The sequence below is a fragment of the Teleopsis dalmanni genome, chromosome X, assembly GCF_002237135.1.
Source record: "Teleopsis dalmanni isolate 2A chromosome X, ASM223713v2, whole genome shotgun sequence".
NCBI classification, from domain to species: Eukaryota; Metazoa; Arthropoda; class Insecta; order Diptera; family Diopsidae; genus Teleopsis; species Teleopsis dalmanni.
The window spans coordinates 15,119,488-15,174,929 of record NC_051848.1 but is presented as its reverse complement, the minus strand read 5'-3'; the positions used below and the strand labels follow the sequence as shown (position 1 = coordinate 15,174,929).

The window sequence follows — 55,442 nt, the reverse complement described above, 5'->3', positions numbered from 1 at the left end:
TTATTCTGTACTAAAATTTTTCTGACTTCTGGTATATGATTTTTTAAGATAAAATGTTTTTCTTTTCAAAGAAAATTAGTTTCTGAACTTTGGCACTCAATAACTTTTGAGTTAATCGACCAATCTATGAATATGAATACATCAAATGAAAGCTTGATGTGTCCTCTTTCGATTAAGCTAATTTGCAGAAAAATGGTATCTCTGCTTTTAAAGATATAAATTATTTTGTAACAAAGAAAATTAGTTTTTGAACTTTGGCACTCAATAACTTTTAAGTTAATCGACCAATCTATTAATATGAATACATCAAATGAAAGCTAGAAGTGTCCTCTTTCGATTAAGCTAATTTGCAGAAAAATGGTATCTCTGCTTTTAAAGATATAAATTATTTTGTACCAAAGAAAATTAGTTTTTGAACTTTGGCACTCAATAACTTTTAAGTTAATCGACCAATCTATTAATATTATTACATCAAATGAAAGCTAGAAGTGTCCTCTTTCGATTAAGTTAATTTGCAGAAAAATGGTATCTCTGCTTTTAAAGATATAATTAATTTTGTAATGCAACCTCGTTTTTACAAATATTTGCTTTCCATTTTTAAAGAAAATGTGCTCTATACTATATAAAAACTAAGTATATTTAGAAAACCAAACATATTTTTTACTGTTATCCGTCTTTTATTTCATAGTTTTTAATTAAATAATAATGTTTTAATTAATTAAAATTTGAAATGACATCGTAATAAAAAATCGACGCTAACTATATTTTGACATTAAATTTCCCAAATTTATCATCAATGCAAATTAAACTGTTTTGCATTCACAAGTTAGCGTATAATTTAATTAATTTTATTTAATTTGTTAATCGAACAATATATATAATATTAGACATTAATTGGCTTAGAAAAATTCTAGTTTTTTGTTCAAATAATATCTTAGATGCAATAGTCTTAATAAAAATTCGACGCTAACTATATTTTGATATTTAATATCCCACATATATCATCAACGCAATTTCAACTGTTGTGCATGCCCAAGTTAGTTCACATTTAATTTAATTATATATAATTTGTTAATCGAATAAGATATATAATATTGTATATCAATCGTTTTAGAAAAAATTCTAGTTTCTTATTTTGATAATATCTTTGATGCAGCAAGTTTAATAAAAAATCGACGTTAGCTTTTCTTTTGCAGTACTATGGACTTATCAATAACTCTGCAACTGTACATTATGTTTTTCAGTGCCATTTTAATTTTTCAGCGAATTTAATTTAAGATGGTATGCCATCTATTAACCAACTTTGTACAGATTTTTTGAATAATTAATAAAATTAAATTAATTTCGATTTTTTTCAAATAATTGTGCTTATTAGAGTATTGTATTGAAAGTTATTTATATATAAACTGTTTTCTGACTTCTGGGATATGCTTTTTATAAGAAAAATGTCGTTTTTAAAGGAAAATTAATTTCTGAACTTTGACACTCAATAACTTTTAAGTTAATCGACCAATCTATAAATATGAAGACATTAAATGAAAGTTTGAAGTGTCCTCTTTCGATTAGGCTAATTTGCAGAAAAATGGTACCTCTGCTTTTAAAGATATAATTAATTTTGTAAAGTAACCTATTTTTACAAAATTTTATTTTCCTTACTTTGAAGAAAATTTTTTCTATATTATGTAAAGAGCGATTATATTTAGAAAAACAAACATATTTTTTATTGTTATAAGCTTTTTAGTTCATAATTTTTGGTCAAGTAACAAAGTTTTAATTAAATAATGTTTGAAAATGATATCTCTATTTTCATCGCAGTACTGCTCCTAAGTTAATCGAACAACCTATACAAAATTTTACATTATATGAAAGATAATTTTATCCTCTTTCGAATGAGCCATAAAAGAAAAAAATGGTACCTCTAGTTTAAAAGTTATTAATAAATTAGTGACCCCATCTTTTGGGGCTGATTTTTATTTTTCATTTTTCATACAAATTACATCATTTACACATAAAAGTTGAATGTAGATAGTAAATTAATTCAATTTTCTACTTAATAATGCCTTTTGCTGCATTAAATTTAATAAAATAATAAATTTTTCCTTAATTAAACTATACTGCATTTTTCATGCGGCGAAAAATGTTCCAATTCCATTTTGGACTTATCGTCGACGCTATCTTCACGCACATTTTCTAATGTCAAAAAACCAAAACAAACATCAAAATTTCTCAAAAAATGCTCTTATTTCAGCAAACATCGTGGTGAGTAGGGACGGGGTTGGGGAAAATCATCTCGAACCATTGTGTAGCATTATAGTTTTTCTTTTTGTACTGCGTGATATTTTCATCTCATTACACAAAATTTTGAATATTAATTTAATAATCCAGAAAATTTTATATACAATTTTTTGAATAACTTTCAGTTTCTTTTCTTTGTCTTCTTTGCATAATAGTATCAATATTAGACTTATTAAATAAATAATTAAGATGACCATATCGATTGGCCGAAATATTGGAATATGTATGTCTAATATTTTGCCATTATATTAAGTAAATCTAATGAAATTATTTTTAATAAAAATTTAAATGGACATCATGGCATACAAAAAAATCATTGAATTTGAACAATTTAATATAGTTAAACTTAACGTATTTAAATTTCTATGAATAACTGTGAAAACAAATTAAATATTTAAATTCATGGTCTGTTTATTGAAATAAAAGGATAATTGAAAACTGTATATGTTTGCTATCATAGTGTATGTTGATTACTTAATTTGTGTAATATTGAATAGTTTGAAATTAAATGCAAGTAGGAACTAAAATTTGTAAGACAGAAACGTTACCGAAGTAAGTTAAAATAAAAATTTAAAGGTTTACATAAATTTTTTACCATAAATTCACGAATTCTTCATTTTATTAATTGAAAATAAAACAAAAAAGAAAATAAAATTATCAAAAATAAAAATTTAAATTAAAAAATTAGGCACCACTAAATAGCATTTATATTTAATCACTTAATTAAACTTTGCATATGTTAATCTAAAATAAGTAAATACCCATTTATAACATTTATTTGATTAATATCTCTTAATACTGAAGCATGAAATAAGATGTATTAAATTTTTTTTATATATAATTTTACTGAAAACAATTTTACAATAAAACAAAATTTAATTATTTTAGGCATAATAATCAGAAAAAAGAAAAAACTTCCGTTTCTGTATTGAAATGCAATCGTCAATAATTATAAAATATGTTAAACAAATATGCCCAATAAAAAATATATATATATATTTACAAACATGCTACAATCTTAGTGATCAATTCAAATATTTTTAATGCATATTTTCGTGTTTTTTTTTTGAGTATAATCCTATGAATAGATAGTTTGTGTTTTGGAATAAACCATACTTATACTAAATTTTAAATATTTAACGAATGTTTTTGGCATACTTTTCCAATATAAATTAGTATATTTATTACTCTGGGTGATTAAGAGTACAAAGGTAACCTTTTATAATTTGTTATGAGAATCAAAACACTTGATAGTTTTTATATTTATTTATATATTATATAAATAAACATTTTCTGTCCATTTATAAGTATGTATTTGAAAACAGGATATTTTTTGTTAACTAATTTTGCAATCTTGTGATATATAATTTTTTAATGTCAAAAGTGACGCATTTAATGAAGAAAAAAAAAACTTTTTAAAAGTTAGAAAAGTTCATATAGAAATGAAAAGACAACAAAAATTTTTTTTATTAATGAAAAAGAAATAAATCATTAAAAACTTGAAACAAACAACGAAATCACTGAAAATTCAAAATAAAATAAAATAAAAATAAAATAAATATTTCTCAACAGCTGTTTAGTTTGTACACAAAATTCGAAACTAATACGAATTTAAATTCCAATATAAAAATATTGTTAATCTTTAGTTAGTGTAGACGGCTAGTTAGAAAAGGTTATTTTGAACCTATACTAAATTCCTTATTTATGGAAAAATTAGTTTTGCTTTAAATAGTTTCTTTATATTATTTTTAAAATTCTTTTATTGTTAATATGTAACAGTAAGATATTATGTATATGTATTAAACAACTATATACAAAAATTTCATTAACATTTTTGTTTTCACTACTCTTTCAGTGGTTTTCAGTGTTTTAGAGTGTTGTTTATCTACTACTACTACTCTTCACCCATTGAAATGAACACATGTCAGCAGATCGCTTGCACCAGCTGTATGTTCTGACTACAGAATGGCCGTAATGTTGGAATTCATACATTTTTAATAAAAAGCGGCAAGAAAATTGTTAAAAGAGTATATAAACAAAGGAAAATGCCATTCGGCAGCTGAGTTGGCCGGAAAGTGTTGGAAAAACATATTTGTCGTTAATAGTAAAGTAATAAAGTGAATCAAGAGTTATTTATATAAAATCGGCAATTAGTAAATATTATCATTGCAGGTTATGTTCCCGAAGGCTTTATTTAATAAATTTTTGTATTATACCGTCATTCCAGCAACATAAACCAGCCCACCGTTTGTGTTACCTACAGAGCATGCTTGCCCGTTTATACCGTTTACTTTGGCATATATTCTACCTGTATGTATGCATACGAAATATATTAAAGAATGTAAAATTGCGACTGCAGGCTTTGACGTTGTGGTCATATGACTTTTGCAGAAGTCAAGTGTCAATTGAACGACGAAATTACTTGTTTTTCCAAAAGCATAAAACGAAGCTTACTAAATTACCAACGCACTTAAATATAATAATAGGTCCTGAAAATCGTGATGTTAACGAAAAGGTGCTAACGCGAATTTTTAAATATGCGCTACAAATGAATATAAGTTACATCAGCTTTTATGACACGCGACCCATTGATGCAGGTCATGTGAATATGAGAAAAATAGACACGCCGAAGCATATACATAGTGAGGAACTACATAAACATCACTTAAAGTGGACAGTATTAGATCCTAATGCGCACGTAAACGGCACAACCTTGAATGGGAAAATTGTGCTGAATGGCAGTGCCAAACATAAATTATCAAATGGTGCAATAAATGGCAAAAGCAATGGTGTTCACAAACCACAAAGGATGACAGGACATACTATTGAGGTAAGGTAGTCAAAAATATATCAATTACTAAAACAGGAAATATTTTCATTTGCGATGTTTTCAAATTCATTATCACAAAGTAATTAACATTATCTCATCACCATCCATGTCGCCTCATGTATTGGTAATTGTTTTATTTCTATTTTCAGTTTGAATTTGAATTTGAGCTTGATTTGCTCTTATCAAGTAAAGTGAAACGCGGTTGTTAATGCATGCTAATATGAAAATTTTGTGCAAACTTTATAAAAAAATTAGTAACTAAAATTTAAAAACTAAAGTCAAGTCAAATCAAGAATGAGTCAAGTGAATTTTAAAGCTGTTGTGTTTAGTTGAAAAGTCTTCATGGAAAATCATATAACACTAGGACAAATAAGCAGTAATTGTAAGCAGTTATATATATTTTTTACTCTGTTTTGTATAATGCTATGCTAAGTTAATGAAAAAGCAAAATGTTTTGGAACTCACCAAATCCAATGCAATTTTCGAGTTGTATTGCTTCTAAAACTTTTACTCTTATTTGTGTTTTCTATAATTGTTATTCATAGATGTTGGTTGAACGCCCTTAAATAATTCATTCACCATTATTGCAGCTACCTCAGATGCAAAGAATTAGTCAAGTTTAGGATTTTATTTAATTTAAACGTAAGAGCTGTTACTACTACAGACAATATTTAAAAATAAAATTGCGTTGAAAGTAAGGTGAGGCATATGTATTCTGTGCCAGGCTCCTGCTAGTAATCATTACAAGTAAAAATTTGTTCTACAATAACGTATCTATACACCAACATTGAAGGTGACTTTTTTCTCCAATTTTAATTAAATGTAGTGTCTGGAAGATTTGAAATTATTTATATTGGGAATTTATATTGCTTTCATTGTAAAACTCTAGTAGTAAATATGGTAAGACGTGTTCTCTTCTTTATCATATATTTCAGAAGGGATTTTCCAGCTGTATACTTAAGACACATTCACACCAAAGCGAACGTTTGCGAACAAACGAACTTTTGCAGATACCATTATAGCTGGCTTTTTTTCTTAGTTTAAGTGAAATTGTATTCGATTGTTGGCTTATTTGCTATAGTTTTTTTACAAATCATGCTCATTAATGCAGTCATTTAACATATTTATTAGTTGATTAATACCATTAACCATTTTAAATGAAATTCAATATTATTTTTCAGATCTTTAAAATAACAGACTATGCAGGCCGTAATCTTTTGACTGAGGTGTGTCGAGATCTTTTTAAAATACGACATACACAAGAAATACAAGAACTGTTAAAAGATCGGAATAGTTTAATGGATCGTATTAATATCGAACTGTCCAAGCGTATGCATGGCTTGCCAGATCCTGAATTAAGTTTAGTATTTAATGAGCACACGTGTAGTTACGGCATGATGCCTTGGCAAACACGCTTCACAGAATTCCATACACTAAATAGTCGGCAATATTTTAATGAAAGCGCATTCATGAATGTGCTCTATAGATACTCCCGATGTGAGCAGCGGTGGGGTAAATAGTTGTTTAGGTACCAAATTTTGCAAGTATTGCAAATGGGTGAACAAAGTTATTTAGGAGTAATACATAATTATAGTTAATATTTAATTACCTTTTATTATTATTATTTTCTTTTTTTTTTTTGATATTGTAAAAAAAATAATTGTGTATACATATATGGTTTACTTCATTTATGCTAATTTTTATGTATGATGTTTTAGTTTCACTGTGTATTTTATTTAAGTTTAATTGGTTTTATTTTTTGGTTGAATTATAATATTGTAAATTATATAAGCGATTTCGAAATAAGACTTTCAGACATTGAGCCTAAATATAATTATAATTGTATATATACTTATAATATATGAATACATGTGCATCCTGTGAATAATATTAAAACAACTAAAAATATTAAGAAATATGTAGAGAAAAAAACAAAAAAAGTATATATGTAAAATGTCGGAGAATTTCTGCATATAAGAACTGTTTATATGTTATTTAATATTTACGTACATATATTGAAAAAGCTAATTTTTATATTGTAAAGTTGCAATGTTATATCAAATCCACTTTTTATATAAATAATGTTGATTAGGTGTGGATGTATGTATATTATGTAAAAGACAAATATTGTAATAAGAAATAATATTAAAAAACATATATTGTGTGCTGTGGAATTGCGGCGGACCTTTACAATTTTAGTATCCAAAGCAGTTATAATAATGAATTAAATAAAAGGATTTATGGAATAAGAAAATTCTGTAAAAATTCACTTTGACTTAATACCAAGTTTATGAGTATGCTGGAGAGAATTATATTGGTACAGCTGTTGTTGGACCATTATTCCAAGTTTTTTTTCTAAAGTTATAAATATTATATCCGTTTTGTTAACATTGCGTCAGAGGTTGAATGAAATAGATGAAATTTGAATTAAAAGTATAAAATATATAAGAAATAGTAAAGTGAAAAGGTATGGATGCGGTGAAACAAATGAAAATTCTTACAAAAACGGCTTGATCTACTTTCCAGAGCCACTCGTCATGATCAATTTAATATTAAATTATATTTAATATTAATCTCTACTAACACAGAAAGATTTTTAAAATGAATTAAAAAAAATACGGATTAATGTAGGAAAAAATAAAGTTTTTAATAAGCAAGAAAATATAGTTCAAATATAAATATGAAATACTAAGCCAGACTAAGTCATTTCCTAAAGCAAAAGCACGATGTGAGTTGAAAAAGTTTCTGAAGCACCACTAGTAGAAAAAAAAATTTTTTTATATAAAAATGTGTTTAAATTTTAAGCCCAGAAAATTTAGCCACTATGATTTATACCATACACTATATTCTGACGGTATTGCACACGTTCTGTGCAAGTGACGATCTAATCCATGATAAAATTATCAACTCTGTAGCTGAACAGTGTGTCTTCAGAGATCCAGGCAACGAAATTATTAAAATAAAAAAATGATTGGGTAGGTACTTTAGCAATTACTGCTGCCAAGTCAACCCAGGCGTAGAATTAAAAAAGAAAATAACAAAAACAGATTTATAGCAGAGAGAGACTACAATGCAAAACATGTGCAGTGCAGGTCATGCTTAACGAGTCACAACAGCAGCCAATTGCTTGATGCAATACGAAGCTATAGGTTATCCAAATTTTCATTAAGGCAACTAACGTATTGGCCAACTGATCTGAATAAAATACCTGATTGTTCAATTTATTAATATCCTACGATTTGATATGCTACTTATGTACATAATTAAAATAAACTAGATAGATTTTAAGTAATTGGTTACGACGGCACCTCACATTAATTTTGACTCAAATGAGGTAATGGCATATAATAACTCTAGAAACTGAACTTTTTATATTTTGTTTCATTAAAATATGGAACCTTCGTAGCATTTATATGTAGGATCTATATATAAATGTATTTTTTAAGCTAACATCTACATGTGTTGATTCAGCAGATATGGTTGAAAGGGAGATTTAATATCCTAACATCGTAGAGCCTTCCCATCCTTTATTAAGAAGTTCGAGATTTGTGAATTACTTTACAAAAATTTATTTATGGTGTTGCAATACATTCTTGTTTTCAAGTGTAAAAACGGAAGAATTTGGTGCATCGTACACTAGTGAGCAAATTGCCGAGTAAAAAATAAAAGTGAACAACTAATTTGCATTATTTAATGTAATTTATGCAAGGGTTAGTCTAAAAATGTTAGATTAGGCCTATGTGAATTCAACGACCCTCCCGACTGCATGAACGGTATGGCTTAGATACACTCCAAAGCTGATGTTCCAGAACTGATATTCTTAATATTCCACACTCTACAGTCCCTGAAACCACGATGTCTACTTAACTGTCTACTTAAATACTTAAACTGCTGAACCGATTGGGAATCAATGATTAACCTAACATATGAAAGTGTCTCCGAAAAAAACTATACGACCTATATGATGATGTCAATATCATAGCACTTTACATAAAATAATATTTTATGCGAGATTTTCACACTTTCCTGCCATAAGCGAAAAACACTTTAATTAATCGAACTCATGAATAATTATTTTTCCAAAGTATAATTAAGTTTATTATAGCGCGAGCTTTTTATACTTTTTAACCTAATTAACGCTAATTTTCAAGTTTATCAGAAGAAAAAATAATTATGTATGTAATACTTCGAGCTATAATCAAGACTATAACCATAATTAGACATCATTAAAAGTTTCATAAATAAATAATAGCTTTAAATTAAATACAATGTACAGATAGATACAGTTTTTCAGACAATTAAAATTCAAAGGCCAAGTCTTTTAAAATCTAACTAGTTGAAAGTGGCAGAAGTTAAGTAATATTTTATCATATGTGTATAAATTACATATAAATCACATCATTTATAAAATGATGTGTGAACGTGTTTCTAAAACATCACATAACGAGTCAAGAAGAAAAGAACGAAGTTGCTTCTTTCGATAAACCCTGAAAGACTCATTATAATTTATATTTTATAAATTATTATTAAAACCTTAACAATAGTTAAACAATTTGAAACGAATGAAGTATATTAAAAGTCAGTCAAAAGATCTTAAATTACTTTTTAGAATTCCCTTGATTTTGTTCAATTTCATTTTTGAATAGAAATAAATTTGTGATTTCTCTATAAACCAAATAGAGCTCTTTGATCATTTCTCTTGTCCTATTAACTTCAATATCCAAATTTCAAAGTGTTTTTTGACTTCATGGATTGTTTTCTTCGAAATGTTACCGTAGATTCCACTGCTGTAGTTTGAGACTTGTTTAGATGGTTCAAATCGTTCTGATTTGACAGAACATCTCTCATATTGTTCACAATAATTTCTGTACCCTCTTCATCATAAGGTCTTCCGAATACCGGTCCAATGATTAAATAAGTTGTCATTGCCTGTGGGCACCCCTAATAACCCCTAATATTTATAACTATATGCCCCTTTTTTATTTCATTGTTGTGTAGATGACTGCTTCTATTTGATGTGTTAAAGTTGACCTCTCTTCATAAGTAAGATTGATTTCTTCTATAACATATTTTAAGTGGTGTATTTTAGCGACTTTAGCCTAGCCTCCCAAACTCCTCTGAAGTAATTGGCTGCCGGCGGAATAAAATATTACCTTATTAATAGTAATAATTGTTTAGTATAATTTGTTAATATAATATCGTATATATTTTTTAATTTAATACAATTTAAATATTTTTATTATTTACATGTTTAAATTTCAATAGAGTAAATTTATTGCTTATTTGTTACTAATTAAACATATGATCTATCTATATAGTATCAACATACATATTGTAACCCTGTTCATGTGAGCTTTTTGTGCTTAATATGATGCTCTAAATACAAATCTTTGGTTTTTTTCTCAATTTTATTCCGATTGTTGTTGTAATTAGTCCGTGTGCTACATTAAAATAGCTCGTATGCGAAACATTAATTTTTTTAGAACAAAATCGAACAATAATAATAATTCTTCTAAAGAGCATCTTTAATACTACCAGGAACACTTCTGAGAATAAATAGCCAATCGCTTCCAAACGAATCGCTTTCTCGCTAGATATAAAAGCTGCTAGATAACCTTTGAATGTCTTGAGTCCTCTTACTTTGAAGCATTGTTTCCTTTTTATAGAAAACACTGGTGTTCTTAAGATCATTTTTTGAATTATTGTTGTATTGAAAGTTTTGTCTAATACTGGTTATAGACTCTTCCATTGCATAGAATTTAGTCTTAATGTCATGTCCCTTCCAAACATTAAATTATCTTTGGATTTTAATTTCAGTTTACTTTTGTCATTTTTTAATTTGTTGTTTCAATATATCTTCTCAGAGTTGATTCCAGTGACAATCGATTCTGGTGCTCCTGAGTCTGTTCTTGATATTACTCCTAATGCTGTTTTTTATGCTGTTTTTGATACTTTTACAGATGCAGATTCTGACGATTTTATTTGGTTAATTTTTCAACATAATTTTTATATTTTTCCTTAGCCTCCTCGTACATATCTTTGTTAAAATAATCGTGTTCTGTTTGGCTTCTATACCAACATCTCCAAATTATTTGCCATTTGGAGAACATGAACAACATAAACACTTGGTACTGTCTTATTTGGAATTTTTTTTCCCCCTGCAGTGAAGGGGTTAGAATATTCCCGCGGTACGCATGCCACGCCGACACTTTTGTATTTGTATTGTATTTGCAAATCCGATATTGTATTTTTAATAATCATTCATAAATTGTATATAATTTATTTTAAACTAGTTTTTTGAATTGTGTTTTTATAAAATATAAATAAATAAGTGTGCATAGTAGTAAGTGCCCGACTTGCGACACTTGACCAGAGGTGTAATCTAGTACCTCGACACTTGACCAGAGGTGTGATCTAGTACCTCGAGGTATCTCGTGGGTCAGCGGCCGCTGCTTTAGTAACATTTTACTAACGATATGACGTTGGGAATGCTTATAAACGCTAAAAAACTTTATTGATTTTAGGCTCGTTCCAATTTGAGTAGACTGTGTTTTTAATATATTTTTCAAGTTTTTTGTTCATTTATTCAAAGGCTTTATATTTTACATAATTTCGTTCTTTACTTCTAAGTCTTGATCTAAATCTAAAATATCAAACAATTTGAAAATGTGTTCACAAAAATTACCATGGATGTTTACTCAAGCAAATAGTCTTTTTCAAACAAAGCCTTATCGGTCCCCACTATTTAAAATTATTAGTGTATTCTTTCCTGGTTTATACACATTGCATTTGAAACTGGTATCTTAAAGTGGAGGAAAACCCATAACAAATTTTGTTAAATCACAAATCAGTAAATACCCTTTAATTTTTTACTTTCTTTATATTTAGATATCGGTGGTCTTCAATCATAACAAAGATTTGAATTTACCTTGATATAAAACAAAATTCCAAAGAAATGTAGGTCTTAGCTTATTACAAAACAGCTGATGAACGTTTTTGAAAGCTCGTCCGATGCTATCCCATTCGATTGTGTAACCCTTCTCCCGATATATCAACGGTTAGCACCCTTTCTTCTGACATCTTGACAGCCATGCGCCATAAGTCCCCTAAATACTTAATCTTATATTGTACTTTCATAAGAGCCAATCAGATCGTTTTATCATCCCACTTTGAAACCATGGTTTTCGTGACCCTGGCCATAGTAGTTTACAATTGACCTGCCCACCGCGTGTGCACAATAACTCCACCTCCTTCACCCCAAATTATAACCAAGCTTTCTGGTTTAAACTTATTACTTTAAGTGCAAACCTTAGTGAGATTGAGATTAGAATTGAGATTAGGGTTGGAATTGAGATTGGGATTAAGATTGAGATTGTGGGATTGAGATTTGGATTGAGATTAAGATTTACCATTGTTTGTTTTCAAATATATTGAGTTTTCATATCAACATTATTAGTACAGCAAAAAACAATAGAACGCCACTCGAAATTCGCAATAATTGCGACTAAAACAATATGTGTTTTAATTAATTTTTGAAGTGTTTCGTTTATAAATCGAAATAGTGTGAAAAACTGATGGTGCATTGCAGCATCCAAATGATGGCTTCAGAAAAATAAAGTGTCTGTTGACTTTCTTTATTTACTGGAACATGAAAAAATCCGTTTTTTAAATCTATTGTGCTAAACGCTTTTGTTTCTTGTTGCGAATCCACTATGTCTTCAATCAAAGGTAGTAGAAATCTATCTTTGATGATTCTTTTATTTAGTTGACGATAATCCTTCTTCTTTACAATACAAATTTTACCTGCAAAATCTGAAGTCCCTTCGACTACTATACCGTTTTTAATCCAATCTTCAACTTGTTTATCAAACACTTTTTTTCTGTCAACGCTAAACGGCGTGGATGTTGAAATATTGGTGTTTCATCACTTAAAGTATTGATTCTTCAGGCGAATACAATTAAAATACTATCAACAATACTACAAACAATCTGTCCGTCTACGATGTTGTTGGCTGGTATGTCATTTTTGTAAAATTCAATATACATATCTTGAAAATTGAACGGAACGAAGATAATTTATAGTAAAATGGATATAGAAAAGGTAACGTGTAATAATTTTCGTCCATCTATAAATAACATATTTAATAAAATATTAATCTTCCGTTGTTTATTTTATGGTCCAATACTTCTTATGTAGTACACCTGAACTTCTCTTTTTAGTACTGTTTATAGTAAACCAAATAAGATAGCTTTGGGTTTACAGGTCAGTTGGAAATTCTTTAACAGAAATTATTTATACAGACGTTTTTCTGAACTAAGTAGTATAAATTTTAAAAACAATATTTGTCATAACCTTTTTTATACAATTAATAAATAATTTAAACATACATACATAAATTAACAAACGTTTAAGTTTACCTTTCGCTTAAGGATCACAATAACATCTTTTAATAAAGCGCAACCTCAGACTTCGACTATGCGAAGTCGGGGAAATTTATCGTGATAAATTTCTACATTAGACACTTTTTTGGAAATGTGCAATCTTCACAATTGATGTGGAATGATATTTACACCAGGAGCTATCACTAGCTTAACTCTTTGTATAAAATTGCTAAAAGGAGGTTAGAGTTGTTTTTATTCGAAAGCCAGGCAAAACTAATCATAATAGCCCCAATGAACTCTGTCCAATAAGCTTCTCATCATATATACTGAAGACTCTAAAAAGTAATATAGATATAGAAATAAAATGCGTTATTGATCCCAGTCTCTAGTGTCTCTCGCAACACGCCTACACTAAGGAAAAATTTGACATGACAGCTCTCCATGTACTCACTCACACCATTGAAAAATCTTTCAAACTAAAAAAATTTTGTCTGGTTGCTGTTGTTGATAGTGAAGGAGTGTTTAACAATAACCACCTATTACTCAATGACTACATAACGCTGTCATTACAGTATTACGCTATTAATACTGTTTTATCACCGTATAGTGCCCCTTGACAAAACTTCGTACTGTACGGTACTCAACAGCGTTCAGTGCAGAGCTGAACTCTGCATTAGATATACTCTGTGAACCACACCATCTGTTGCGTTAGAACTAAGTTTACTCTGAGTTATCAAGTCTAAGAGCAGATGATGCTCTACTTCACAATACATGACTAGTGACTATGGACACAGCTCCATTCTTAACCTTTTTAGTCTCACTCCAAACAATATTGACGACATCCCTTCCATCCTCTATTTTGACAGAAAATTCAGTATCGAGTTCTCATCTAGAGATATATGGCTTTCAGGAAGAGGGAAGGGTTTAAACATTTTTACTGACTCATCTAAAACAAGTGGTGGTACAGGCAGTGGAGTTTTCTCAGAAAGGACTGAATAAATCTTCCAACTATAGGATTCCAGCGCATTGTAATGTTTTTTAGGCGGGGGTAGTAGCCATTAGGAACGTTGTAGCTTGCCTCAAAATGGATGATATATTGAAAAAGAATATTTACATACTACCGGATAGTCAAGCTTCTTTAAAGTCGTTAAGTTGAATTAAATTCACACTAAGGACGGTTTTTGACAGGTACATACCTCTAAACAAGATCTTAACTCAGCTCAATATTTCTTTAATCTGGGTTCCCGATTATAGGTTTATTTTCGGCAGTTGGAAAGCAGATGAGCTGGCCAGACGGTGTGCTGCGGAAAATCACTCGGAACACTAACACTTTCGCTGATATCATACAAACTGTTACTGAGTTTTTTCTGTTCTAAACTTTTTAATAAATGGGAAGTCTCGCCGATATGTAGGCATTTGTATGCGATTTGGCCACGATCCATAACATTATTTCAAATTTAACCATACATAGAACAATTAAACAGTTTATTTCAAAAATGTGAACATATTATAATATTTAGGATTTAGAATTCTTTAAAAACCGATCGAATTATTGCTATCAAAAAGAGAAAGCATATTTATTTTAAAAAATTTTTTTAAATTTTCTATTTCATTCAAAATGCATTAATACATCTAGCGTATGTAACTCGATTCTCTCCACCGAAGATTCTCACACATACTATGAACCAATGAAAAATTTGATTCGCATGCCTTGTAGGCTGATATACACCCCTTAAAATAAATTGAATATAACAATTTTTTTCTAGCTCAACTTACTCAATGCCAGCTTATATAAAAAGAATGATGTATGAATCGTCTACCGCAAGGAATCTCTATTGATGCGCTTACTCATATATCTTATGTACATATTTTAAATTCATTTGATATGTATCAAAAAAATTGTGGATTCTTGGGCGTTACGGTATGATCACAAAGAAGTCAGAGAAGAAATCTTATTACATCACATGGGTTTATAAATAAACAAAAGAGGTATGGAAGTCTTTGCAGTTGATGGAATACAATTGCTAAGTCTTCTTTGTTTGGGGAACATTTGAAGTGAAATTACTTTAATGTTTTGCTGGATATCCCGCAATGTTTATATAAATATCTAGTATTTCTCGGAAGTAGAACGGATGAGCAGATGTATGGAATTTACGTTATGGCAAGTCATCTCATAAGTAGTCACGGGAAGAAAGAAAATTTATATGAGCTTTAAACAAAATGAACAAATATAATTTATTTGTAAAAAATGTGTTGATGAGTTACATAAAATAAATTATAAAATATCTATATTTGTTTATATTCTAGTTAAATAACAGTTTACCTTGTAAATAAACAATAAGTGAATGTGTTAATAAATTACTTCACATTCTAAATTTCCATTAATAAGTATCGATTATTAATTACTATTGAATTATTATTACTTAATTACTACTAATTTACAAAGTACTTTATAAATTTAATGTATTTTTTCCTCTATAAAAATTACACAGTACTATAGTCCACAATAAGTGAAAGGAAAAAATGCCCTAAACACTCCCTTCCACATTCTTTTATATTACCATATATATACTACAATAATATTTGAAGTGCTTAAAATATTAAAAGGCTGGTATTTGCTAGACTTAGTAAAGCTCCTGGGAAGTAAGGTGATTACCATGCCAGCTCAGAATATTTTTTCCTGAATGATTTATACAAACACTGCCTGAGAGTAAATGTAATAAATATATTACTTTTTATATAAGATCGTTTGACATCGTAAAGATTTGTGAGTTTTTAACAAAGATAATTACATACTTATTGATCAGATGTTATATTTATTAACAGATGTTCGTATTTTCTGTTGCAGTCTGGGTTAGAATCCTACCATTTCTTGTGAAACATGCTTGGTTCACCTTCCTGTCGGTATAACCGCGATAGGAAGGTAGACGTAGATCCGAAAACTCTGAGAACTGTTTTTAGTAAAGCATAATATATCCAATGAGGTTGGGGAATAGAGAATGCCTCCTGTAAGCTATTTCTGCAACTTTGTTTCTCATCATTTCTTTTTACAATCAGGTAAGACAATTTTAGCCGTGGTTAACAAAAAGCTTTACAATATAGATGTGGTTCCACTTATAGCAAGATGTTGGGCGTAATTTGCGGATCATAACTTACACTTCCTTTGTCCCCACTTTACATATAATATGGAATTTTTTTATTATTCAAAAATTTATATTTTATATATTTTTATTAAAAAATTTATTTTAATGTACATATAGTGAACATATACATGTATATATATTTGTATATAAAATATTGGCACATTTGATATTAAATATTAAGTGACTTATACTAAATTTCGCATATTAAAACATAGTAAACCGGTAAGTTGAGTTGTAAGCAATTAGTGAAATATACCAACCGGTATATATTTGTAAGTATATGTTCTAAATGCATACTAGTATAGTTGTAACATTTAAAATAGGGACGAGTACATGTGAGCAATCATTGAAAAATTTTATAATAATTTTAAATTTAAACAAACACTAAGAACTCTCATAAAAACCTACACTCTTTAATTCTATATTAAAAAAAAATATCTCAAATAAAATCATGCTTAAGTTACATTTGCTATCTTCACTGCAGTGTGGTAGTAAACGAAATATAAAAACTGTCCTAATATCCGATTTTCTTTTATTTCTTTTATTTAGTCATTAGCTTTCTTTAATCCATATTACAAACTTTTATCTCTCTTAATATATTTACTCTGCAGTTTGTCGTTTCTGCAGTAAATTCACTTCCGTTTCATATTCATTTTTTGCTATGTCATGTGGACCCGGTCCATGTGGTGGCATCTTTTCCTGCATCGTGTGAAAAGAATTGCGCAATTCTTCAAGAGATTCTGCTAAACCATTTTTAATATTGCCAAATTCTTGTGACATGATAGACAATTTTCCTAATAAAAAGTTTAAGTTGGAGTCCATGTCTAACATGCGTGCCCTAATCTCCGCTACTTTATTGTTCATAGCATCCATACTAATAAAAGTACTATTCAAGTATATTTCATTTCTGCCATTCATTAAACCTAATAAATCCTTACTGTCTGTGATTTCAGTGTGCATTAGCGAAATTTGTCGCCAGACATGACTAATTTCGGACTCCACCAGTGCACTTAGATTTTGAAATGCCTCAAAATGATTACTAACGATACTTTCATCTACATTATCAAATCGTTCTGTCATAAAGACAACCATCTCTTCACGCTGTTTATCCAATATATTGCTAAGTTTTTGTACTATTTGCACTGTACCAAAGTCCACTTTGCGTTGTGTGTCCAGCACATATTCAGAAGTAGTCATCAGTATGTTATTGAATTTTTGGAATATTTCCAGACCATCATTAAGTTTACTACAACTACCGTTAATTTCATTGTAGAACTTCTCAAGCAAGCTTGATGACTGCGTTGTCGCATCAAATACTTTGTTCATATTATTTTCCAAATGTTCTTCTGTTTCCTTGATACGGGAAGTCGTTTTAGCAAGGGCTGCAATGAAACATATTAAAGGTTAAAACACATAACATAAAATAGCAATTCTGAAGTAATAAGATCAGAGCTCATGCACGAAACAACCCTAGTAAGTCGTGAGTTTTGGACAGTTGGTTAATAGTTTTTAGTTTGGGTAAAAACGAAATAAGGTCGAAAATCTTGAAATCTCGAACTCGAATACTGGTCCACAATGGAGTACAGATTATTTTCAGAGAAGCGAAAGAATTGTTAAGGATGTCGTCTAATGGTGCTAAGATGAATAGTGCTCTGAGAGATTATGGACTGCAAACCTCAAGTAACAAACAGGCTGAAATTGAAGAGCTGTTGAAGGTCATCGGTAGCAATGTAGTGGAAATTGATATATATAATTTAGATAAATAAAGTTAATTTGGACAGCAGCGTGGAAACTTGGCTGCAATAACTAAGACAGTGGTTCAAAAAAATGTTACTCCGACAACTGTTAAAAAAATTGTTGGTTTATTTCCTAATTTAGACCTAATCAAAGGTTTTGCAGTTAATAGTAAGGGTGAGTAGCTGCAACGTGATTATTTCTGAAGAACTAAAACATTTTTCTTTGCAGCTGTTGTGGTGAGGATGAAGAAAGTGTCTCCCACCTGTTTTGTTTCTGTCCGGCACGTGCGTGGCACCGCCTTCACATTTTAGGGACTTTCTTTTTTGAGAATCTTAGCGAATTTCAAGACCTCCCTTTAAATAGCATCATACGCTTTGCTAAAGGTTCTAGATGGTTTTATTCCTTAGGTTTTTAATAATGCAGTAGCACAATGAGTCTATAGGCCTAAGTGGGTCCGCCTGGGATTGACGGTATAACCTAACCTAATTGGTAGAGCCGGATTAACTTAACGGTCATATAAATTTCGCTTTATGCAGACTAAGCGGAAAATTACAAAGCAAGGCACTACTTACCGATATTTCTATAGCTATACTTTAGTGGTGATTACTTTAAACAATAATTTATTAATAGTCATAAGAATTACCTTCATCTGATGCACTAAGGGTGTTAACTTTGATATGTTCAAGCGCATTTAATGTTTCGTTATTCAAACCATGTATGAAATCTTTATCAGCCTGTGTTAATGCCTCCTGTGGCGTTGGTAACGTTTGTAAATCGGCGATTCCAGTGGCCAAGTCACTCAGTTTTTCGATAACCTTGTTTTCGAACTCTTTGTTATCTATGGGCTCTATAATAGGCGTAACTGGTGCTACACTGTAACTAATTAATTTGTCTTCAATTTTTGTCAGCATTTCTGCAGTGGAAGGAACGCTTCTAAAGGCAACTTCAGTGTGTTCCATCATGTTCTTTGAATTATCTAACAAACGCTCCACATTATCGGTAAGCTTTTTAATTTGTGCTAGCATTTCTGAATTTATTGCTTCTTGTTTTTTAATGAAATCGTCAGATAATTTTGTATTGGTTGGTACAACCGGTACAACTGGCGGTCGTTTATAACATTCACTATTTTCCCGCATCCACTTAAACATGTGTTCCAGTGCTTCATTAAGCTTCTGAGTTTGTGCATTGTATTTTTCTTCTAGCTAAGAGTGGAAAATTAAATGTATTTCAATTAAATTAAAAATTCTATTATGACGACTAACAGTAGGGCTTGTTGGTTGGACAGCGTTTAGTGGTACTGGTGGTCGTTTATAACATTCATCATTTTCCCGCATCCACTTAAACATATGTTCCAGTGCTTCACTAAGTTTCTGAGTTTGTGCATTGTATTTTTCTTCTTGCTAAGAGAAAAAACGAAATTTATTTTAACTAAATTTAAAATGTATTGTGATGACTAACAGTTATTAGTAGTGTTTCAATCTGACTAACTCGTTCATCTAAACGGCTGAATATGCCATTAATAGGTTCTAAATCTTTTTGACCCTTCAGCAGAGTTTGAATTCCTCTCTTCAGAATATCACTGGCAGCACGATCACGGTGTTCGTGTCGTTCCAATTTGTTGTCCAACTGATTGTATGAATATACTAAGGATTGCAATGTACCACGTAGATCTCTTCAAAATAAGAGTTATAAGAGTTAGTTATATTGTATTTATGTAATAGAATTTATATTTTCGCATTAGACTTAAATTTACTTAAATATTAATACTCGATTTAAATTTAACTATCACACTTCATAGACGTTTAGAACAAAAGCAATAATAAATATATCATTATGTTGAGGCTAGTTGAGTCAGTGCACTTGAGCACTTTTACTCTCTATTAACTGCGTGGTTTCTGCATAACCCATCTCTACGCCTTGACTGGGTTATTGTTCATCACTTCATCAGACTAAGCAATAATTGAGCTCAGATCTGCAAAAAGTATACAAGTTTACCTTCTTCTAAATAGATATGCGAATGTAGTGCAAATGCTATAGCTTGGGAGAAATTCTGCATTTAAGGGGGTTGAATTAAATATTTCTACTATGTCAGTTGTTGGATGTAAGTGAATATACCTTCCAGTAAGTAGGATAGAGTAGCACACTTTTGAAATCAAATCTTAAAGACTTTGTATTTCTTTGTTTATGCAGAGGTAATTTGTCGAATGGGATGATTTACTTTTTTGAGGACGATTGATTTTTTTGGTTGGACGATTGGATTGAAAGTTTAAACCACCAACAAATAGCGAAATATCATAGATTGCGAAATTACCATTATGTTGCCCACATAAAAAGAGTTGGCTTTCCATAACCAACTCCAGAATAAAACCTACACATAAACCTACAAATTATGGAAGAACGTATGTAGTGTATAAATCAAAATTTTGATATCGTCATAATTTGTAAATAAAAGTTTAATACTATTATTTACGTTATGCAAAGTCTCATAAGTTCTCATAAGAATTGCCTCCTCGGGGACTGCCACCTGGACGTGGTGAGGAGGCTCAATAGCTACTTAGAATTTTCGAGCGATACCAGCGGTAGCATGCTACTGGTAGCGCCCCCCTTGCCGGTAGGGCCGATAGAGAAGTAATAAAGCTAAGTGCAGACCACAACATAGCGTCGGTACTCATAATGAGCGGCTGCAAAAGGCGTATGTGCTCCAAGTTAGGAGCGCCTTATTTAAAAGTAACCTGTCACTACGTACAATGCTTACAAGATTGACATTGCAATTCTAATCCATCGTCAGGGCTTTTCTTCCTTCTTTAACTATTTTCTGGAAATAAAACATGAGTCTAAACGTGAGATGCAAAGCTCACGTTTAAACAGAATCTCTTCGTTACGTACAACTGTAACCACATGGCCCAATGTTCCCCTGGGAACGCAATAGAATGAAGAAGAAAGAGACGAAGAATAATAAAATTGTATGTAAAAAGGTCTAAAGACTTGGCAATCCCAGTTTTAAAAAAATGTTTATACGAGTACCTCTAAAATAGGAAGGGAAATTGCATTTCAAAATAAAATGGAACATGCTATAATTGGAATAAAATTTAGCGTCCATTATAAATTTAAAAATAAAAAAACACGTATTCTTATGTTCATAGTACATAGGTACGTAAAAACAACTAAGATTACATATATGTATATATAACGATTTGCACGCATTGTTACTTAATAGATTTTAATTATCTTACAACTATATATCGTCTGTTTAAAAAAAACTTTTGAGTCTTGCAAGTCATGTCGCATATCTGAAGAAACTATTTGTGCCACACATGGTGTTGTTTAATTAAATAGATTGAGTACAAAACATACACGCATTCAAATTATTCAAATCCAAGAATTGATGAGATACATTTGTGAGATGTATTTGTGTTAAGATATATGCCATAAAATGTATTTAATTTTGAAAAATTGACAGAGGAAATACAAGATGACATATCAGTCATGATGACAAATAGATCAGAGCGATTTGACAAGCTCGGTAGGAGAACGCATAAATTAATGGTTTGGCATGTAGTTGTGCGATGTTCTCCTTTCTTTCAACTTTCAACTACCCGAAACGTTCTTAAAATACTTTACAGTATAGTGCAACTTTATGGCTCACAGCAGCCTGATTGCGACAAGAGTCAGGGTCATAACAGCAATTTTAGATAAACATAATACACAGGCATGTGCCCAGCCCATTATATATGTGACATTATATATGATTCTTCTGCTTGAATAAATTTTAACACTCGCTGATGAATTAATACCCATAATTATGTGCATTATGTGCATTATGTGCATTATGTGCTGAGAATTAAGTAAAAATAAACAATTAGGCAGTGCAGTCAGTATAAGTGGACTGGAGTCTTACCGCAGTAAAGTGATTTGAAGTGCAGAGTGAAAAAGAAGGAAGAACGTTTTTGGCCGAGACGAATTTTATGGGCCCATAAATGCTTAGAAGAAAGAGTGTTCTTCTGTGCGCAAAATGGAGAGCATCACTGTCATTATGATGTGTTACTCTATTTATTTTTAGATTACCCGCCTCATAGATGTAAATTAATGAGTTCTTTCTTTTGATCTACTGGCAAGGCACTAATGCAATGCATGTTCAGAGGCACCTATTATGATGGATGCTACGATTTTGTGTTATGCAATTGAATTTAAAAATATTCAATTTGTATGCAACATATGCGAATGTATTTTGATTGAATAATAAATGAATTTTCTCTGTTCGATCTTTTGTACGAGGAGTTTTTGTTTCAGATACTTACACATCCGCTGGCGTCAATTCCATTAGCCCAAAGATAATTAATGTCGTTAGAAGTATTCCAAGTTGTTGTCGCATATTGCAGATTACTATTTAAGACGTTAGCGCTACAACGTGCTATTTATTGAGTATCTGCAAATAGAAAGATATAAATGGAAAGAAAAATAGAAAGAAATTTAAATTATAGAATCAATTAAATTATTAATCGATTTATTTTAAAAGCATTTGATTTCTATTAAAGTTTGCATTAAGATATTCGGAGCAACTATTTATACAACTGTCGATAAATGAGAATTATTAAATACTTTTTCTTTTTTTCAGTGCATACCACTTATCATCACAAGCAATCGATTATTTCTAATATATTGAGAAATTGTCTAATGAAGTTTTTACCTTGTATATTATAGAGTAGGACTATTTACAGAAGATTATAAATTTGCAAAAAAAAAAATTCGTTTGCCTATAAGACCAATTCTTCATTAAAAGCAATCCAATCTAGACAATTCGAAAATTAGTACAAAAAAAACATTTAGTGTATTTATCCTCAGGTATTGGATCCAATACATAGCGTCTTCTGGTTACCTATTCAGGTAATTGGAGGAGTATTCTCAATACTTCTCCAATCTAGTTTAGAGTCGTGGACAACCTATAAATATCTAGACTCTTATAGACTATCTAGAACAAATGTAGTCTTAGAAGCTTACGCTAAGTATCGATTCTGTAAGCTCATTTATAGTTGACAGATATTTATCTGAGATTAGTTTAGCGATGACGTCAACATTGGCAAAATCTTCATTATTTTTGTCTAGAAAATCTTTAAAATTTCATGTGTCAGCAAGAGCTAGAAAAGCACAAATCATCTAATTATAATTGATAATTCGTCAGTCATTTCGTCAGTGAGTGCACTAGTGGGTTAAATATATATATATATTTATAAAGATTATAATTTTATATATTAATTCAATCAACAATCGCCAATGAAGAGAACGAAACCAATTATGTAAATTTCAATATTTACAAGTTTTCCGTTAAAATTAATAAAAACTGAATTAAATAAACAAATTTGAAATTATCCAGGGCAATGCAATATTGCATTCTATCTCAAATTTTATTAAAAAAATCAAAATAAATTATTTTTGTTTTTTTTTTTTTGAATTGTTTAACAAAATGTATCAGAAAATTTTAATTATTCTGTTTAAAAATGCATAACTGCACTCGCGGTCCTGAGTCTTCCAAATTCGTTTTTTTTTGCAATTATAATAAAAAATTTAGATGGCGAATATTAAAATTGCTCCACTTTCTATTTTTGTAATATTATATTTAATTTAGGTTCGACATCGCAATTGGGTTACGAGTAACCAAAACTTTTCGGAGATAAGAATTTTTTTTTTATTGTTAAAAAATTTATTTTTAAAAATCTTCAAATTAAATTTGGCAAAACTTTGAAACCTCACTCAAAACTTTACACTCCTGATTATGCTTATTAAGGTACTTATTAAGATATCAACTTATTAAGATAAGAATTCGGTACTAGTAATCGCCCAAACGAATTCTGTTAGTCCGACATTGGATTTTGGACTACATTGCCAATATATATATATATAAAATTAAAGAAAACAAAAGCTACTTGAGAAATGCTACCAAGACTATCACAATCTAAAATGCTTTTAGGTACTTACAACCTAAACGCTTCAAAGATTGCATAGCACATTCAAAAAATAATCTAAGAAATATTGTGGAATTATCGAAGTGATTCGAAGTAGAGAAGAGAAAGAAACTACATATCATTGCTTTTGGGGAGTACCCGGCACTGCTGCACAAGCGGAAGAAACATCAAGGAGGGTATTTCATTGATCATAAGGATTCAAAACTAGAAAAGATAGGCTCTGTACTGTGTTTCATTAAAGAAATCGGCCTTGAAGAAACACTTTAATCTGACTAAGGGGCACAATAGATACTTTGGGTCGCAGTGTACTAAACCTTCTTTTTCAATAATAATAATAAGAAAAACAAGTGAAGATGTTAGCTTTGACTTTGCCGGAGTCTAGCAAGTCTACCACCCTTTACACAAAATTTGGTATTTACATTGCAGTCTTAATGGTCGTAAAATTTTTTGTTCACGCTTATATTTCGGGAGCTTTCAAAGTTGGAGAAGTTTTTGGTATGGACGATAGAGACATTCAATAAATAAAACTTAATTAAATACATCAAAAAACAATAGTTAATGAAAACATGTGTCTGAATCAGCGAACTATTAATATAATGCTAACGCTTGACACCTTCGATTCACAAGTATTATAGTATTTCATTGAGTTAATATGTGTGAAATGAAAGAAATCAGCAAACTTTCTTTTGATAACGTATTAGGGAAGGGGTACTATATTCGAAAAGTGTTTCAACTAATATGAAAAAAAATGTTTCCAAATTTGTTATAGTTGTTTATTCGAGATAATTCCATTTAACGTGTATCCATATTCGTTAAATTTGATTCACGGACCATTTTTAACCATCTCCACTGTGGCCAACTGTAGTGCGCGGACCACCGGTTGAGAACCACTGCTATAAATAATGCATAGTGTAGTTGTCTTCAAAATAACTAACTTTTTATTTCACAAAAAATTTGCACTACGGGTTAAAGCTGGTAAATAATCAACTCGACTTTAAAATATTTTGATTATTTTTATGTCCCGGAGTGATGTGGTGTATGACTACACTTTGATACTTAGACAGTTGTTAATAAAAGTGCTAAGTCTAACTATTTTTTATTAAATCGTTTTTCTAGAACATCATATAAATTCGTACCATATATAATTATAAAATATTCTCCAAATGCGATCAAATGACTGTGATCCAATTGTGCTTAATACACGTTTCAATATTTTCTTCAGTTGGGGTAAATTTTTTTGTCATCCAAAATATTTTTAATTTAACTGCTATTGTGAACTATTTAATCTAATCGAGACTTTATTTCAACCATGGTTTTATTGCATTAATACAAAAAATTCCACCATATCGACGATTTACATCATCATCATCCGTGACTATACAGTCCATGTAGGAGCTAAACTTATTTAACAACAATCTTTTCTTCTTAACAACAGGATTTATTAGTTCAAAGTCTTGCTGTACACTGTCTTTCCATCGACAATTTTCATAGCCAATGAAAAAAGTATTTAAATAATTTGGCAGAAAAAGACGCTGATCATTTGTAGAACTACTTTAAACAAATATAAGACATCACGTCTATTGAAAGTAAAAATATTTTGGCACACCTCTGAAAAAACTTATTTCGAAATATTAGAACCCATATATAAGACATGTCATGCAGATTTTTTTTGTGTCAAGATTCTTTAATATTAACACAAAATAGCACAATATGCTTTAACATAAAAATGTCCATAATACACTAAAGATAACCCATTCAATTTGAAACAATCCATAGGTTAGTATCTTGCGAGCAAATCTACCTGAGAATGTGGGGTTGCTAATTTGTCAGAAAAGATCAAATCTATGATATAAGAACAAATCATTTCATTTCAAGAGATAAGACCAGTTAATGTTCTAAGGTAAACATTTCCTTAGAACACCAGATCAAAGCAGCAATAGCCGCACACAGATAAGCTGTGTTCACTATGTAGAACTGAACTCATGTTTTTGTTAGTTTTCCACACTCATAAAACTCTTATCAAACATCTAGACAATTATTTCAAAAAAGGCGAAAAGGCCAAATGCCTGCCACTAAGTTAAAAAATAATAATAAAATAATTCTGTAATTATGAATTAATAAATAATTCTCAAAAAAATGTTCTATTTACTTGTATTTTTACTAGTAAAGAGAAGAAATGAAATTATTATATATAACAAGATAATGGCGCATTTCTGATGTGTCGGTTAAAAAATACTGATATGATAGCATCATTATGGAAACTAAGTTTTGCGATAGACCTATTGACTTTTGTTTACATCATTCTAGCGACTGAAGATTTCAAGTGTTCACTATAAAACTAGGTGGATCACAAAATTATAAGTATAGGCTCTCAAGTTGAACGATTTCTTTTTGAAATTAAAAAAATTGAAATTGAGACTAAAAGGAAATTTGTTGAAAATTTAATAAAATTAGGATTTTCTCATTTTCACTGTTAACTTTATTAACGTAATATGGTACACTTATATATCTTAACTTATTCCCTATCAATGTTATGGTGTGTCATATATGTGACATTTATCGTCAGGTAAATCTCTTCATGTCAATTTGCAATCAATTTAATTGAATACCAGTGATCTAGAGAGAAAAACTCGAAAATATTCGCAATTCTTCAATGCTATTCAACCCGTTCCGCTGAGACAACTTTATTAATAAGTGGCGCCCCGGGTTGTGATTTAGCCCATCATATAGAGTAATGAGGTTATAAACTCACTTCTATCACATTACCTTTATTAACGAAAAAATTGTCACATTTGTAATAAAGACAGTACTTGTTTAAAAGTCAAGAAAATCGGAATGTAATAATAGGAACATTGTCATGGCCAAGGATTTATTTTTCCATGTGCGGATTTCATGCTTTAAGCGACTATTGGTTTCAACAAGACTGATCAATATTATAGTCCCGAAGAAATCAACGTTCAATATCAATATCAAGAAATCAATATTTTGAAAAATGGTTACTGCAATATGGGTTTCAAAGAAAGAGGGTTTATGTCGACAGAGTCAGATCTGAAGATTACCGTAAAGGAATAAGTAAATAACTGATTTTCACTGATTTTATAGTTCAAATAATGTAACAAAAATTAATTATCACTTATACGTAACCACTTATATGTAACCAAAAATTTTAACACCAGAACTAAAATTAAGAAGATTTTTTCTTGAAAATAAATAAGAAAAAGCACTAAATGACTAGAATTAAAATAAAAAGAAATATAAAAAAGATTATCATCATCCGTGACTATACAACCCATGTAGGACCTAAGCCTGTTTAACAACAGTATTCCGTTCTTCTCTGTTTTTTGCTTTTATTTTTCAATTTCTTATGATTTCTTGGTCGCCCACTTTTTCTGCAGATTCCTACTGCGGTACGCTCATATCCGGCATTCTTATCACATGTCCAACCCATCTAAATCGCTGCTTTTTCATAAATTTGTTGATTGTATCACAAAGAAGATTATAGTTAAGATTAAATTGTCATAAATAATCTTAAAAATTTAAATAATTTTGTCAGATATGATAAAGCCCACCGTTTCTGCAAGAATTGTATGTGTAAGAAACTTATTTGTACGAATTTTCATTATACCTAAGATGTAAAGATTTGTAAAAATATCCATTCGGTGTTTTAAATATAAATAGAGATCGATATGCCATAGTCATATATTTTATTATAACATATGAAGCAAAATTAAAAAAAGAAAAACGACATTTGTAAAATTTATTATCAATAGAAGTATTCTTTCAAGACTATACTTCGCAAAATCGGAATGGATTTGATTTATTAAATGATAAATGATTGATGACAGATCCAGTATATGCAAAAAAGATGTGTTAAGGGTAAAGCAAATTCAGGGGAATCAAAAGCTGTTGATTAAAATAAAATCAGTTCTGCGGTTTGTAAGTAATCAAAAAACCAGGAACCAAGAAACCATACGTTTGAGCCTAAGAAAGGAACTGAAACAATTAAACTGAATCAAGGTTTTACTGACCTGATATTGCAGTAGTATCGATGTCATAATCTCTTCTTCTGGCGTGTCAGTATGAAATGAAAATGGAGCTATTGGCCAACTCTTTTGTTCTTGATTTAAGAATGTTAGCCCTTCTAACCAAATGTTGTCGTTGTTTATTTTAAAGGCACTCTTTTAGCTCGTGTTGCAGCATCAGAAGGGTTTGTATCAGTTGGCACCCATTACCTTTCATTCATACCCCTTCACGTTTCGACATTAAAAATTATGAAATTTTTATTGATGTTTATAAATGTAGTTGTAGCAGAACCGGAGAAACCATTTCAAACATACGAACTACAAATTACATACATGGAATCAGAAATGTTGTTCAAAGTACTTTAAGAAGAAGTTTTATAAGGAACAGAAACTTAGAATGAAAAAGATACCAATTCCAGCGATATCATATACATATACGAGTGTAAGCGTATTCAGAAAAAATATTTGTTACATTAGCGTAATGTAGTTAAAAAATTTAAAAAATATTGAAAGTTGGAGAAGGTAACATAAACTATAAAAAAATTATATAATTAAAATCAGAGCTATTTATATTTATTATACAAAGGCATACAAAGGCAAAAATACGACCTAAACCAGTTCTTGCACTTGTGTGTTGCTTATAGCTGTTGCTGGCACGGTAGGAAGTTTGGTATGCTCGCCGGCATTGGGGTGGTACTTTTGTTATGTCACAATAACGCCTTTTATCCTAAGATAAATTTAAATGTCCGTCTTACTTATTAGCCTTCTAGTCAATATTAAAATTACATCAATTTCTAAAGACAAATACAACAAATCGAAAGCTTTAAATATTCTGTACAGATATCCGTACCTTTAGAAATTGACGCTTCCCCCATATTGTACCAAAAACAAGCCAAAAGTGGACCACACTGTTGTCAAACTCGCTCGCTTGACTATTCTTCGATTCAGCATAATTCAATCACAAACCGCTCCTCCACACATACCTGTCACTCAAACAGTCGTAACCACCTTAAAGCCAATCACCAATCATCATTTTGTATCAAATAATTTTTCTTGATTTTTTAATTATTATTATTAAGAAGTTCTTGTTTATTTGAATAGTTTTATCTTCTTGTTTCGTTCTGATTGTCTTGAATTGGGTCGTTTTTAGTCGAGTTTAGTGAAATTAGTTCATATAATTGTTATATTAATTAAGAATTAAGCTCTTTGTAAGAATCGCACTGTAGTCTTTGCTTGCAGTGATTAATATGGGTGCTGTGACTAATGAAGTTGATGTAAACGAAGATTCTAGAAGTCAGGCAAGAGGTGTCAGACCGAAAACTAAAAATAACAGACCACCCCTAACAGGAAGGTTAACTCAGAAGTCAGAAAAAAAATAGATGAGAAGGACGCACGACAAAGATCTTTTTATTTCGATTGAACTAGAGCAATTGATTCCCGATAAGGTTAGTGACTTAGATAGTCCGATAGAGATCAAAAGTAAAGCTAGAGACAGAACTTCGTAAAAGTGGCGAAGAATTACAGCTTTGGGGGGTGATAAACGGCGGTTTGTATACTGATCACGCATTAAGATTGCCAGAATGTTAAAATGAGAAAAATATACCTGTTAAATTAAAGAAAAAATTGGGCGAATTAATGTATAAAAATAGAGAAATATAGTCAAAGTTAAATCGGTATGTCAGTACCGATAAGGAGTTGGAAGAATACGAATAACGCTCGAGCCGTTCGAGTAAAAAAATGAATATCTTTTGTTACGTCGAATATTGCCGCGTACTATATACGATGGAGTTATAATATTGGAGTTGAATTTTGATTACAATGAGATTTTAAATTCATAATATTTTTTCAGATCATATTAAGATCCTCTTACACTTTTATACACCCATCATACAATAATAATATTTATTTGTACTTTAAAGTTATAGATAAAATAATGGCATTCCTAGATTTTAGAACATAATATTACGCAGTTGTAAGAACCATCTGTCGGATATTAATAATAATTAAATTTCTCAATGAAAAAGCTTCTGTACATTCCCATTTCACATCGTTTAAACTGTTTAATACATCAATCACGCAGACTGGCCTTTTAAAAATATCTACATCGAAGCTCTTTGAGTACTGGGCATCTTTCCATGAAATGTTGTTGCTCTTCTGCTTCATGTAAATTACATAACAAGCAGATATTAGAATTTCATGTAGACATAAAAGTCCGCTTCAGGTTTGATCCAATAGATTTTTTTAGCGAATAAGCCTTATTGCAATGTACACCGCACGCGGATAATCTAGTGTCCTTTTAGAACGGTCTTTATTACTCTTGACTTTTTCGATATGAAGTAAGAACTATAGTTAATATAGTCAAATTTATAAAATATTACATTGGATTCCAAGAACAAAATCAGTTTAATTAAGTTCAATGTATCCTATGTACCCTAAAAAAACTTTCTAATAATATGAATTCATTATTAAAGCTATTGTGAAACTTTATCTATAAATAATATAGACCAATAAAGTATTTAATAATAAATAAATAAATTTTTAATATCGAGAATTAATAAGCAATTGATCTGTTGTATTCATCTTCAAGCTAGTAAGCCTGACTTGAGATTTTGGCCCTCGCAGTGCCTATAACATATAATACCAGATATTATTTTCTTACCTTGTACTATGTCCTTAATTTGATGGCTTTTGTAGTTGCAGCTTTTATCTCTCGCTTAATATATTCGAAGATTCAGTTTATATTCAATACTACATCCCATATGCAGTAGCAGTCTTACTAGAAAACAGTTTTTGATTTTGAAGATATCTTGTAAATATTTTAATACTCAATTACTAATGGATATGTGCTTGTATTGAGTTCGAACAGTTCATATGTATAAGAATTATTTTTTTCGTTCTTAGATACTAACACACACAATATTATTCACACAAATATGAAATATTTTTTATATATTATACTTTAAAAAAAAATCTTTGATTCTAATAACAAGCAAAGATAATGAAAATCAGAACGTTCAGATCTAACCGAAACGACGATGTTTTCAGTTTAATGTCAAGCGACCGAATGATCTGCTAAATCTTGTACGGTCTCAAAATTGAGTTTCTACTGTTTCATTTACGGGAGGGAGTAAAGCAAACAATGAATGAAATTCAAAAATAGGGAAAATATACACAAAAAGAAAACTGCAGAAACAAGAAGTTGAGGAAGATGCACTCGTACTCGTACTCTATAAAGATATGTACATATATGTATATATGCAGTTTTGCGCCAGCATACTGCGTGCAACACATGCAACACATAGGCAATCTCGATGAGAGCTGATCTGATCGCCTAGCTGAGTGCATGCGGGAATTTATCATTTCTGTGGATCGGATCGCTTGCTATGAAATGTTAGAATTTTATTCTATTTCAATTTCAATTCTATTTGAAATGAATTGAGTATAAGCGTTGCTTTTGTTTCAATTTAAACCTAAAAGACGTACGCCTATGGCGATGTTATCAGTTCTTTACAAAAGTTAATTAATGCATTTTTTTTCACTTTTGTATAGATGAAATAGAAACAATTAAGAATTTGTATTTAGTTTTAATAATAATTTCTAAATTTGAATGTATTTACATATTGTTTAGATACATTCGTCCATTTTTAAAGCACACGAAACGGAAAATTTAATGTAGTGATGAACTTCAGAATATTTCGAATAAAGAATTTAATACTTAGAGATATGACATACGTATTGTATATCACGTCATCTATTTTATGCAATTGGTTTTATTAGCTCCTTCCTATTATAATTATTGGATATAAAATCAATACGTTTTAGTTGAAGTCCTACTTTGCCTACTTTGAATTCTACCCAGAGAAAATATAATAATGATCATATAATCATATGAGGGCCGCACATACATATGTATATTAGACGCGGGCTGCAAGTGGCCTGTGGCTGTACTTTTGGCAGTCCCGGTTTAGATAATACCGTTAATATTTAAGCAGTTTGTTCTTATTTTTGCTCACTTTATATTCTTTAGCATTTCAAATGAACGTTTAACGAGCTCAGTGATCAATTGATTTTTAAGTAGTAACTATTTCAAAGCATGGAATCCAGGAGAAAAGAAAGCAATATGAACGAAAGAAAAATAATTATTAAACGATGGAAAGATGGAAAACTTTCCGAAAAATTTATGAAGCTATTAGAAAAATGTATTCATCAGTCCAGTTCATAGTGGATAACTTCAAAGAAACCGAAATTTTGACATCTAAGCCGCGTCGTGGGAGTCCAAAAATTTTATCAGTTCGGAAAGAGTGAAAAATAGTCCATATGACAAAGATCAACTCTCGTATTACTTCTTCGAAAATTGTGGAATGTGTAAATCAAAAGTATTTGTACAGAGACTGCTAAAAAAGTATTACATAAAGCTGGATATCATGGTAGCATCCCTAAAAAGAAACCGTATATTTCACTTGTGAACTATACGATTGCGTTGCGTTGTATTTGCAAGAAATACATAAAAAAACCTTTGGAGTTCTGGAAACAAGCAATATTTTCAGATGAAAGCAAGTACTGCATTTTTGCTATAAAAGGCCGTCAAAATGTGTGGCGACGCTTGAAAAACAAAATCGTGTTGCTACGGCTGGTGGTGTAGGTCAGTAGGAGTTTATAGAATCGACAATGAATAAATGGAGCTATTTTAACAATTTAAAAAGGAATTTAAAGCAAAGCGAAGATAATTTGAGCTTATCCACAAGGTTTTGGTTTCAACAGAACATTGATCCAAAACTCAAAGCGGAGATTGTTAGACGTCGATTCCAGACAGCTTAAAATGCCTCCACAATCACCTTATCTCAATCCCATTAAGTATCTTTGGGATTTATTAGAAAAAAGAATTCGTAAGCATGTAATAACAAGTAGAAAGGCTTTGCGGATGCTAAAGAGATTGAGTGAAGTTCTGAAACAGCGTGGCCATCCAACAAAACATTAAATTTAACCTTATTATATTATTTATACCGATTTTATAAGTTTTTTTTATAACTGAACGCAGACTTTTTTGGGTCTATATTAACTTATTGCGTGACTTTTATCTCGTTATTTTAAAATTTAAGAGAATAATTAAAAGTTTTGTTTTTGATTTTTCTCAACTTCAGAAAGTAAACAAAAATTTTAATTTGAAATATATATTTACATATGTTATGTTTCTACAGCACATATCAAAATTCGTAAGGTGAACGCAGACTTTATTAGCTATGTGTATATATTTTTTTTTTTTTGAAGTGTATATAAAAATTTAAAACACAATATTTATGCATTTTTTTTTACTTTGTTTCTCCGCCATAAATTGTTCTATATAGGTTAACAACCTTATAAGACTATATACACAAATTTTTTTACAAGTATCTTTTCAAGTGAAAAATAAAATATACATACAAATTTTATTATTCCGATTTTTTTTGTGTTTGGATGTCCTGGTTTCAACAAATTAAATAAATAATAAATAAATTATATTAATATTTTAATTTACTATAGAGTAGCGTGTGTCTGCATATAGAGCTCGAATTACCGATGCTCATTTCATTAAATAATTATAACGTAAATTTTAATTCTTTATATATTAAATCCTTGGTTTTTCATATATAACAAATATGTTCAAATTCTAACCAGTGTAGACATCGATTAACTAAACGAGGAAGTAGTTCGCAAAAACATGATATATACACATAAAAAAGAAATTTTGTTCGCAAGTCAGAGGAAAGTAATTTAATGTTTTATTTTGTCATTTGCTGTAGAGAGATATTTGATATTTCATTTTCAAACAGATTTTGTAAAGGCAACTCGTTTGTGAATCCAGAAATTTTTGCTGTGTATATGTATACGATAATTAAACATTTTTATATATAAAATATTTAATTTAAAAAAATTATGATAATATATAAAAGCATAACTTTTAATTATGCTTTATTATTAACATGTTTATCCATTATTTAAATAAATTTTATAAAAATATATAAAAACAATAAAGGTATTCATCTAAACATATAAATTTATTAATTGTTTAATTTTATGCGTTTACATACACGGTTATATGAACGCATTTAGTGAAGTATTTGTGTGAATTTATTCATCTGCTGTATGATAGCACTTTTTATCAGTAATAATAATGACACCACAAAATGCAATGCTCAGCAGCGTAATTTTTTCAACCAAACGTTTAGCCTATATACGTTATATTTGATATTTCAAATATAATTATTTTATTGTTGTATATATTTTTCATCATTTTTATTGTTGGAATAATAAATAATTATTATATATTCCAAGGTACTTATAAAGCAAAAAGTGATTTGAACTTATTTATTTAAAAAAAATAGAAAAATATTCCATTTTAATTAAATTTTATTATATTATATTTTACATGCACAACTTTTTAATAGTCATAGGTATTTTTTTAAAAAAATTCAATCGTAAAAGAATGAAAGAATATTGATAAATACTATTACATTAATATCATAATAATATTCTGATCTTGGTCTGGTCAGGGATCTTCTTTGCTAAAATGATACGGATCCCATGTGAAAATAATTGGCAACGCATCATATATGTCAGCTGTGTTTGTTTACAAAATTTTGTTTTGATTTGTGTAAATAATTTTAGCGCTAAAAAAATAATTGAAAAAATTTTAAATACAAAAAGAAATCTAAAATATAAGAAACAATTCAAAATTTACGGATATACGGATATGGATAGTTAATATTTTACATTAAACTGGTCAATTAAAATAAGAAAACACAACGGCAAGGAACTCAAACTGAAAATTGAATTAATCAAGCATTTAGGTTAATTTTTTAACCTTTTTTTTAGGTTAATTTTTTGATGAGCGGTAAAGATGGAATGTCAGTATGAGACTTGAGTCTATTGGATCGTAATGATCGAATGTGAAAAAATCATTACAGTAATCAAGGGAAAAATAAAAAAAAGAACTAATTGCGTATAAATTCATCGGCAAATTTTGTCAGATAACGACTGGTTATAGTTTTTTTTTGATAATAATAAAGCCAAATTGATTATTTAATACTATCAACTCCAGTCTAACATAAATTTTAACATAACTCGTTACTTGTTTATCACCGAAAAGTAACTTATACCAAGCGTTGCCAAGTATCTAAAAACTTTCATGTCATTTCACATTCATTTTTAAGCCATGTGTTTAAATGACACAAATAAACACACTGTAAAAAGTGTTGCTCGCAACTAACCACATTATCTTTTAAACTATGTATGAGAGTAACGAATGACTTATATATTTATATATTTTGCAAAATGATATATTATTTTATAATAAATTAAAAAAAAGGATATGTAAAATATGCACGGGTAATTCATATGTTTGGCGTTTTATTGAGTATACAAAACGTTAAATTTCTTTCAGTGTACTGTCAATTTTTTCCTTTTTCCGCAAATCAAACGGAGTAATAGTGCGCGGTTATTATGCAAGTAAAAACTAAATGAAAAAATTAAAGGTATCTTAATTTTATTCCAAAAAGTGTAAGCTATTTAAGTTATTAAGTGACATGTATCGTTTGTTGGCAATAAATCGTATAACAGCACAAAATGTAAAATTACTAAGACTCGGCGTGCACCGCAGTAGCACTAATAGCGTCTACAGTGTACCAGTAAATTGGCAAACTGTTGGAAGTACAAACTCTATTAATAATCAACTATTACAAGTCTCTGTGCTGCATAACGCAAATGGTAACTTTGTAATACTTAATATTGGTCATATTTATGTGAGAAAATTCTAGTTATACCCGCGACATCCACGGAGTTGACGTCATGCTGTTGCAATGTGACTCGAACGCATTCTACAATGTCTACCAAACCAGAAGCGGTGCCGAAAAAGCGAAAGCCGCGTAGACCACGATATGCTCACTATGTTGAACTATTGGAAGGTAACTAATTTTCTATATATCAAAGCGTTTATTTTTAGTATTTCGATTTTATATTTTACAGTAACAAACCTGTCAGCAAGTGAACGTAGAAATAAAGTGAAACGTTTAAGAGCCAAAAAATTGCAGGATTTCATTGCACATCAACATATGGTAAAATCAGGTTTAGTCAAGAAACAGGAGTTGAAGGCAAAAATAAATACAATACCAGCAACACTTGCTCAGCAGCCTTGCGATTATTCAAAAATTAATCTGGAGGCTTTGGATAGCTCCATATTGCAAGCTGGTACATATGATGATAAACCATTAATATTCTTTGGCAAAGATAAACACACTGAACGAATTTTAAACAATCCCAAAGAGATACAAAATATTTTGAAAAGTTTTAATAACTTCCGCGATATTATCGAAACAATGGAATATGAAAATCGTGAACTTGACGCTGCTATGGATTCATATACGTAAGTAAATGTGGTCAATAATTAGCACACATAATTCTTCTTACTCTTCCGAAATTGTTATAGTAATATCAATTATAATAACTAATAATTACTTTGTGTGATACCCAGGCTATGAGCAGAACAAAAATCGATTGTCCAAAAACTATATTATCAATAGATAATATATTGTATAGTGTAATATAGTTTACCATCGAAAATGCCTGTTTTGACATTTTCTGTTTATAATTTTTAAAATTTTCATATTCCCTGATTTAATCAGGAATTTTAATATAGATTTTGTATCGATTTAGTATGAGTAAAAATAGTCTTTAAATCAAATTTATATAAATTGTTAATATTATTATATATTCCATTGCCTACATATCAAGTATTACATATCTAATGAGATACTTAACAGAAAAAATAAAGATTTATTTATATCATAACGTCTGACTTACAGTTCTTCGATGACTCCTCTCTGCTTTTATGCTATAACAAAAAGCATATTACACATCTTTTGTTCAAACAACTATAGCAATTTGTTATTGGTTTATTCTAAAATATAATTTAAATCATTTTATCTAAATTTTTTAGAAATCCTGCAGAAGCTAAATTGGAAGAATCTGAATTTGCTGATCGTATTGAAACATTGGAACCTTATGTGGCGCCAGATGGAGTTAAAAAGAAACGCAAAACGAAACCAAAGGAAACAACAGCTACTGCTAAAGCTAGAATGAGGTAATATATTTATTAACTCCTTAAACACCTTAACGCATATATCAGTATAAACAAAATCAATTATTTGTTATTTAATTATATTTAGGTATAAATCCAAAGTTCAATCAAATCAAGAGCAAGAGCGTTTGGCAAAGGAGTATGCCATACGCTTTAATATCACTGCATATTTACATGTTTGTGTGTCGTCAGGTATGTTGAATGCCGCATTATCCACGATAGTATTGTATAGACAACGAGCTAAAAGAACAAATCCCAACAGTACATTAATAACAATTGATATGTATAATACATTACTGCACGGCTATGCTGAAAAGGGTGCATTTGATAGTTTTCAACAAATATTCAACCTTCTAAAGGAAGACAACTTATCATTTAATGAACAAACCTTTGCAGCTATATTTGAATGTTTAGGTCGTTTGGAACCAACTGAAGATAACGTTAATAAAATTAATCATTACATTAACAAAGCATCAGATATGGTAAAAACTTTATAATTATATAAAATATATTTAAAAAACGGTTTTTAAAATCTAATAGAATTTCACTCTGGATCAAATAATGAATCAGTCAAAATTCATTGCTGATCAACGCGATATGGTGTTAGATGCTTTAAGACAAGTTAAGCCCGATTTTGAACCTAAATATGTTACACCTGAATATCGTTATGACAATTCCTTATTGAACACTTTAAATGAGTATGTTAATTCAAACAACGAACAGGGCTATGAAATTATGAAGAGCAAGAGCGGTTATACTAAAGAGCAATTAGAGCAGATGGCACGTTCACAGTTGAAAATAGAATTGGATGGTAAAATAACCATTACGTCAATTGAAAAAAGTAAACAATATGCCAATGCTGAATTCTGCGTAAGTTTTTTTTTCTGTATTTGTTATTACTTTTGTTGATTATTTATTTCTTACAGCGTGAAAAACTTAAGGAATTGGAAAAGTCGTGGCGTACACAAATTGCAGCAGCTATTGTACGAGATTTAAATACTTTAAGGGCGCAAATTCGCTTTAAATCAAACGGTTACATGAACTTTTATACTTATTTGCGTGCGCTTGATCCTGCACACTATGTTGATATATTACTTGATGAAATTTATAAACTCGCTGAAGGCTCTGAAACATATAGTCCAACTGTTGGGCAGCTTTATAAGGAATTGGGACAAAAAGTGCAACAAAGGTTATTAAATCAATATAATTCTAAAAATCCTAAATCCAATTATACGAGTAAATATTACTACTAAAAAATATGTTTTATAGTGTATATACGTCACGCGTTAGTTTTCATTATTTAGCATCCATATATATTTTATTATGTTACTATTATTTTATTAAAATTATTATTTACAACCATATTTTTATATTAATTGGAATAGCATTTATTCTTGTTTTACATTATGAAGGACCCATCATTTATTATTTTTCTCTAACAGATATCAAATAGAGCAAAAAAAGAAAAATGGTATCTTGGAAAAAGTTGGAGATCTTTATGGTGCATACTGTGACATATGGGAAAGCGGTGAAACTAATGAAAACACAAGACAAATTTGGCAACGTTTGGTACACGAACATCGTAGTAGTGGCCCTAGCATGGATGTGAAAGAAATGCAATGGTCCATAAATGTGCTTACTGGTGTGGGAAGATTTTTATACAACATACTAATGCGTGATCTTAAAATTGATTCACAAATAATGCGGCAACAATCCAGAACGAAACATAACAATTATCTTCCAGCATTTTATACCCTTTTCAGAAATCAAGGAAGACTGGTGAAGGAAGAAGTGAAACCACATCCTGTGCTAGCCAAGTACCGTATTAATTTTATTTTATCTGTTTAAATGTATATTTAAAAAATTTGCATATTTTATAGATTATTACGTACCTCAAGACAACAAACCCTAACATTTGATTCAAATATAGTGCCTATGCTATGCCCACCTCAACCCTGGAGTACACCTTATAACGGTGGTTATTTACTAAATAAGTCTGATTTGATACGCTTACCCTCACAGGTTTGTATATTTCAAAAACGTATTAACGTATCCTTTAATTATTTAATATTTTTCTATATATTTTTTTAGGCTGTTCAACAATGGGAGCGTATTGATAACTTAAATCCCCAACACATGTACCCGTCTTTAGATTCTTTAAATCAACTTGCTAGCATACCATGGCGTGTCAATACAGATGTATACTTTTTATATCAATCAACAATATAGTTTTTTATTTTATATTCTTCATTTAGATCCTTGATGTAATCATAAAGGTTTTTCAAGATGGTGGTGATGATAAACTGAATGTGCCACGACCTTCAAGTGCTCTTCAACCACCACTAATGCCACAAAAGGAAATTGATATGTCTATCGCTGATCGTGCAAAGCTGTTTAAAGAAAAATTAATGTATCGACGTAAACAAGCAGAAATGTTTAGTTTGTGGTGCGATACTCTTTACAGACTCTCACTGGCAAATCATGTAAGATAATATAATAATGGATGTACAATGGATATATTTTAAGTTTTAGCACACCAGTTGAAGAATATATTTTTACCCAGAATGCTTCGATGCAGTTTATGTAAACAATGTTTCTGTACTGCAATCGTTTCATTCAGCACCAACACTACTATATATTCGTCGTTTTAGTTACTGTTTTATGAAAGGCAAACCATTTAATGACATCTATAGTTCTAAATTTAAACTTTTGGCCATGTGTTACCAGCAGACGAAACAGAAACGAAGTAGCTATATTCCAAACATCATAGAGCTAGTGTCCATTACACACTTAACTTTCTCGCAATAAAATTCTTTAACTCATTTACACAGCTATTGTTTAGATTATCTTGTTTTATCAACAAATGAAGGATATAGTATTCACTGTGAATAGTTATTTAAAACTCTTTATACTCATGACGAAACACCAATTTTAATTATTGTCAATACTACTTATTATTCAACTGACAGTATACCTAATATACATACATTTAGAATTTTCATAGTTAATTATAAGTCATTGTTCCAAACTCTTTAAGAATTTGGTAAAACTTTAAAAGTTTCCTAATCGTTTTTGTAAATTTACTATATGCTCAGATGAAAAAATCAAAATGTTTTATATTGTTCTATATTTTAGTACCGAAATAAAGTGTTTTGGCTTCCACACAATATGGACTTTCGTGGTCGTGTTTATCCAATACCACCACATCTTAATCACTTGGGTTCCGATTTGGCACGGTCGATGCTTGTGTTTGATCAACCTAAGCCGTTGGGTACCGATGGCTTTGTGTGGCTTAAATTGCACTGCATTAACCTGACTGGATTGAAGAAAAGAGATTCTGTGCATTCGCGTTTGCTTTATGCTGAAAAAATTATGGATCAAATTTTGGACTCAGCTGATAATCCACTGACTGGTGAAATGTGGTGGGCAAATTCTGATGAACCATGGCAGACATTAGCGTGTTGTATGGAAATTGCAAAAGTTTACCGTTCTCCAAATCCAGAAGGTGTGAATAAAGGGTGAAACCCATACGCTTATATTTTTATTTACTTCTCACATATATTTTCTAGAATACATAAGCCGATTTCCAATACATCAGGATGGTTCATGTAATGGGTTACAGCATTATGCAGCTTTGGGACGGGATAAAGCAGGCGCTTTTAGCGTTAATTTGGCACCCTCAAGTATACCGCAGGATGTTTATAGTACGGTAGCAACATTAGTCGAAAAAGCACGTCGAAATGATGCCAACAATGGCTTGCAAGTAGCACAAGCACTAGACGGCTATGTGCGTCGTAAAGTCATTAAACAAACAGTGATGACAACTGTGTATGGTGTGACACGTTATGGCGCACGTCTACAAATAGCACGTCAATTAAAAGATATTGATGACTTTCCAAAAGACTGGGTGTGGCCTGCTTCCACATATTTGACTACAAAAACATTTGAAAGTCTGCGTGAAATGTTTACGTCCACTCGAGAAATACAAGATTGGTTTACAGAATGTGCACGTCTCATATCCGGTGTTTGTGGAAAGAATGTCGAGTGGACTACACCATTAGGGCTGCCAGTGGTGCAACCGTATAGTCGACAAGAAATTAAACAGAATATACGTCAAAATTATCGCGTTAGTGAGAAGATGTTGATGGATATGTATGAGCGTCCTAATGTTATGAAGCAAAAAAATGCTTTCCCACCAAATTTTATACATTCGCTGGATTCGTCACATATGATGTTGACATCCCTGCACTGCGAACGCAAGGGGTTAACTTTTGTGTCTGTACACGACTGCTTTTGGACACATGCTTGTACAGTACCGGATTTAAACAAAATATGCCGACAACAGTTTGTTGCCCTGCATTCCGAACCAGTGCTAGAAGACTTGTCAAAATTTCTTGTAAAAAAGTTTAGTTTCAATGAAAAGTATGTTTGCAAATAATAAATACTCTTTTGTTTTAATTGATATGATTAATTTCAATTTCTTTCATTTATTACAGACAAATCGCAGATAACGGAAACACTGATGATTTCTCAAGGCGACATTTAAATCGTTTGCTGCATCATTTACCACAAAAGGGTGATTTTGATTTGAACAATGTTCTAGACTCAGTTTATTTCTTTAGTTAAAACATTATTTGCGATATGTATTTAATTGTGATTAGCTTAATAATAGAAATTAGGTTCCTATGTGCCTTGGGAGGCGTATTGTACAGTTAATCAAATGGCTAACCGTTTTATAAATATATTAATTTAAATTATATATTTAAGAATTCATTTCAGTTGGCAAAATAATTGATGTCAAAATAAATAAAAAGAAAATACTATTCTGCGAACTTTAATTTTAATTTTAGTAACTCTAAGGTAATAAAAGAAACTTAATACTGTCATAGTTTTTAATTTTATATAATTCTAAAATTAAGAACTTAGAAATAAATTAATAAACAATACAATTTTATTAAAATTTATTAAATATAATTTTTTTATTACTACATTATTTTTAAAATCGTATGGTAGCAATTCCTAAATTTAATATAGTCATGTATAAGTATAGATGCAAGTTCTAGAAGTAAAGTATAAGTACAAATAAAAGCTTCAATAAAACTATAGGTATAATAACAATTGAATATAATTTTTAAATTCAATTATAGCGAAAGAAAACTAAAAAAGAATAGTATATTATACATTTATAACAATTAAAAAATTATAACAGTTAATTGCAATTTCCATAAGTTGTGATAAAAGTTTTGTGAATGTCTGGCACAATGGATAAAAAACATGCGTAGGTGTAGACTAATTTCCAAAGACTAGTCATAATTATTTGACAATCCTCGAAGCTTTATGATCAGCCAAAAAATTCAATTAATTAAAAAATTATAAAATTTTGCACTAATTCACTATTATTCAGTTCCCGGTCAATATAACTTATTATTATGTTGCAATTTGAGAATAAGTTCCATCGATTCTTGCAGTTGATATGTTGTCTAGAATTTAAAGATAACAGTCAAAGATTAATAATTGAATTTTAAAATTTTTAAATTGGAAAAAAGTAAGCAGTGAAAGACATAATTTAATTTTGTTATACAATATGGTTCGATTTATCCCAAGCACTAGTATTTACATATATTACTCAGCAGTCTACATATAAACTTCAGTCCTAAAGCTATTAACTTGAGCGGGCATAATTGATTGATAAGCTTATAAATGGTGACAGCAATCCATTTATTTTGATTTTGAAATTAGTAGGGATTCATCTATGATATAGATTACTCTTTCCATAGATTTTATTGTTATAACTATTTGAATTATTTTAATAAATTTCATATCAAAAGTCTGTGAAATATGTATGTAAAAAGTACCAAAAGTACTAAAATAAAACCTGTTATATATACAATGATATTCTAAAGTCGATTTTGTAGTACTTTCCCACCCATTTGTTTTTGTTCTTTCTCATTTGTGTGTTGACATATTTCGTAACTACAATCAAACTTCCATAACTCGAACTTCTATTACTCCAATAAAAATATTGTCATGTGTCAATAGGAATATGGGGAAGTGCATTCCATAAACCGAATTTTTGTTTTAAGTATGAATCTATTTTGGTGTTAGGGGAAGTCCCTTTTCCCAAACCAAATGTGGTTTAAAGCGAATAAAACAACTTCTAATGCTACTCTTAACGATTACATTGAGCTTAATAATGAAATTTGATCCGATTCTAAGCGCACCGGAAAGTGATGATAAAGGTTTGGTGGATGACATTGTTTTTCAGCGTTTCAAAAATGAAGTAGACTCATTCAAAATTCTGAATTTTTATTTGCAAACAAACGATACTACAGCTGATGATCACTATAAAGCTTTGATAAATTGGAATCTCTTTTTATTGAATATAAGAAAAAAAATTAAAGTCCCAAACACTCATTTCTGAACTTTTACACTGTAACTTCTTTTCTGTATTTAATTTAAAATAAATAAATAAATATCTTCAAATGTAATTCTAGTGTCCTTCAAAAATAAAAAGATTCTCTAACTCGAAGTCTCCATAAGTCGAACCTTTTCTTTGCAAAACAGTACTTCGAGAATATGGCTATATATACGATGATATTTTAAAGTCGATTTGGTAGCACTTTTCCGTTTGTTTTTGTACTTTCACATACATATGTATGTGTGTTGACATATTTTGTAACTATATGTGTATTTGAAAAGTATTCAGTTGCTTGAAGTAAACCAGCACTTGGCACGGACATACGGTACCGTTAATTATAATTTAAGGCATAGAACTTGAATAGTAACAACTGTTCTTAATAACATTTAATAAATATAAACTGTTTTTTAAAATAAAGGTTTCTAAATTAAAAGAAGTTTAGATGTACAAATTTAAAGATTATTGAACTCTAAGTTACGAAATAACTGAACGATTGTAAGATGAATTATACTCTTAAGCTTATATTACACATGAGATTTGCTTGTCAAACTTTTTTGTCGTCGTTTGCTATTACACATCAGAACATACTAGAAATATACTAGAAAATAAAATCATGCATGCATGATGCACGATGTTTTCGCCTTTATGCCTTAAAATCAATCAATTTTCCATATAAGTCGACAAAAATCAGACTGTATACGAAAAAACACAAGCAGTTTTAAGGAAAAAACAAATTTTTTTATTTCTATCCAACTTTTTTGTCAAACCTTCAAATGTTGCTATTATATATTAATTTCGGCACAAATTTCGTGTTGTGTCAAATTTCATGTGTAATACGCGCTTCATGTAATTCTAGAAAAAAAAAAAAATATATATATATTCTCGAATTACTATAAATTATGCTGTTAAATTAGTGGATAATTTCGATTTTTTTAAAATCGTAGTTTAATTTTATTAGCCTCGATTTTTGGTTCAGACTGCTAATCGTTTTGAATTAGTAAATCTGGTATAACTTTTCACTTAAGATTCACATTAAAAGCAATTTTCAGATTCAATTAATATTTTGTTAGAGTAAAAAGCTATTCTGAAATTAACAACTGTTTTATGTTATTTCATAATTGCAATAAATTGTGTTGAGTTCCCACGATATTTGTAAAGTTTGTAGTTATCTACTTCAAAAATTTAATTAACATAATTTTAATCCATTATCATAGCGTATATTTTTTGTGTTTAAATAATTTTTTTTATTTACATATTGAATGTTTTTTGCTAAATTGCTAAATTATATTACGAAATCATGTTAAGGTAAATACTTACAATATAACTATAATAAGAAATTTTTATTCTACTGTTTGCTAAATAATAGTAAAGGATTGTCCAAGGCATGGCTGTGTGTGATATACTAGAATTGTGCTTTTTGTTCACAAAATTGTATTAATATTAATATTTAATATTTTATGATTACTATTGTTAATAATATTATTAATATGACATATGCAATATACTATGTTTACTTACTTTATAGGACGTGTGATGTTTTTATAAAAATGTGTTAGTTGTTCAATATGAAGTGTTTAATAAAAAAAGTAAAAGAATAAAAACGATACAATGCATATTGAATATAATTACCTATATGGATGAAAATATATAAAATTAATAAATAATAAAAAGATATATTATATGGTCATGACGTTAAATATATTTTTGAATGTAACTATACGCTGTCAACTCAGTTTGACAGCACATATAGCCACTTTGGTTCATAAAATCAATAGCTTTCAAACTGTTTTGACACATGCATAACTAAATGTCAAAATATGAGAGTTTTTTATTGAGTCCCTGGAAAAGCAGAAAAAAGTCACGAAATGAAATGGATAGAAAACTTTGTGAAGTTTCGAATATGAATCTAATTTGAAAAAAGTGCTCATTTATAAATAAAAGTTTAGCAAAAATAAAATATTAACTATAGGAATTGCGTCAGAATTACTCTGATCAATCTCGTATATTTTTCTATGAATAAGAGTTTATGTTGACAGTGCGAATCAGAGTAGTTGCACTCGGAACGTAATAAAAATCATAATTCAAGTGTTGAGTGCTACACTTTCATTAATTGTAATGTAAATAAATAAATTGAAAAGCTGTGTATTAATATTATTTAATAAGCCGTAACCGTTTAATTGAATTTCTCAAAACATTTTTTATAATTTTTTATTTTACTTTTTTTCTTATTTATACTACTTGTGTATTGCATTGAGCGTATTCCAGCAAGTTTATTCTTTTAAATTTTTTTTTAAATCAACTCTCACCCAGTTTAAAGATTTATCTGATCGGAAACAAATTGTGATGTTTAAATATCAAACAATTTTTTAAGTATTTAGTTAATTAGTATCTATGCCGGTTAATCATTTGACGTGGCTTTAATTGGTAAACAAAGATTACGTAGTCAGCAAAAAAAGTAAACAATTAAATATTTTTAAAACATTTATATAAACCTAATAAGAAATGAGCAAATATATTAAATAAATAAGTAAATTTTCTGCTTCCGCGCTGCAAACAACTACTGTCTATTGTGTTGTGCCTGCCTCGCATATAAGCATATAAGCATCTAAGCATATAAGCATATAAGCATATAAAGAGAAAAATACGTGCTACGCGCAACGAGCAACGAGAAGAGCAGCTAATGTAGTAAAAGCGAAATAAAAAACGAAAATTAACAAATAATAAAGTAAACTAAAAAATAGTAGAAAACATAAAAATTAAAAAACTACAAGGAACAAAATTAGTGTGCAAAGGTATTTCCATTGACTATAAGAAAATAAAAATTTGAGAAGTGGCAAAAAGGTGAAATACATTGGCTTTATTCGGCACATCAACAAGTGCAACATGGAAGAGGTTTCCCTAACTGAAACGGAAACTCGCTACTATAGCGATTTGTTTCTCTGTTGTGATATAGAAAAAACAGGCAAAATACCGATGCTTAAAGCTGCTGAATTATATCATTCTGCAAATCTGCCGAATGAAGTGATAGATGAGGTAGGTCTCGCACAAAACACACAAAACTTGCAGTTGTAATTTGTATTTTAATTGTGTAAAATTTCTCATATTAGATTACATCACTTGCCGGTATACCGGCCACTGCCCTACATATATCGCGTGCACAATTCTATTCTTGCTTGAAACTTATTGCTGCCTATCAAGCTTCAATGCCACTACGTCAGGAATTGATTGCTGCCTCAATGCAGCTCCCATTGCCACGTTTCAGTTGGAAAGACTCGCCGAGCAGTATTGACACCAATGCGGGATCAAATATATTCAATCAGCAAAACGGCATTAACGTACTACCGCCACCACCAGTCGCAGATCGAAGAAATTCCTTGCCACGTCGTGCTGATTGGCAAGACTCAAATACGTCCGGTTCACGTCGAAATTCTGTTAATCAACAGCACCAACAACAACAACAGCAGCACCTGGATGCAGCTGCTAATTCTGATGTTCCAAGCACTGATTCTGAAGTAGAACAAAATGAGTCCAGTTGCGGTGGAATTGGTGGTGCTGGAATCAGTATTCCGGAAACGGTAAGTGCCTGCAATCCCATGCAGTATCTCATCAAGTATATGACAAGTGTATGACAATTATGACTGTCTTGTGTCAGGATCACTAAATTAGTTGCTAATAACATCAAAATTATGGATTGACTTGATGTGTAGTAAATCATTTTGATGTTTTTAATTTTTTAAAATATTTAATGATTGAAATCATTGATAATGGCACAGAAAACGATTATCACTGCCATCCAATGCGCTTTGAGTACGAGTATACAAATAAACACTGCCGTTGATGTAAAACGTTCTTTGAAGCTGTTAAGTAGACATTTTTAAGCTGTTAAGTCAAACATTTTTGTTGAGTTCTTACGCTAAATAGTATAATAAGCACCGGTGCATACATGTGTCCAAAAAGTCGGTCGCTGTTGCTTTGCCAGTTCGTATGCGTCATCCAATATGTATCTCTAAAGAGCAAATGCGATAGAGTTGCAGTGCATTTTCCGTGCGCATTGCATTGAATAATGCTTCTCATTTATTCACGACATTTTCAATGCCTCCATCGTGTCAAAGTTTATGTGATAGTTATTTTAAATTATATTTTCACAAATTTATTACAAATTTCGAATGTAACTTTGCATTACCTTGGCCAAAACAAGATCAGATTGAAGTGTCGGGAGACTTTATTTTTTATCTCAAAAGTGTAGGTTTTCTAGCTTAGAAATTAATCGACCACATGTATATAGAACTCTATAGATGTATCGTGAAATCGAAAAGAGTGTTTTGTTAATTTGTATACACTTTTTGATGTCTATTGTTAATTTTGTATTGTTAATATTCTAAAATCGTCCAGAAAACATAAATATTTTTTCATTCGTTTCAAACACCAATGTTTTTAATTGTTTGTAAAACTAAAATTTAAAATATTTCCAAATATTTGATTGCCTAAACATCAAAATTTTCTTACAGTGTGAGACTTAAAACTTACTAAAACCATCTCTTAGGAAGATTGCAGCCGCGTTCAGCGAATGCAACCTCCATCCCAGTAATCGAAAGAAGAAGGAGAGCAGAAGAACTTAGTATATAGCAAGCTAAATTTATCAAAACCGAAGATAGACGTATTTTGTTAGGAGAGTTGGTATTATTAATAAAAGGGATGGGGATTATGCAAAATTGCGAGGGTTGGTCTAATTATGTATAAACTCTACACTCAGGATTACGAAAACCACGATTGTAGAGCGGAATAAGTGGAGGAAGGGCAAGCTCTTCCTCAAGATAGTGAGCAAGGAATTGGGGGGCTTGTGCCTCATAGCCTTAAGCACTCTTGTTGGGAGGAGTTCTACCTGCAGAACGTTAGGTGGGTTTCGAGCGAAGCATACATGAGAGTAACTTGGCGATTTATTTCTCCAACCATCCACCAATAATGAAAAATTCCGTGCCTCTTCACTTTTGTTGTTTCCTGAAAATTCAGTGAGTCAATTCACTCTCTGTAAATTTTGCTGTAGAGGCTATTTTTTATAGGACATTAAAATGGTACGTGAAAATGATCATCTATTGCAATGGTAGATGGATCTAGTAGTACTATAGATGTTCTATAGCTTCTCATTATTAAATTGAATAATATTGATATATTATTGTTTGTTTGAAGTCGAACTTAACCGCTTATATACTACTTAGTATGTGGGTATAACTAGCTTAGAGGTGGTACACGACACTTGATAGACGATGATGATGAGTGGTTAAGAAGTGTAATGCCTGTTGCTGCAAAAGAGCAGCGAAAAAGAAAAGAGTAGTGCGATATTGTTACTCTATTTGTGCAAATATTTCTATTTACTTCCTTATTTCACATCGTTATGGAATTTCCCTTAATATAATCGCTTAAAACTTTCGCCCTACGTTTTTATTATTGTACAATATTTACTATACTTTGTAAGATATAAAGAAGTTATGCAATAACACATTTTTTATATCTAACTCAGTATTTTTTAATTGTTTTTAGCATTTCTTATCATGAAGATGCTAAATTTTTTTCATACTAAAAGTTAGAACAAAATGTTTATGATTTTTATGAAAGATCATCACATTGACAATACAGTGTTTGTTACTAAGTAACTGAGCACAGATGAGTAACTGAATCGAAAACAATTATACCTTAATGACGAGTTCTATATTTTTCTTAAATATTTTTTTATTTCCAAATATTTAGAGCATAAAACTATTTAAAATTGTTTATCTTATCAACTTAAATAAATAATGTTTGAATATGTATCGGATAAATACATATATCATTATTAAGTTATCATGCACATTTACATAGACATACCTTATTTAGATTTAAATTTTTGTAAATAATTAGCTTTTATTATTTTGCAGTAGCCGCACCATTTAAAATAATTTGCTTATTTATTATAAATATATACACATGTTATTTACTTTCATTTTATATTACTTCTCTTTGATTAAAGAACCGTAACCGTGGATCTCCGGAAGCTTGGAGTACTAATAGCGATAGTCCTACACCAACTAATAGTGTGGCCGAACGACCCTGGGCGAAAGAAACGCTTTGGCATGGTTTGCTTGGTGATGAACATAGACAATTATTGGGCACTGAAGAAGAATCATCCGATCGTCATAGCAGTGATGATGATAATGAAAGTGGTTTGGAAACGGTTTATCAGATAACATCTGAGCAACGTGAATATTATTATAAACAATTTAAGGCTGTGCAATTTGATCCAAATGGTCTGCTCTCAGGACAGGCAGCTAGGTAAGCTTCAATTATCTATACTGAAAAAAGTAAACAAAATGTATAGAAAATACGGTGGCTTGGTGTACATTTTTAAAATAATACAATTTGCTAGTGCCAATTATTGATAGCATATACCATTAAAATGTTGTCTATATTTCTATATAATTTATGATATAATGGATACTAATATAGTAAAGTAGTATTCGTGACACTATATGAACAGATACCAGATTTTGTTCCGTTATGCAGTATTTATAATAACAAATAGATTGCATGCACCATGCATCATGAAAAGACTGGGTACAGATTTAAAATATGTTCTTAAACATGTTTAAAAACCTATAGAATGTAAAGTTTATTCGTAAAATAAACGTACAGGTTACTGCAAAGCTGTTTGAGTCCATGCAAAGACGCTTAGAAGAGTTTAATAAACATACAGGTTTTCCTACAGGCTATTAAACTGTAGATTTCTGTGAATTTGAATCGCTTTAACCAAAATATTAAGAAATAACCGTAGACTTTTTCTGCTTCAAAAACTGTTGCTTTTGCATATAGTTGTGTTGAATTTTTTTTAAAAAATAATTGTTAATAATTTATGTTTGAACTTCTTTATTGTTGTTTTTTATTGGTTGAAATAAATCAGAAAACAGAAATTAATTTCAGTAAAAACTAAATAAGTTATGCGAAATTTAAGAAAAATTTTGTGGGTGGACGCAGACTATCTACTATATGTATATTGTAATCAACGCATATCATTAATAAATTCTCTTGCTTATTTATGTATATATATATGAAATATTTATGTGGAATGTTTAGTTACTTATTCCTATATTTAAATAAATTGATAAAATGAGCCTTCAATATTACAAGAACACTTTTATGGTATATCTGTTGTTATCTATTATATCTTCTAAACTGATACGTTTATGATTTATTTATAGAGTATTTTTTGAAAAGTCACGCATACCTGTTGAAGAGTTACGACACATCTGGCAACTATGTGATGTAACTCGAGATGGAGCGCTAAGTTTGGCAGAATTTACTGCAGCTATGCACTTAGTTGTGTTGCGTCGTAATAACATACCACTACCAGCCATGTTACCACCTTGTCTATACCCCAGCGCTTTGCAGCATTCCACATTAGCTTCACAACTTACCACACAAGAACCGCCCGAAGCCGATTTACTGCATCTTAACGATGATGACGATGATGATAATACAGACAATACAATAATTGGTACAAATACAGTGGCAGTTAATTCACGCATTGTCAACGAAAAGAATGTCATGAATATCAGCACTTTATCTACCTCATCACAGGTACGTAACCAGATATGTGTACTTGTGTTAACTTAAATAATTCAAATTTCTTTTATTTAGGCTAGTACTAGTTCTCGTCAAGGCATAAGTACTATTAATCATTCATCTCTTACACCTCCACCCTTACCTCCTATTAAAAACCGTAGTATTTCAAATTCACCAAATGTTGAACGTAGTTCATCACCTCCGAATTTGCCAACTTCAACTGTTGTGGTTAAAACAAAGGATCGCACATTATGGACAACGGTATAATTATTATATTATACTAAACTACTATATATGAATGACCATTGAAATATATAATATCATATAACATAGACCAATTCGTAGATTACTAAATGTTAAATTATTCCTCTTGCAGTGTAAAATATTGCGTATTTTTAAGTGTTTCCGTTTGCGTTTTCGTAAATTCCTTTATACTCTTTTAATTTATTATTTGCGCAATTAGAACATAAAAATTATGAGATGCATTTTCAATTTTAAAAAATTAAAATGTTTGTAACGTGACTTTGTTCTTAATTCCATTCATCAAACACTGTTCCAATATTTTTCAAACATTGTTGTTGTTGATGTACTTCGCACGGGTCTACATCCCGGAGCCACTCGTCACCTATGACGACCAAATACCGTTCAACACCTCCCAAAGGGACTCCACAAGCAGGTCCCGGTGGTTACAACAACAACATGTACTTCGAACTGTACTGAAAAGTAGGCACATAAAAGAATGAAAAATCTTGGTACAATGGTAGAGTATGAGGAGAGTGCGATAGTGTAAGATAGGAGTAGGAATGAGGTTGAATGTGACTTGCGTCCTGGTAAAGAAATCTTGAAAACTTAACACAACTTAACACATTACTCAAAGCCTAGTAGGGTAATAGGGCTCAAAGTTGTGCTCGCATTTGTGCACGAAAATAAATGGGTGACGTCTTGTGAGTAGAGTTTTTATAGGCTGCATCCTGACATCAATTAGCCAGTTCAATCACCAAATAGCAGTTTTTGCTACATGAGAGAAACATCCATCATATCGAGTGGTTCTGGACGGAGGCCTATTGAGAACTTTGTAACATTTGTGTTCTCAAAAAAGCGATTACTTAAGCGTGGAGGGCAAAAAACCGCTGTCCATATTTGACGTAACTGAAGTAACTGAGTTATTTACGTTTTAATAGTTTTGATGAATTATTGATATGAAAAAAGGAATCGACATAGGTATGCAATGTAGAGCTGTGCAAGTTGTGATGCTATTTGGATGTTTATCTTTTTGACAAGATTGAATGACAAGAATTGGCATGACAGTAGCTAGTTATACTTCTTTATTAGGTGCATTTTAGACACCGAATAAAGAGTCTAATAAAATTCGCAGTTCAATAGAATTTGTGCATATCTTACCTTAAATATATCAGTCATCAATTTAAACTGTCCAAACAATTAAAGTATAAATTTTTTAATATTCAATGTAAATTTGTTTTTCGCATGTAATAATAAAAATCCTTCCACATTAACAAAATAATATGATTCTTGCACATATACTCATATACAGTGTGTTGAAATATTGATAGAGAGGAGAGGAATAAAGTTAAATAGAGTACCACAGTGGGTATTTAATGGGTTTCGTTACCGTTGAGCATTCAATTTTTATCTCATATATTTTTATTAAACGTACTTTAAAAAGTTAAAAGCTAATTAATTACAAAAATGTGTTTTTAACTCAAAGGAAGTGCCACCAAATCAATGGACAAAATTTACAGAATCTCCGACATCAAATGTTTCTAGTCCTGGTCCCAAGCCAGTTAACTTTGATATGCAACGAACGGCACAGGCAGTTGTTTCAGATCCTCAAATATTGCATCCAGTGCCATTACGTGTAACTCCAGTTGGTTAGTATGCGAATAGCACAATCTTTTTAGTTTTATATTTATCTATTATTTGCATGCTATAGCTGGTGCCTTAGGAACAAATACTGGTGACGTTTTAAATAATGAAACTTACGAAGGCGTTGCACTACGTGACACAAGTCCAAAGCTTCTACATAGTAGTGTTACAAATAATGTAATTAATAGCTCTAATCCAGCTAGTTCGATTGCAGCTAGTTCGATTCCACAGCTACGGGATTCACTACAAAGTACTGATCTTCGTGCCATACAGCGACCACAAGCAAAAAAATTACCTTCGAAGAATATTGGCGCACTGCCACCACCACCACAACGAGAATCAAGTATTGGGAGCACAGGTACTTCGAACGTAATATGCGCTGGGAACAGTGAAAGTGATATGTCCTTGTCAAATGGCAATCCCCATCAAAATTCAGCGCTTAATAAAAAGGAGCCACCACCATTACCACCACCAAGGCCACATCGTCATGGTCGCAGCAGCAGTTTGGATTTAAATAAATTCAAAATGAACGTACCCAGTGGCCAGCAACCTGAAGTAAGTATTTTATTAAGTTAAAAGCTTAATATTTCTATTATTTGATTTCTTTGTTGTAATTTATTGTTTTATTCTATTCTTTACACATAATTTAAAATTTTTTAAATAATTTGAAGATAACGGCGCAAACTAGCTTTGATTTGCAAACCTCAACGGGTTTTGCTGATTTTACACATTTTCCAGATGGAAGCGCAACAAATGTTGTAAGTGAACAAGTGTTTTAATAATTGTTTTAACCAAAAAAAAAAAAAGTATTAAAATTTATTATTACTCCAAAAAATAAAACAACAAAAATTGATTAAAATTTTTAAATTCAAAAGTCCTTACCAACAAAAATCAAAAACTCTTTCGTCAATTGAATTTGGTAAGAATGTTCCTATTAAGCGTAAAATTTGTGATTGGAATTATTTTATAGTTTATTAAAGGTTTAATATTTTCTTCAAAATTGTAATTTGAAAACAAAAAAAAAACATTTAAACAATCAATTTTATTTTACAGAATGAACAAATTTCCGAGCAACAGCAACATTCCTTACCACCGCAACAGACATCATCTGCAGCAAGTATACAACCCGTTGTTGCTTTACCACCTTCCAGATTCTCAATACAATCAAATCAACGTGTGTCAGCTTTCGAAGTTTATCGTAAGCCTAACACACCGCGAAATTCACAATCACCAACAGTAACAACACAATCAGCAGTTGATACAATCATTGCTGCAGCAGCAGCTCAACTACGTCATCCATCACAACCGCCACCAGGGGCACCAGCGGCACCAGTGGCACCAGTAATTGCACCGTTCGGATCTGCAGGTGCAGCTGCTATAGCTCAGCATGCGCCACAAACAATCACAACATTGCCAAATGCTGATCAATATGAAAAACGTGTAAATGCAATAAGTGAAACTCTCCGACATGTTTCATTCAAACCAGATAATAATATGGGCGATATTTTAAGACATTTACGCGAACAAAATAATCTTTTACTGCGTTTGTGTAATGATCTCAGCGATGAACTATTATCCGTACAGACGCGCAAGGAAGAAATGCGGTTGAAATTAGAGGCTGCAACCAGTGATTTCACGGTAGCCGCTGTAGCTTCCGCACTTAATACTCCTATGGTTGCTGCTCAGTTAACTCGTACGGGTTCGTCCAGTTCAGCACCCGTGACAGTAAATGTCACTGGTGGTTCTGGAAGTTCGGGTGTACACTCAAATGTTTAAATGTAAAATTAACGCAAACAAATGCAAACAAATCAACAAAAAGTTAAACAATCTGTTGAAGATTATTTATTACTATGTACTTTGCTGCTCCCTAGATAAAAATGTTTAGAAATTTTATAAATGTTTTTAGAAGTTTATTATGTATTTATGTATTTATGTATATATGTAACGTATGCATTAAGTTTTGAAAATTTATTATCTTATAATATATGTTAATAATGTTTTATAATACTTATTTCAAAATGTTTATAACAGGTTTTATGATTATTATTAAAACGGTTATTGTAGAA

The 55,442-nt window shown here is 30.4% G+C and overlaps 4 protein-coding genes across 10 annotated transcripts; 3 read left to right on the top strand and 1 right to left on the bottom strand.

Moving 5' to 3' along the window:
• The first annotated feature begins 4,207 nt into the window (after window positions 1-4,207).
• On the top strand, window positions 4,208-6,748 carry LOC119690026 (dehydrodolichyl diphosphate synthase complex subunit nus1). 4 transcript variants are annotated; one of them, XM_038105007.1, is made up of 3 exons: window positions 4,208-4,404; window positions 4,523-5,125; window positions 6,307-6,746. In XM_038105007.1, exons 2-3 carry the CDS (start codon window positions 4,562-4,564, stop codon window positions 6,643-6,645), a joined length of 903 nt encoding a protein of 300 aa, XP_037960935.1. In that variant the 5' UTR covers window positions 4,208-4,404; window positions 4,523-4,561; the 3' UTR covers window positions 6,646-6,746. The 4 variants fall into 4 exon arrangements, with proteins under 4 accessions (XP_037960935.1, XP_037960936.1, XP_037960934.1 ...); XM_038105008.1 differs by having other exon boundaries at window positions 4,208-4,448; XM_038105006.1 differs by having other exon boundaries at window positions 4,468-5,125; window positions 6,307-6,745.
• A 10,062-nt stretch (window positions 6,749-16,810) lies between these two features.
• On the bottom strand, window positions 16,811-31,349 carry LOC119688006. The gene is made up of 6 exons (XM_038102604.1): window positions 31,029-31,349; window positions 22,686-22,813; window positions 19,846-20,059; window positions 19,650-19,787; window positions 19,031-19,589; window positions 16,811-18,032 (listed from the first exon to the last, which is right to left on the bottom strand). The coding sequence occupies exons 2-6, from the start codon at window positions 22,757-22,759 to the stop codon at window positions 17,251-17,253; spliced, it is 1,767 nt and encodes a 588-aa protein (XP_037958532.1). The 5' UTR covers window positions 22,760-22,813; window positions 31,029-31,349; the 3' UTR covers window positions 16,811-17,250.
• Window positions 31,350-35,707: 4,358 nt separating this feature from the next.
• LOC119687495 (DNA-directed RNA polymerase, mitochondrial) lies at window positions 35,708-42,347 on the top strand. The gene is made up of 14 exons (XM_038101833.1): window positions 35,708-36,112; window positions 36,163-36,309; window positions 36,371-36,767; window positions 37,341-37,484; window positions 37,570-37,963; window positions 38,022-38,351; window positions 38,408-38,670; window positions 38,924-39,298; window positions 39,362-39,503; window positions 39,573-39,680; window positions 39,737-39,964; window positions 40,617-40,986; window positions 41,051-41,903; window positions 41,978-42,347. The coding sequence occupies exons 1-14, from the start codon at window positions 35,932-35,934 to the stop codon at window positions 42,105-42,107; spliced, it is 4,062 nt and encodes a 1,353-aa protein (XP_037957761.1). The 5' UTR covers window positions 35,708-35,931; the 3' UTR covers window positions 42,108-42,347.
• A 3,395-nt stretch (window positions 42,348-45,742) lies between these two features.
• LOC119688001 (ralBP1-associated Eps domain-containing protein 1) lies at window positions 45,743-55,205 on the top strand. 4 transcript variants are annotated; one of them, XM_038102596.1, is made up of 10 exons: window positions 45,743-46,016; window positions 46,271-46,932; window positions 47,007-47,474; window positions 49,904-50,205; window positions 51,129-51,507; window positions 51,568-51,753; window positions 53,219-53,381; window positions 53,444-53,931; window positions 54,048-54,134; window positions 54,430-55,205. In XM_038102596.1, exons 2-10 carry the CDS (start codon window positions 46,783-46,785, stop codon window positions 55,150-55,152), a joined length of 2,946 nt encoding a protein of 981 aa, XP_037958524.1. In that variant the 5' UTR covers window positions 45,743-46,016; window positions 46,271-46,782; the 3' UTR covers window positions 55,153-55,205. The 4 variants fall into 4 exon arrangements, with proteins under 4 accessions (XP_037958524.1, XP_037958523.1, XP_037958522.1 ...); XM_038102595.1 differs by having other exon boundaries at window positions 46,210-46,932; XM_038102594.1 differs by having other exon boundaries at window positions 45,743-46,932.
• The last annotated feature ends 237 nt before the right edge of the window (window positions 55,206-55,442 follow it).

Bases quoted from the DNA above. Each gene is read 5' to 3' on its own strand.
- LOC119687495 (XM_038101833.1), top strand. From the start codon at position 35,932: ATGTATCGTTTGTTGGCAATAAATCGTATAACAGCACAAAATGTAAAA. The intron at 38,671-38,923 runs GTTATTAAATCA...TTTCTCTAACAG, and splicing joins GGACAAAAAGTGCAACAAAG to ATATCAAATAGAGCAAAAAA. The intron at 41,904-41,977 runs GTATGTTTGCAA...CATTTATTACAG, and splicing joins AAGTTTAGTTTCAATGAAAA to ACAAATCGCAGATAACGGAA.
- LOC119688006 (XM_038102604.1), bottom strand. From the start codon at position 22,759: ATGCGACAACAACTTGGAATACTTCTAACGACATTAATTATCTTTGGG. The intron at 20,060-22,685 runs GTAAGTATCTGA...CTTATTTTGAAG, and splicing joins GAATTGACGCCAGCGGATGT to AGATCTACGTGGTACATTGC. The intron at 19,788-19,845 runs GTTAGTCATCAC...TTTTTCTCTTAG, and splicing joins TTGAAACACTACTAATAACT to CAAGAAGAAAAATACAATGC.
- LOC119690026 (XM_038105009.1), top strand. From the start codon at position 4,562: ATGCTTGCCCGTTTATACCGTTTACTTTGGCATATATTCTACCTGTAT. The intron at 5,126-6,306 runs GTAAGGTAGTCA...ATTATTTTTCAG, and splicing joins TGACAGGACATACTATTGAG to ATCTTTAAAATAACAGACTA.
- LOC119688001 (XM_038102596.1), top strand. From the start codon at position 46,783: ATGGAAGAGGTTTCCCTAACTGAAACGGAAACTCGCTACTATAGCGAT. The intron at 47,475-49,903 runs GTAAGTGCCTGC...CTTTGATTAAAG, and splicing joins GAATCAGTATTCCGGAAACG to AACCGTAACCGTGGATCTCC. The intron at 50,206-51,128 runs GTAAGCTTCAAT...ATTTATTTATAG, and splicing joins CTCTCAGGACAGGCAGCTAG to AGTATTTTTTGAAAAGTCAC.